The sequence below is a fragment of the Vicia villosa genome, linkage group LG2, assembly GCF_029867415.1.
Source record: "Vicia villosa cultivar HV-30 ecotype Madison, WI linkage group LG2, Vvil1.0, whole genome shotgun sequence".
Taxonomy (NCBI): Eukaryota; Viridiplantae; Streptophyta; class Magnoliopsida; order Fabales; family Fabaceae; genus Vicia; species Vicia villosa.
Window position 1 is genome coordinate 147440194 of NC_081181.1, and position 72089 is coordinate 147512282.

The 72089-nt window shown below is 34.1% G+C and overlaps 2 protein-coding genes and 1 pseudogene across 2 annotated transcripts; all 3 read left to right on the forward strand.

The window, feature by feature from the left end:
• Positions 1-21616: 21616 nt before the first annotated feature.
• LOC131652382 (chalcone synthase 5) lies at positions 21617-23099 on the forward strand. The gene is made up of 2 exons (XM_058922228.1): positions 21617-21880; positions 21985-23099. Exons 1-2 carry the CDS (start codon positions 21703-21705, stop codon positions 22974-22976), a joined length of 1170 nt encoding a protein of 389 aa, XP_058778211.1. The 5' UTR covers positions 21617-21702; the 3' UTR covers positions 22977-23099.
• Positions 23100-24256: 1157 nt separating this feature from the next.
• Positions 24257-26661, forward strand: LOC131646998 (protein NRT1/ PTR FAMILY 6.3-like). Its single transcript, XM_058916914.1, has 5 exons — positions 24257-24399; positions 24489-24666; positions 24749-24788; positions 24971-25539; positions 25631-26661. Exons 1-5 carry the CDS (start codon positions 24285-24287, stop codon positions 26475-26477), a joined length of 1749 nt encoding a protein of 582 aa, XP_058772897.1. The 5' UTR covers positions 24257-24284; the 3' UTR covers positions 26478-26661.
• A 3144-nt stretch (positions 26662-29805) lies between these two features.
• Positions 29806-31759, forward strand: LOC131650267 (protein NRT1/ PTR FAMILY 6.3-like; annotated as a pseudogene).
• The last annotated feature ends 40330 nt before the right edge of the window (positions 31760-72089 follow it).

Here is a 72089-nt window from a genome sequence, read left to right on the forward strand (position 1 = left end):
AAATGAGTTGTTCTAAAACCCAAAGAGACAAAAAGTCTCGGAGGCTACGAACGACCCCACGAGACCTTCTAGAACCCCCCTATAAAAAGGTTGGCTCCCAAGAGCCGCTACGTCGAACCTATGAACTTATGTGATTATGTGATATATGTATATATATGTGTTGATCATTATTTTTTTTATTATTTCTTTTTCCATTCATCATACATCAGGGGCATTCTTGCATCATATCTTATTCAAAAAAAAAAGAAGGAAAAAAGATATCATACATATCATGCATGGCATACACATCATTTTCATGACATTAAGAGAAGATTCCTCTTCTATCTCCAGAACAAGGGACCATTGGGAAGGATAACCTAACATCCCGACCGTCTCATCAAAAAAGATTTCATTAAAAGAGATCAATGGATCAGCTGGAACAGAATCAAGCCGCTCTTCGTGAGGAAGTGGATCAACTGAAGGTTAGTATGGAAGAGGTTAAAGGAGGTATGACTCAGATGCTAGGGTTCATGAAGGCCCTCCTGGATAAACAAGAAAAAGCAAAAGAGGTTCAGTCTAGGGATACCCTGGTTCAGGATGAAATCCCCAACGACGAAAACCTGCCGCTAGGATTTGTTTCAGGCTTTGGCCCGGCTAAGGACAGACCTCAGGCCCGCTCTGTTAGGAGAGCTATCCAATTCCAAGAGAAAGGAGAAACCTCCCAATAGGGATTTGTCCCCACTCTACAAACGAAAGGGACAACCCACACAGTTCGCATTCCTGCTGACAATGTCCCTAAGGACGAAGATTACCTGGATCTACAATACGAAGTGCAAGAGGTGGACAATACAGACCAAGCACCTCAGACGCAACAGTCTAATCCCGACTCTAGGGAAGACTCCAAGGATAGTGAGCAAATCAAGGCGCTGGAAGAGAGACTAAAAGCGGTAGAAGGATACGATGCCTTCGATGTGGATGCCTTCGAAATGAGTTTGGTCTCAGACTTGACTATCCCTCGCAAGTTCAAGATTCCCGATTTCGAGAAATACAAAGGACTCACATGTCCGAGGAATCACTTGCGCATGTATGTGCGGAAAATGGCTGCCTACGCCCACGATCAAAAGCTAATGATACATTTCTTTCAAGAAAGCTTAAGCGGAGCATCTATTGACTGGTACATGCAATTAGAGAAGTCTTCTGTCCGAAGCTGGAATGATCTGGCTAACACATTCTTGAAGCAGTACAAGTACAACTTGGACATGGCACCCAATCGGATGCAATTACACCACATGTCACAGAAGAAGGATGAATCATTCAAGGAGTATGCCCAAAGGTGGAGGGAAATGGCTTCTCGAGTCCAACCTCCCCTAATGGAAAAAGAACTGGTGGACATATTTATGAGCACTTTGCAAGGACCGTACTACGACAAGATGGTCGGAAGCATATCTTCAGGGTTCTCGGACTTGGTAGTCATTGGCGAAAGAATTGAAGATGGGATCAAAAATGGAAAGATACAAGGGGCACCCTCAGGTTCCTATCACACAAAGAAGTCATATGACGGAAAAAACGAACCCACTACTGTTGGAGCAATCCTGGTTAATCAGACACCGACACTACAACAGAAGGATCAGCAAAAACAACAGGGTGGCCAACGCCCTTGGAAGTCCAAGCCAAAACGATCATTCACTCCATTGCACATGCCACTGTCTCAAGCTTTGCAATACCTGCTCAGTCAGAATTTGATAACTCTGCTACCTCCATATTCAGCTCCAGCTAACCCCGCTCCTGGGTACAAGCATCATGCGAGGTGCGCTTATCATTCAGATAGTCCTGGTCATGATACAGAGAATTGTGGTCCGTTGAAGCACAAGATCCAAGATTTAATTGAAGAAGGGCTCGTTGAGTTCGAAGATCCTCACAAGTCTAATGCCATAGGTGGCTAGAAGAAGGATTTCTTAGATCATTAGTTTTGTTTTCATTCGCAATTTCTTTCCATTTGTTTAAACATTAGTCTTACGACATATGCCATGTACTCCACAATAATCATTAATGCATTGCTTACGTTTGTCTTGATTTATTCCTAGTGTTCTCACTATATTTAAAACTGTGTTTCTACTCGGTTTTCTCATTTGTGATATTCAACTCTCGTTAAGAGTCGTACACCTTTAGAGAGAGAATGACGAAAACGATACCACAATTTCATACACTACGCTTTCGAACAGACCGTGTTGACGATGTACATGCATTGTTTCAATTCCTAAATAACGGAGATATAAGGATGTTAATCCCTTGTCAACCCCTTTGAGCCTAAAGAAGTAGGAGTTTTCCTTCATATAAAATAAAACCCTTAATACATAACCTGGGGTAGGGTAGTTGCTTAGTTAACTTAATTATTCCAAGTTGTTCCTTTGAACATAATCACCGATGGTTCCCCGTCATCATTAAGTCCGACAGTCAATGTCCGCAAAGAAAAAGAAAGCAATGTAAGGGCCTGCTAAGTCAAAACCTATTAAGGAGACTTAGGCAAAATTGGGGCATCCCGCTGACTGTAGTTTTAAAACGAACAGTTCAGGCAAAAGTTAGGGATAACAAAGTCGAAAAGAGGTCACTACATACCCTCACAAAAGAAAAGAAAGGAGGATGACTGCCTTTGCAAAATAAACTTCTGGTTTTTGAACCATCATAAATATCAATGTTATAATTCCCAAAGTCTTTTGGAGCCTAAACGCATAGTCAACTGAGAATAGGACTGGAGAACATCACGAAGATGGGGATGGGTACAAATAAACTTTGAGCCTCTATCTTTTGTTTCTTTAAACCGTGAACCAGGCCACGTTACAACCCTTAAAAGTCCTAACTGAAGCATGGTTAGTTCGAAAGCATGTCGTTACCAAAGGTATCCCGACTCCTTAAGGTCTACTATAACTCTTGAGTTGATATCACTTTCTTACAAAAAAAAAACTTTGTTTTACTCAAAAAAAATGTTTTTAAACTTTCAAGACAGACATATGCATTCGCATCTTATGAATTTCATTATAAAGTACACTTGCCTATGTAGATTCAAATGTTTAAACATCGGGGAGAAGTTGCATGGGGCATGGCTAATGGCTAAAAAAAAAATCCTACTGACTGACGAAGTAGCTTTTAAAAGCTTGTCAAAAAAAAAAAAAAAGAAAAAAAAAATAAACATCTCTTACGCATGACTGGGATGGCTAATGTGTACACATGGCATAACTCGTCATTATACCATTTACATGGGGCAATCTAATCAAGATCCATGAAATCTCTCAAAGACGCTGAATAGCCCATGGGGCAAGCCCATTACTTAGGGGCACGTTGCAAAGGTCACTCAGTAGAAGATGGTGTCAATGCCACTCTCACATCCTTTCCAGGAACCTGTATAGGATATTTCTCAATCTGTCCATATAGTCTTCTTTAAGACATGTTCAAATACTTTTTACCCTTTCTAGGAGCCTTTTTCAGACAGTCTTTTAAAGACCCACCTTCTTATCCTTTCTATTTTCAAACCCTTTCAGACAGTCTTCTCTAAGACATATTCATTTCCAAGAACCTTTTCTAGGTAGTCTTCTGTAAGACATCTCTTAACTTTTTCCATTTAGTCTTTTAAGACATATTCAAACTTCTCTTATGCTTTCAAGAACCTTGTCAAACATTGTTTAAAGTACGGAGTCTTTTCTAAGACAGTTCACCATCCTTTCTAGGGTGATCTTCTTCAAGATTTTTTTTCCCTAAGTTTTGTTTAAAACGCCACAAAAACAGTCTCTATCCTCTATAGGAATATTTTTGACCCTTTGCACAAACACATCCCTTTGAGCTTTGTTTAAAGCACAATCTTGTTTAAGACAATTTCCCATTCTTCCCAAGGACCTCTTCAGGTAGTCTTATAGAAGACATCATCTCATCCTGAGTACTCAGCAAATCACTGTCCGTCAGGACGCAACCGAAACGCATGACTCACTCTGAAAAGCATCCGCTTCACATTCAAATCAACACCTACAATCAAGAATCCTATTGACTAGGGGCATATCTTTCAAGAATTCAAACACAAGGAGCATTGTTGCGTAACTGATCTTCCCACGCCTGTACTATTTACGTCCCGCAGTGTGGGATCGGCATACATGCATAATTCTCATTTATTTTGAGAATCTCATTACATGACACATGCATCATGACATTGCATAAAACTAACGCTGCCTTTTCAGGTCACTTCATAATCGAAAGGATGTTATCATCCAATTACAGCGCAAATACAATCGTATCAACGATTCAATCTTAACAGATACAATTCTAATACCTCATTCCAAGTCTTTCTTCAAAGACAATCCAGAAGCAATCTAAGAATTTCTCACCTCTCCAGGTAGTCTTGTCCAAGACAATTATCCTAACCTTTCCAAGCAGTCTTGTGTAAGACATATCCTGAACTTTTCTAGGTAGTTTTGTTTAAAACATTCCACGACCTTTATAGGAACCTTTCTAGGTAGTTTTGTTTAAAATGCTTCGTATCCTTTATAGGAACCTTTATAGGTAGTTTTGTTTAAAACGTATCGTTCCCTTTATAGGAACCTCTATAGGTAAGTTTTGTTTAAAACGTTTCACATCCTTTATAGGAACCTTTCTAGGTAGTTTTGTTTAAAACGTCTCACGACCTTTATAGGAACCTTTCGAGGTAGTTTTGTTTAAAATGTTTCATATCCTTTATAGGAACCTTTATAGGTAGTTTTGTTTAAAACGTATCGTTCCCTTTATAGGAATCTTTCTAGATAGTTTTGTTTAAAACGTATCGCTCCCTTTATAGGAATCTTTCTAGATAGTTTTGTTTAAAACGTCTCACGACCTTTATAGGAACCTTTCGAGGTAGTTTTGTTTAAAACATATCGTGTCCTTTATAGGTATTTTTCTTTAAAACATGCCATATCCTTTATAGGAACCTTTATAGGTAGTTTTGTTTAAAACATATCATGCCCTTTATAGGAATCTTTCTAGATAGTTTTGTTTAAAACGTATCGTTCCCTTTATAGGAATCTTTCTAGATAGTTTTGTTTAAAACATATCATTCCCTTTATAGGAACCTCTCTAGGTAAGTCTTGTTTAAGATATCCCGTATCCTATCTAAGAGCCTTTCCAGGTGAGTCCTGTTTAAGACGTACCATAACCTGTCTAGGTAGTCCTGTTTAAGACGTTTCATATCTTTTTTTAGGAACCTTTCTAGGCGAGTCTTATTTAAGACATATCATGCCTTTCTAGGTAGCCTTCTTAAAATGTTTATCCAATCTTTTCTAAGACACACTTAGTTCTTTTAAAGAACTCCTCAGTTAGTCTTCTCCAAGATATTCTTCCTAAGCATTGTTCAAAGCCTAAGCTTCTTCGCATCAACCTTCGACATACCCTATTCAGGAACCTCTTCAGGTAGTCTTATGTAAGACATTACTTTCTCTCTCCTCAGATACAATCAAATGATCCAGCTCTGAAAAGCATATGCTTTAGACAAATATCCTGCCAGGTAAATGGATGGCATCTATAAGCCCATCTCCCACAGAACTCTTTCCCTACGCAAGCAAATTTCAGGGCATTTCAGTGTTCAATCATCTTCTACCTCTTCAGGTTCAAGAAGATTGAACAGGGGCAGCTGTCATACCCCAAAATTTGCCTTCCATATTCCATGTACAATGATTCAAAGTTCAAGATTCAATCCCAAAGCTTTGCTCAAACAATCCCAAGATCCACAGTCAACTGATCCAATCCTAAAGGCCAACTACAATCAAAGCATGATTCAAACCTATGATCATTGGTCAAACATCAGGTATAGAGGTGCATAACCATCATTTGATCAAAGATTGATCATGATTCCATTAATAGAAACTCAGAGATGAACAAATACAAAAAGGTTCAAATTAGGGTTTCTTAGGAGAAAGTCAACCCAACTTGGACTGGGCATAACTTTCACATGGAACATCAAAAATGCCCCACTCAAAGCCTATTTTGAAGGAAATTGGATTCCCTACAACTTTGTCTCTCACAAGCCAGGGCTAGAAATGATTCATTTGAGAGATACAGTGCAAGAGATTACAGGTCATTTTCAGGCATCCTCCAAAAGCAGTTTTTTCCCAAAGAGGATATGATCAAGATAAAAGCTCCAAATGAAAAATATATTCCAAAGTGGCTTATAGAGGACCTCTTGAGGTTTCCAAAAAGTCTTAGAACTCCCTCATAGCTTAAAAATTGAGTGAGATATGCTTGATCAAAGTTGGGCAATTTTTGGGGACCAAATGTGAAAAAGAAGGTTCAAATTGGATTTCTTGCAAATAGGCCCATACTTTTATGACTTAAACTTGGCCCACAAGCTATCCAAAGCATATGCCACAAATTATATCATTTTATTTGATTTTACACAATTTTATTTCATTTAAAATTGATTTTTAATGATTTAATTAAGTGAGAAAATCAAATATTATGTTAAAATATCCACGTAGGCCAATTCCAATCAATATTAATGACTAAATATAACCTAATTTTCGTGCATAAATCAAAGGGAGAATATTGATACAAAATAGGCCAAGAATAGTGACTTTCCATTCATGGACAAAAGCAAATCTTCCAAACTTTGCAAGAGTGGATTCAAAGGGCCTTGGGCTTCAAGTTTTAACCTAATTTCATTCCCTATAAATGTTTGAAGCTATGCACACGAAGGAGGGGACGAATTTCTGCAGAGAAAACCATCATCAAGAACACAAAAAATCACCAAAAAACTTCAATTCGGTTTTGGAGATTAAGGAAGAGTTAAAGGTTTCTAAGGTTTGTTACACGTTCCTTGGAGTATTCTGAAGCTATTGGGATACTCACGCGTCATCAGCACCCCCAGAATACTCTCCCATAAGCCAAAGTAAGTTACCTTGAACTTTGAATCGGTTTGCATGATACACGCATAATTATGATGTTTTGATCACATATTTGGCTTTGTCTAATTGTCTGGAACGTTCATGGTGTGTTAATTTGGTTTCTGTGCATTATGATGGGATCGGCCATGGGAGGCCGAGTCAAGCTCTAGGGTTTGCAAATTAGGGGTTTTCGTTAGGGGTAGAATTAGGATAAAACGAGGGCTGGGTTGGATTCGTATGAGGTAGACAAGAAATTTGGACAGGTCGCGAAGAGTTTATGGACAAGCATGAGCTAATCGCTATTTTCTTAGGGGGTTTTGCTACGAACGGTTTCGTAGTAGAATCGTAGCTATATTTGCAGGTTTCTTGCAGGTCTGGGGTGGAAGATGATGGCGTGTCAACGCCTGGTTGGTTAACTTTAAATCTCGCGCGCGATGCATTATGTCTGCTGGTTTTATTATTTGTTTGATGCAAGGTGTCCAGTTAACACGTCAATAACGCAGCTGGGTTGGCTAGCGCGTTTGTTAGTCACTCAAGGGTCCAGGGTTCGATCCCTGGCCCTTTCTACCTTTTTTTCATAAAATATACAACCTTGATCCTATGCACCTTGGCCTGCACACCTACCATGTACCCTTCAAAATCTGAACCATTCAACCTCCATCCATCTAGATCACACGCCCCTGGTTTAGTGTCTATATCATGAACCCTCAAACCAACCTTATCAAATCCTAATCCTAATAAACTAAAATAATTTTAATTAATTATTTGTTTTAATTAATCTCTTTTAATATATTTATTTATGTATTAATAATTATTTTTATAAATAAAATTAATACATGATAATAGTATTAAAATGCCAATTTGTTGTTCGTTCCGATTAAATCGATTAATCGCTATGGTCAACAATAATTTTAATTTAAATGCTATCTAATTAAAATACAAATTAAATTCTATTAGATTAAATGGTTTCGACTATCTTATTAGTCGCGATGATTAATCTTTCTTTTTTTCCCATCCTAATTCGTTGCTCTTTTTAATCGAATCAATCGATTACGAGGGGTAACGATACAAATTGATTATTAAAAATTATTAAAAAATATCCTAATTCGTTATTAGTGATAATCAAATCAATTGATTAAAATTGGTAACGATACAACTTCAAATCTGTTAACTATGGCGATTGAATCTATTGATCGTTGCGGTTAATAGTGCTAAATCAAATCAGGGTTGTACGCCCAAAACTTTTAAAACACACTAAACCACGATACTACGGTGTTTCAACACTGCGATGTTCACAACTACGATAAGGTAACTCAAAATACCTTCGAACATTCGCATTTCGAAAACAATTTCAAAACAAACTCAAACCACATTCAATTCAATTCTAAGGCGTACAACCCTGTCCCCGAACTACGTTGACTCTGATTCTCCATAAGGAGATACGTAGGCACTTGGCAACAAGGCGAGTCCCCCTCTTCCAAACTCTAATCATGTTCTAATAATTAGCCTTTAACTCTATTTACTGTCTGTCATCTTTCTTTATCTTTTGCCACAAACCTTCATCTTTGCAATGTTAGCCTTTAGGAAAGGGTTGAGGGTGCCTAACACCTTCCCTCGACCTGAATATAGTATCTTACCCTGATCTCTTAATTGCATAGGTTTCCTATTCGCCTTGGTAGAATAGGTGGCGACTCTAAATATATAAATTTTTAGGCAGGTTGCTACAGCTGGCGACTCTGCTGGGGAACACTTAAATGGTGAATACTATGCTCCTATAGGTTTTGGCAGGGTTTAGGTTTGGGCGCATTTTAGGGTTGGCAAACTTGCCATTTTTAGGGTTTGGGGGAGGTTCATCTTTTTTTTTTTTAATAAATTTTAAATTATTTATTTATTTGTTTTTGTTTTTTTTTTTGATTAAATGTTTATTTATCTGCCTTAAAATGTTTGATTATATATTATATGCATTGCTGGTATTTTCTATGTTGTGTTAAACCCTAAGTGTGGGAGTTAACTTTGAGATCAATAGGGGAGTATGAATCGCCTACGAGTCTCATTGATAACTCCACTCGGAGTGGGTTGAGTATTCGGAAATGTCCAAAACGAGGCTTGACTTTGTTGAGGGCAGGACTGGATACTTGGCTGATCTCTCCGAGAACCTACCCCAAAAATTCGAACCTCGTGGATAAAATGAGTTGTTCTAAAACCCAAAGAGACAAAAAGTCTCGGAGGCTACGAACGACCCCACGAGACCTTCTAGAACCCCCCTATAAAAAGGTTGGCTCCCAAGAGCCGCTACGTCGAACCTATGAACTTATGTGATTATGTGATATATGTATATATATGTGTTGATCATTATTTTTTTTATTATTTCTTTTTCCATTCATCATACATCAGGGGCATTCTTGCATCATATCTTATTCAAAAAAAAAGAAGGAAAAAAGATATCATACATATCATGCATGGCATACACATCATTTTCATGACATTAAGAGAAGATTCCTCTTCTATCTCCAGAACAAGGGACCATTGGGAAGGATAACCTAACATCCCGACCGTCTCATCAAAAAAGATTTCATTAAAAGAGATCAATGGATCAGCTGGAACAGAATCAAGCCGCTCTTCGTGAGGAAGTGGATCAACTGAAGGTTAGTATGGAAGAGGTTAAAGGAGGTATGACTCAGATGCTAGGGTTCATGAAGGCCCTCCTGGATAAACAAGAAAAAGCAAAAGAGGTTCAGTCTAGGGATACCCTGGTTCAGGATGAAATCCCCAACGACGAAAACCTGCCGCTAGGATTTGTTTCAGGCTTTGGCCCGGCTAAGGACAGACCTCAGGCCCGCTCTGTTAGGAGAGCTATCCAATTCCAAGAGAAAGGAGAAACCTCCCAATAGGGATTTGTCCCCACTCTACAAACGAAAGGGACAACCCACACAGTTCGCATTCCTGCTGACAATGTCCCTAAGGACGAAGATTACCTGGATCTACAATACGAAGTGCAAGAGGTGGACAATACAGACCAAGCACCTCAGACGCAACAGTCTAATCCCGACTCTAGGGAAGACTCCAAGGATAGTGAGCAAATCAAGGCGCTGGAAGAGAGACTAAAAGCGGTAGAAGGATACGATGCCTTCGATGTGGATGCCTTCGAAATGAGTTTGGTCTCAGACTTGACTATCCCTCGCAAGTTCAAGATTCCCGATTTCGAGAAATACAAAGGACTCACATGTCCGAGGAATCACTTGCGCATGTATGTGCGGAAAATGGCTGCCTACGCCCACGATCAAAAGCTAATGATACATTTCTTTCAAGAAAGCTTAAGCGGAGCATCTATTGACTGGTACATGCAATTAGAGAAGTCTTCTGTCCGAAGCTGGAATGATCTGGCTAACACATTCTTGAAGCAGTACAAGTACAACTTGGACATGGCACCCAATCAGATGCAATTACACCACATGTCACAGAAGAAGGATGAATCATTCAAGGAGTATGCCCAAAGGTGGAGGGAAATGGCTTCTCGAGTCCAACCTCCCCTAATGGAAAAAGAACTGGTGGACATATTTATGAGCACTTTGCAAGGACCGTACTACGACAAGATGGTCGGAAGCATATCTTCAGGGTTCTCGTACTTGGTAGTCATTGGCGAAAGAATTGAAGATGGGATCAAAAATGGAAAGATACAAGGGGAACCCTCAGGTTCCTATCACACAAAGAAGTCATATGACGGAAAAAACGAACCCACTACTGTTGGAGCAATCCTGGTTAATCAGACACCGACACTACAACAGAAGGATCAGCAAAAACAACAGGGTGGCCAACGCCCTTGGAAGTCCAAGCCAAAACGATCATTCACTCCATTGCACATGCCACTGTCTCAAGCTTTGCAATACCTGCTCAGTCAGAATTTGATAACTCTGCTACCTCCATATTCAGCTCCAGCTAACCCCGCTCCTGGGTACAAGCATCATGCGAGGTGCGCTTATCATTCAGATAGTCCTGGTCATGATACAGAGAATTGTGGTCCGTTGAAGCACAAGATCCAAGATTTAATTGAAGAAGGGCTCGTTGAGTTCGAAGATCCTCACAAGTCTAATGCCATAGGTGGCTAGAAGAAGGATTTCTTAGATCATTAGTTTTGTTTTCATTCGCAATTTCTTTCCATTTGTTTAAACATTAGTCTTACGACATATGCCATGTACTCCACAATAATCATTAATGCATTGCTTACGTTTGTCTTGATTTATTCCTAGTGTTCTCACTATATTTAAAACTGTGTTTCTACTCGGTTTTCTCATTTGTGATATTCAACTCTCGTTAAGAGTCGTACACCTTTAGAGAGAGAATGACGAAAACGATACCACAATTTCATACACTACGCTTTCGAACAGACCGTGTTGACGATGTACATGCATTGTTTCAATTCCTAAATAACGGAGATATAAGGATGTTAATCCCTTGTCAACCCCTTTGAGCCTAAAGAAGTAGGAGTTTTCCTTCATATAAAATAAAACCCTTAATACATAACCTGGGGTAGGGTAGTTGCTTAGTTAACTTAATTATTCCAAGTTGTTCCTTTGAACATAATCACCGATGGTTCCCCGTCATCATTAAGTCCGACAGTCAATGTCCGCAAAGAAAAAGAAAGCAATGTAAGGGCCTGCTAAGTCAAAACCTATTAAGGAGACTTAGGCAAAATTGGGGCATCCCGCTGACTGTAGTTTTAAAACGAACAGTTCAGGCAAAAGTTAGGGATAACAAAGTCGAAAAGAGGTCACTACATACCCTCACAAAAGAAAAGAAAGGAGGATGACTGCCTTTGCAAAATAAACTTCTGGTTTTTGAACCATCATAAATATCAATGTTATAATTCCCAAAGTCTTTTGGAGCCTAAACGCATAGTCAACTGAGAATAGGACTGGAGAACATCACGAAGATGGGGATGGGTACAAATAAACTTTGAGCCTCTATCTTTTGTTTCTTTAAACCGTGAACCAGGCCACGTTACAACCCTTAAAAGTCCTAACTGAAGCATGGTTAGTTCGAAAGCATGTCGTTACCAAAGGTATCCCGACTCCTTAAGGTCTACTATAACTCTTGAGTTGATATCACTTTCTTACAAAAAAAAAACTTTGTTTTACTCAAAAAAAATGTTTTTAAACTTTCAAGACAGACATATGCATTCGCATCTTATGAATTTCATTATAAAGTACACTTGCCTATGTAGATTCAAATGTTTAAACATCGGGGAGAAGTTGCATGGGGCATGGCTAATGGCTAAAAAAAAAAAATCCTACTGACTGACGAAGTAGCTTTTAAAAGCTTGTCAAAAAAAAAAAAAGAAAAAAAAAATAAACATCTCTTACGCATGACTGGGATGGCTAATGTGTACACATGGCATAACTCGTCATTATACCATTTACATGGGGCAATCTAATCAAGATCCATGAAATCTCTCAAAGACGCTGAATAGCCCATGGGGCAAGCCCATTACTTAGGGGCACGTTGCAAAGGTCACTCAGTAGAAGATGGTGTCAATGCCACTCTCACATCCTTTCCAGGAACCTGTATAGGATATTTCTCAATCTGTCCATATAGTCTTCTTTAAGACATGTTCAAATACTTTTTACCCTTTCTAGGAGCCTTTTTCAGACAGTCTTTTAAAGACCCACCTTCTTATCCTTTCTATTTTCAAACCCTTTCAGACAGTCTTCTCTAAGACATATTCATTTCCAAGAACCTTTTCTAGGTAGTCTTCTGTAAGACATCTCTTAACTTTTTCCATTTAGTCTTTTAAGACATATTCAAACTTCTCTTATGCTTTCAAGAACCTTGTCAAACATTGTTTAAAGTACGGAGTCTTTTCTAAGACAGTTCACCATCCTTTCTAGGGTGATCTTCTTCAAGATTTTTTTTCCCTAAGTTTTGTTTAAAACGCCACAAAAACAGTCTCTATCCTCTATAGGAATATTTTTGACCCTTTGCACAAACACATCCCTTTGAGCTTTGTTTAAAGCACAATCTTGTTTAAGACAATTTCCCATTCTTCCCAAGGACCTCTTCAGGTAGTCTTATAGAAGACATCATCTCATCCTGAGTACTCAGCAAATCACTGTCCGTCAGGACGCAACCGAAACGCATGACTCACTCTGAAAAGCATCCGCTTCACATTCAAATCAACACCTACAATCAAGAATCCTATTGACTAGGGGCATATCTTTCAAGAATTCAAACACAAGGAGCATTGTTGCGTAACTGATCTTCCCACGCCTGTACTATTTACGTCCCGCAGTGTGGGATCGGCATACATGCATAATTCTCATTTATTTTGAGAATCTCATTACATGACACATGCATCATGACATTGCATAAAACTAACGCTGCCTTTTCAGGTCACTTCATAATCGAAAGGATGTTATCATCCAATTACAGCGCAAATACAATCGTATCAACGATTCAATCTTAACAGATACAATTCTAATACCTCATTCCAAGTCTTTCTTCAAAGACAATCCAGAAGCAATCTAAGAATTTCTCACCTCTCCAGGTAGTCTTGTCCAAGACAATTATCCTAACCTTTCCAAGCAGTCTTGTGTAAGACATATCCTGAACTTTTCTAGGTAGTTTTGTTTAAAACATTCCACGACCTTTATAGGAACCTTTCTAGGTAGTTTTGTTTAAAATGCTTCGTATCCTTTATAGGAACCTTTATAGGTAGTTTTGTTTAAAACGTATCGTTCCCTTTATAGGAACCTCTATAGGTAAGTTTTGTTTAAAACGTTTCACATCCTTTATAGGAACCTTTCTAGGTAGTTTTGTTTAAAACGTCTCACGACCTTTATAGGAACCTTTCGAGGTAGTTTTGTTTAAAATGTTTCATATCCTTTATAGGAACCTTTATAGGTAGTTTTGTTTAAAACGTATCGTTCCCTTTATAGGAATCTTTCTAGATAGTTTTGTTTAAAACGTATCGCTCCCTTTATAGGAATCTTTCTAGATAGTTTTGTTTAAAACGTCTCACGACCTTTATAGGAACCTTTCGAGGTAGTTTTGTTTAAAACATATCGTGTCCTTTATAGGTATTTTTCTTTAAAACATGCCATATCCTTTATAGGAACCTTTATAGGTAGTTTTGTTTAAAACATATCATGCCCTTTATAGGAATCTTTCTAGATAGTTTTGTTTAAAACGTATCGTTCCCTTTATAGGAATCTTTCTAGATAGTTTTGTTTAAAACATATCATTCCCTTTATAGGAACCTCTCTAGGTAAGTCTTGTTTAAGATATCCCGTATCCTATCTAAGAGCCTTTCCAGGTGAGTCCTGTTTAAGACGTACCATAACCTGTCTAGGTAGTCCTGTTTAAGACGTTTCATATCTTTTTTTAGGAACCTTTCTAGGCGAGTCTTATTTAAGACATATCATGCCTTTCTAGGTAGCCTTCTTAAAATGTTTATCCAATCTTTTCTAAGACACACTTAGTTCTTTTAAAGAACTCCTCAGTTAGTCTTCTCCAAGATATTCTTCCTAAGCATTGTTCAAAGCCTAAGCTTCTTCGCATCAACCTTCGACATACCCTATTCAGGAACCTCTTCAGGTAGTCTTATGTAAGACATTACTTTCTCTCTCCTCAGATACAATCAAATGATCCAGCTCTGAAAAGCATATGCTTTAGACAAATATCCTGCCAGGTAAATGGATGGCATCTATAAGCCCATCTCCCACAGAACTCTTTCCCTACGCAAGCAAATTTCAGGGCATTTCAGTGTTCAATCATCTTCTACCTCTTCAGGTTCAAGAAGATTGAACAGGGGCAGCTGTCATACCCCAAAATTTGCCTTCCATATTCCATGTACAATGATTCAAAGTTCAAGATTCAATCCCAAAGCTTTGCTCAAACAATCCCAAGATCCACAGTCAACTGATCCAATCCTAAAGGCCAACTACAATCAAAGCATGATTCAAACCTATGATCATTGGTCAAACATCAGGTATAGAGGTGCATAACCATCATTTGATCAAAGATTGATCATGATTCCATTAATAGAAACTCAGAGATGAACAAATACAAAAAGGTTCAAATTAGGGTTTCTTAGGAGAAAGTCAACCCAACTTGGACTGGGCATAACTTTCACATGGAACATCAAAAATGCCCCACTCAAAGCCTATTTTGAAGGAAATTGGATTCCCTACAACTTTGTCTCTCACAAGCCAGGGCTAGAAATGATTCATTTGAGAGATACAGTGCAAGAGATTACAGGTCATTTTCAGGCATCCTCCAAAAGCAGTTTTTTCCCAAAGAGGATATGATCAAGATAAAAGCTCCAAATGAAAAATATATTCCAAAGTGGCTTATAGAGGACCTCTTGAGGTTTCCAAAAAGTCTTAGAACTCCCTCATAGCTTAAAAATTGAGTGAGATATGCTTGATCAAAGTTGGGCAATTTTTGGGGACCAAATGTGAAAAAGAAGGTTCAAATTGGATTTCTTGCAAATAGGCCCATACTTTTATGACTTAAACTTGGCCCACAAGCTATCCAAAGCATATGCCACAAATTATATCATTTTATTTGATTTTACACAATTTTATTTCATTTAAAATTGATTTTTAATGATTTAATTAAGTGAGAAAATCAAATATTATGTTAAAATATCCACGTAGGCCAATTCCAATCAATATTAATGACTAAATATAACCTAATTTTCGTGCATAAATCAAAGGGAGAATATTGATACAAAATAGGCCAAGAATAGTGACTTTCCATTCATGGACAAAAGCAAATCTTCCAAACTTTGCAAGAGTGGATTCAAAGGGCCTTGGGCTTCAAGTTTTAACCTAATTTCATTCCCTATAAATGTTTGAAGCTATGCACACGAAGGAGGGGACGAATTTCTGCAGAGAAAACCATCATCAAGAACACAAAAAATCACCAAAAAACTTCAATTCGGTTTTGGAGATTAAGGAAGAGTTAAAGGTTTCTAAGGTTTGTTACACGTTCCTTGGAGTATTCTGAAGCTATTGGGATACTCACGCGTCATCAGCACCCCCAGAATACTCTCCCATAAGCCAAAGTAAGTTACCTTGAACTTTGAATCGGTTTGCATGATACACGCATAATTATGATGTTTTGATCACATATTTGGCTTTGTCTAATTGTCTGGAACGTTCATGGTGTGTTAATTTGGTTTCTGTGCATTATGATGGGATCGGCCATGGGAGGCCGAGTCAAGCTCTAGGGTTTGCAAATTAGGGGTTTTCGTTAGGGGTAGAATTAGGATAAAACGAGGGCTGGGTTGGATTCGTATGAGGTAGACAAGAAATTTGGACAGGTCGCGAAGAGTTTATGGACAAGCATGAGCTAATCGCTATTTTCTCAGGGGGTTTTGCTACGAACGGTTTCGTAGTAGAATCGTAGCTATATTTGCAGGTTTCTTGCAGGTCTGGGGTGGAAGATGATGGCGTGTCAACGCCTGGTTGGTTAACTTTAAATCTCGCGCGCGATGCATTATGTCTGCTGGTTTTATTATTTGTTTGATGCAAGGTGTCCAGTTAACACGTCAATAACGCAGCTGGGTTGGCTAGCGCGTTTGTTAGTCACTCAAGGGTCCAGGGTTCGATCCCTGGCCCTTTCTACCTTTTTTTCATAAAATATACAACCTTGATCCTATGCACCTTGGCCTGCACACCTACCATGTACCCTTCAAAATCTGAACCATTCAACCTCCATCCATCTAGATCACACGCCCCTGGTTTAGTGTCTATATCATGAACCCTCAAACCAACCTTATCAAATCCTAATCCTAATAAACTAAAATAATTTTAATTAATTATTTGTTTTAATTAATCTCTTTTAATATATTTATTTATGTATTAATAATTATTTTTATAAATAAAATTAATACATGATAATAGTATTAAAATGCCAATTTGTTGTTCGTTCCGATTAAATCGATTAATCGCTATGGTCAACAATAATTTTAATTTAAATTCTATCTAATTAAAATACAAATTAAATTCTATTAGATTAAATGGTTTCGACTATCTTATTAGTCGCGATGATTAATCTTTCTTTTTTTCCCATCCTAATTCGTTGCTCTTTTTAATCGAATCAATCGATTACGAGGGGTAACGATACAAATTGATTATTAAAAATTATTAAAAAATATCCTAATTCGTTATTAGTGATAATCAAATCAATTGATTAAAATTGGTAACGATACAACTTCAAATCTGTTAACTATGGCGATTGAATCTATTGATCGTTGCGGTTAATAGTGCTAAATCAAATCAGGGTTGTACGCCCAAAACTTTTAAAACACACTAAACCACGATACTACGGTGTTTCAACACTGCGATGTTCACAACTACGATAAGGTAACTCAAAATACCTTCGAACATTCGCATTTCGAAAACAATTTCAAAACAAACTCAAACCACATTCAATTCAATTCTAAGGCGTACAACCCTGTCCCCGAACTACGTTGACTCTGATTCTCCATAAGGAGATACGTAGGCACTTGGCAACAAGGCGAGTCCCCCTCTTCCAAACTCTAATCATGTTCTAATAATTAGCCTTTAACTCTATTTACTGTCTGTCATCTTTCTTTATCTTTTGCCACAAACCTTCATCTTTGCAATGTTAGCCTTTAGGAAAGGGTTGAGGGTGCCTAACACCTTCCCTCGACCTGAATATAGTATCTTACCCTGATCTCTTAATTGCATAGGTTTCCTATTCGCCTTGGTAGAATAGGTGGCGACTCTAAATATATAAATTTTTAGGCAGGTTGCTACAGCTGGCGACTCTGCTGGGGAACACTTAAATGGTGAATACTATGCTCCTATAGGTTTTGGCAGGGTTTAGGTTTGGGCGCATTTTAGGGTTGGCAAACTTGCCATTTTTAGGGTTTGGGGGAGGTTCATCTTTTTTTTTTTTTAATAAATTTTAAATTATTTATTTATTTGTTTTTGTTTTTGTTTTTGATTAAATGTTTATTTATCTGCCTTAAAATGTTTGATTATATATTATATGCATTGCTGGTATTTTCTATGTTGTGTTAAACCCTAAGTGTGGGAGTTAACTTTGAGATCAATAGGGGAGTATGAATCGCCTACGAGTCTCATTGATAACTCCACTCGGAGTGGGTTGAGTATTCGGAAATGTCCAAAACGAGGCTTGACTTTGTTGAGGGCAGGACTGGATACTTGGCTGATCTCTCCGAGAACCTACCCCAAAAATTCGAACCTCGTGGATAAAATGAGTTGTTCTAAAACCCAAAGAGACAAAAAGTCTCGGAGGCTACGAACGACCCCACGAGACCTTCTAGAACCCCCCTATAAAAAGGTTGGCTCCCAAGAGCCGCTACGTCGAACCTATGAACTTATGTGATTATGTGATATATGTATATATATGTGTTGATCATTATTTTTTTTATTATTTCTTTTTCCATTCATCATACATCAGGGGCATTCTTGCATCATATCTTATTCAAAAAAAAAGAAGGAAAAAAGATATCATACATATCATGCATGGCATACACATCATTTTCATGACATTAAGAGAAGATTCCTCTTCTATCTCCAGAACAAGGGACCATTGGGAAGGATAACCTAACATCCCGACCGTCTCATCAAAAAAGATTTCATTAAAAGAGATCAATGGATCAGCTGGAACAGAATCAAGCCGCTCTTCGTGAGGAAGTGGATCAACTGAAGGTTAGTATGGAAGAGGTTAAAGGAGGTATGACTCAGATGCTAGGGTTCATGAAGGCCCTCCTGGATAAACAAGAAAAAGCAAAAGAGGTTCAGTCTAGGGATACCCTGGTTCAGGATGAAATCCCCAACGACGAAAACCTGCCGCTAGGATTTGTTTCAGGCTTTGGCCCGGCTAAGGACAGACCTCAGGCCCGCTCTGTTAGGAGAGCTATCCAATTCCAAGAGAAAGGAGAAACCTCTCAAGAGGGGTAACGATACAAATTGATTATTAAAAATTATTAAAAAATATCCTAATTCGTTATTAGTGATAATCAAATCAATTGATTAAAATTGGTAACGATACAACTTCAAATCTGTTAACTATGGCGATTGAATCTATTGATCGTTGCGGTTAATAGTGCTAAATCAAATCAGGGTTTTACGCCCAAAACTTTTAAAACACACTAAACCACGATACTACGGTGTTTCAACACTGCGATGTTCACAACTACGATAAGGTAACTCAAAATACCTTCGAACATTCGCATTTCAAAAACAATTTCAAAACAAACTCAAACCACATTCAATTCAATTCTAAGGCGTACAACCCTGTCCCCGAACTACGTTGACTCTGATTCTCCATAATGAGATACGTAGGCACTTGGCAACAAGGCGAGTCCCCCTCTTCCAAACTCTAATCATGTTCTAATAATTAGCCTTTAACTCTATTTACTGTCTGTCATCTTTCTTTATCTTTTGCCACAAACCTTCATCTTTGCAATGTTAGCCTTTAGGAAAGGGTTGAGGGTGCCTAACACCTTCCCTCGACCTGAATATAGTATCTTACCCTGATCTCTTAATTGCATAGGTTTCCTATTCGCCTTGGTAGAATAGGTGGCGACTCTAAATATATAAATTTTTAGGCAGGTTGCTACAATTGCCTCTAATTTTTTGTCTTGTAGGAGGGAAGACTCTATGTTCACTTTTCTTGGGATTCCTATAGGAGCTAATCCTAGAAAGATCCCCTCTTGGAAGGTGATTGTCAACAAAATCAAATCTCGGCTTAAGGATTGGAAGGTTCGTTTGTTAAGCTTTGGTGGTAGACTCACTCTTCTCAAATCCGTTCTTTGTAGCCTCTCGATTTTTATGCTTTCTTTCTATAAGGCTCCCATAGCGGTTTTAAAGGAGATTTCGAGATTACAAAGCAATTTTCTTTGGGGTGGAGTGGGGGATAATAAGAAAATTCATTGGGTGAGTTGGAGTTCCTTGTGCTTACCGATTGAGAAGGGAGGTCTTGGTTTAAAAAGGATCCGTGACTTCAATATTTCTCTCCTTCAAAAGTGGCGTTGGAGAATTCTAGGTGGCTCGATGGATTTATGGTATCGTGTTTTGAGAGCTAGATATGGAGACATCAATCTCCAAGTGGTTTCGCGCAACATCAAGGTTGACAAGACTTTATCGAAATCCACTTGGTGAACGGATATTCTTTCTTTGAAGCATTGTTACATTGAGGATAAGTTTGTCGAAAATTGTAGTGTTACTATTGGTAACGGTTTCAACACATCTTTTTGGCACTCTAGGTGGATGGGAAACCATTGCTTGAAGGATTCTTTTCCGGAAGCTTTCGCTCTTTCGGCTTTAAAGTTTGTTTCCGTGGCTACCATGGGAGGTTGGAGTGGTGAAGAATGGCATTGGGGAAATTTCGGTTTGGACTTACAGGGCTGTCCGGCGAGCGCATTTGAAGCCCAGCGGCTGCACTCTTTACTGCTGCCGGTTCAGCCAGCGGCTGCTGTCAGGGACAGTGCGGTTTGGTGCCCGGATTCGGCAGGAGGTTTTTCCGTTCGGGGCTGCTACGCTCTTACGGATTGTTTTCATGTCCTGTTAGGTCCGGAGAAGGAGTTTTCGCATGTTTTAAAGCTTATTTGGAAGACGGTTGTTCCTCAAAAGGTCAAGGCTTTTGGTTGGCGGTGTTGCATTAATAGGTTGCCCACAAAGGATCTTCTTCAAGTGAGAGGTATTTTCGGTATTTCTTCTAATGGGTGCGTTTTTTGTGGTTTGAATGGTGAATCTTTGCTCCATATTTTGTTTAATTGTGAATTCTCTAAGTTAATTTGGAAGGAAGTAGCTTTTTGGATTGGTTTTGATTATTTTGATTTCGGGTGTATCTCTAGTAGCTTTTGGAAGTGGTTTAGTTTTTGCAAATCTAAAAAAGTTAATTCCGGAAGGGAAGGGACAATTTGGATGACAACTACGTGGTTTATTTGGAAGCTCCGGAATGGAATCATTTTCCGGAACGTTTTGTGGAATGTGCTAGACTCGGTTTGGAGCATTAAGGCTCTCATTTGGCGGTGGTCATACATAGGGAAAATTAATCATACCAACTACAACTTCTACGAATTTAGTAAAGCCCCTTTTTTTATCTTTCTTAGAGTGTAGTTGGAGTTTATTTTTCTTTGCTGAGATTTGATCTCCTCCTCTTTGTAATCGCTTTGTTTAGAACTTTTTGTTCTATTATTATATCTCTTGATTAAAAAAAAAATAAATAAAGCATTGCAACAGGATTTTTTGTATTATTAAAAAGTGAGTAATATTGAGTTTGCTATTCGTCCAAATACAATTCTAGACAGAAGTATTTTTCTAAACTGCAGACTGAGAAAAATACCCTAGCCAGATTAACACATTTTAATCCTTAGTTAAACATTAACATGAGATATTAACTGGTTTCTCAAAGTTAAGTGCACAAATAAAACAAAATACTGGTCAAATTTAGTTATAAAATAATTTTTAAGACAAAAGATTAGACTAAAAGTGGGTATTCAAAGAGATGGGGGTATTTGCCTTCATGATTAGGACAGGTCAATGAGTTCACAGTTGACACAGTTAGGATCCATAGTTTTAGTTTTATTGGTATGTATTCACTTAATTGGTTGTTGAGTTGAATATTTTATTCTCATAATGTTTAGGTTTGAGTCAAACACGTGATGTTGAGCTACCTACCAATATCCACTCTTATTTTCCTTCCTATAAAACCATCTCACCCTCACACATCTTTCCACCACAACACTCTTCATCCTATTCTTTTTCTACAACAACTTCTGCATATTACTAAAACATATTTTGAAACTTATTGCATCAAGATCAAGATGGTGAGTGTATCCGAAATTCGCAAGGCTCAAAGAGCAGAAGGCCCTGCAACTATATTGGCCATTGGCACTGCTAATCCAGCTAACTGTGTTGAACAAAGCACATATCCTGATTTCTACTTTAGAATCACAAACAGTGAGCACAAAACCGAACTCAAACAGAAATTCCAGCGCATGTGTAAGTGTTCTTTTCTTCTTTTTATTCTTTTTTTATGCTATTGATTTTGCTATTACCTTAAGATTGTTGTACTAACTAATTTCAATTCTATATAATTACTTCAGGCGATAAATCCATGATCAAGAGGAGATACATGTATCTAACAGAAGAGATTTTGAAAGAAAATCCTAGTGTTTGTGAATACATGGCCCCTTCATTGGATGCTAGGCAAGACATGGTGGTGGTAGAGGTACCTAGACTAGGCAAAGAAGCTGCTGTCAAAGCTATAAAGGAATGGGGGCAACCAAAGTCAAAGATTACTCACTTAATCTTTTGCACTACAAGTGGTGTAGACATGCCAGGAGCTGATTATCAACTCACCAAACTGTTAGGTCTTCGCCCATATGTGAAAAGGTATATGATGTACCAACAAGGATGCTTTGCAGGTGGCACGGTGCTTCGTTTGGCCAAGGATTTGGCTGAGAATAATAAAGGCGCTCGTGTGCTGATTGTTTGTTCTGAAGTCACTGCAGTCACATTCCGTGGTCCAAGCGATACTCATTTGGATAGTCTTGTCGGACAAGCATTATTTGGAGACGGAGCTGCTGCACTCATTGTTGGTTCTGATCCAGTACCGGAAATTGAAAAACCTATATTTGAGATGGTTTGGACTGCACAAACAATTGCTCCAGATAGCGAAGGAGCCATAGATGGACACCTTCGTGAAGCCGGGCTAACATTTCACCTTCTTAAAGATGTTCCCGCGATTGTCTCAAAGAACATTGATAAAGCATTAGTTGAGGCTTTTCAACCATTGGGAATTTCTGATTACAACTCAATCTTTTGGATTGCACACCCTGGTGGACCAGCAATTCTCGATCAAGTAGAGCAAAAGTTAGCCTTGAAGCCTGAAAAGATGAAGGCTACTAGAGAAGTGCTCAGTGAATATGGAAATATGTCAAGTGCATGTGTATTGTTTATCTTAGATGAAATGAGAAAGAAATCTATTCAAAATGGACTGAAGACAACAGGAGAAGGACTTGAATGGGGTGTGTTATTTGGCTTTGGACCGGGTCTTACCATTGAAACCGTTGTTTTACGTAGTGTGGCTATATGATTAACTATTTTATTCTCGTGTATTGCATTCAAATTTTCTTGATTTTTATGTAAGGATGAAAAAATCATCCAAAATCCAACTTGTAATATCATATTCAAAGTAATAAAATTGTGATTTGTTTTATATTCCAAAGATACTTATTTATTTAAAAATATTTCATTTATTTTTAAGAAAAATAAATTGTGTGTTAACATATTAAAGACTATGGAGAAATAATTAAGATGTTAATTGAATTTTAAAATATTCAAACAACTATAATAGAATCTTTAATAGGACTCGACCAAAAGTAATAAATAATTATTTTGTTATATTTTAAACTTAGACGTGTATTGTAAATGTGAATTGAATTTCTTAAAACTTGTTCTGAATTGAATTTTGATGTAGTTGGATTGCATGTGGTAGGTAGTACTTGTAAGTCATTATCAAGTTGAAAGAGTAGTCGAAAATTGTTTATTCCTATTTATGTAAATTTTGAAAGGACTAATATGCGTAACATTTTTTATCAAGCAAAGAAGAAGATTGGATTAATGATGAGCATAATGGGTACTCAACCCTCAATACAAGTGAAACCAACAGTATTAAACAACCGTATTAAACATTGCCACAATGACCCCCATGACATGAATGACCAAGCTTGCACATATCTCTATTACCATAAACAATAGAAAATGGGGTCTCTAAGTCAATGGCAATCTTAATCTTAACCTTAACATATTCCAAAAGTAATTTTATGTGGTGGATTAGATCACCTTCAATATTGTACAATTGTCCATGGGTAATATTACAGCTATGGTTCAGCTATATGAATGAAGAAGATGAGCCATACGTGGGAGAATTCAAAAAGATAAAAATGCAACTTGATCATTATGGCAAAATGCTGATTTCGGAATGGAATTGGATCTCCCCAATTTTTTCTGTCATGCTGTGTGCAATTATAAACGGTTAGATTAATCTAATGGTTGATGACAGAGAAAAAATATCATTTAAAGAAGAGAGAAAAATATATTTCAGTTTTAATTTTCTTTTTATTTTTTATTTGCTATATAACTTAATCCAATAACTGAATCAGATGGGTGAAACCCTCAAAACAAACCCAAACCTATGTGTGAAATGGATGATAGATATTAAATAAGTTGTTGACTTTTGAAAAAAATAAAAAACAATTGTTGGTGATAAACTCGAAACAACAACGTCAACAATAAACCCTGTACACTTGTGGGCCAAGATGTATATAAAGACACAAACCTTGAACCTCTCATCTAAAACACCTCTTATTTGTAACATTTCACGTCTCTCTCTCCCTCTACAATGGCCACTCTCCCCACAACACAAGAAAAAACTGTCTCACATGCATTTGACTACAAGGGTTTCCCAGCAGAGAGATCAAAAACCGGTGGTTGGACTTCAGCTTCAATGATATTAGGTCTCATATATTAGCATCCTCTCTTTTACACCTACTGTTTCTTTTGATTTTCTTAATTTTACTACAATGTTATGGTGTGGTTTTTTCAGGAGGAGAAATTGCGGAGAGGTTGGCAACACTTGGCATCACTGTGAATTTGGTAACATATTTAACCGGTACAATGCATTTAGGAAATGCAGATTCTGCCAACATTGTTACAAATTTTGTTGGAACCTCATTTATGCTTTGTCTGTTCGGTGGCTTTCTAGGCGACACTTACGTTGGAAGGTTCGTTTCATTCGAATTATGTTTTTCCTAAATAGTGATTACAATATCAGTGTGTAACATATTTTTGTTCCTTCTTTGGCAGATACCTTAACATCGCTGTCTTTGCAGCCGTTCAAGCATCTGTAAGAACCAAAACCTTAAACAATTCTATTTATTGCCACTAGTTATATATCCACCTTTTAATATTTAATAATAGTTCGATATTAGCTAAGGTTATTGTCTACACTTTTGATATTGTCTTATTATGTATTGTGTGTGTGCATGTGTCTTTATTACATGTTCATGATAATATAATTTAATATAGGGTGTTGCTCTCTTGACGATATCAACTATAATTCCAAGCTTAAGTCCTCCAAAATGCATGGAACATACACCTTGTGTACAAGCAAACACCAAACAGTTAATGATTCTGTTTGCGGCGCTTTATGTCACGGCATTAGGCACTGGAGGTTTGAAATCCAGTGTTCCTGGCTTTGGTTCAGATCAATTTGATGCTACTGATAAACAAGAGAAGAAGCAGATGATTAAGTTTCTCAATTGGTTCTACTTCTTTGCAAACATAGGATCTTTGATTGCAGTGACGGTTCTTGTGTATATTCAAGATCATCAAGGGAGAGATTGGGGTTATGGTATATGTGTCTGTGCTATTGTGCTAGCACTTGTTGTGTTTTTGGGTGGCACCAGAAAGTATCGGTACAAGAAACCGGTAGGTAGTCCGTTGACTCAGATTGCGGTCGTGTTTGTGGCTGCTTGGAGGAAGAGGAACTTGCAATTGCCCTCTGATTCTGCAGAGCTCTTTACCGATGATGATGGCGTCTTACATGAACCTCCTAGGATGATCAAGCAGAGATTGCCACACAGCAAGCAGTTTCGGTAACATTTTTAAGTTTCATAATAGTATTACATAGAAATGTAATTACTAATTAGTTACACGTCTTAAGTATGTAAAGATTTTTCCATGCAGTTTCTTGGATAAAGCTGCAATCAAGGACTTTGCGAGTGCCGGTGGAATCATGAAGATAAATAAGTGGTATCTTTCTACCTTAACAGATGTTGAGGAAGTGAAACTGGTGCTAAGAATGCTTCCTATATGGGCCTCAACGGTCGTGTTTTGGACAGTTCAAGTTCAAATGATGACACTCTCGGTATCACAGGCAACAACCATGGATCGTCGCATTGGAAAATCATTTCAAATCCCAGCTGCATCAATGACCTCCTTCTTAATCGGAACTATTCTCCTAACCATCCCTTTTTACGACCATTTCATTAGTCCAGTTGCAAAAAAAGTTCTTAAGAATCCACAAGGGCTTAGCCCGTTACAACACACTGGAGTTGGTTTAGTTCTGTCAATCTTATCTATGGTAGCGGCCGCTCTTATTGAGAAAAAGCGATTAACATTCACGCAATCACATGGTTTGTTTAACAATCCATCCGGAAAGACCCGGCTAAGTGTTTTCTGGTTGGTGCCACAATTTTGCATCGTAGGCTCCGGGGAAGCCTTCATGTATATGGGACTACTCGACTTCTTTCTCAGAGAATGTCCAGACGGAATGAAAACTATGAGCATGGGACTATTCTTAAGCTCGAGATCACTAGGATTTTTCTTCAGCTCGTTGTTAGTGTCTACGGTGAATAAAATAACAGGTCCAATTCAGCCATGGATTGCAAATAATCTCAACCAAGGAAGGCTTTATAACTATTACTGGCTTTTGGCTATCTTGAGTGCTATAAATTTGTTTATATATTTGGCTTGTGCAAAGTGGTATGTGTACAAAGATAAGAGGGTTTCTGAGGAAAGCATGGAAGAGTAAGCGATGTTTGAACACCATATTTACTGAAATAGCTATTAAAAACATATAAGTTGCCATGCCACCATAAGTTGTTCTTTTATTGGTTTATTTTATATTGATTTTCCAATTATTATTGTTCTTGCACAAATATTGTATTGTTCTGACATAGCATTGGAAAAAAAATGACTATGCTGCTACTTGCCATCCATAGTAACTTTCTATCATCAATATTTTCTCTCATTTTTTTTGTTATACATGCTGCTTGTATTAGAGTTCTAATGAATTATTTTCCAATTGTAACAATGCTTAGTACTATTTGGTTACCACTTACCATAATCAAGTTTTGTAATATACTTCAATTATACTTCAATTTCTATGGATCATTTGGGCTCATTGCTTTTGCATGCAAGAATTTGTGCACTAGATCTTCCAAATCTTTCTTTTGAAGAATTCTACCAACACTCTCACATGCATGGATTATGGATCATAGAAAAAATATATTCTTATCCTATTGAATCATGCTTCTTTTTTTTTTGTTATCCAAGTACTAGAAATTATTCTTAGGATTGTTTCAAGGGTATTGTTTTCAAATTTGTCCAACATGACACAATGCCATAACAAATTTGGTTTGTCGACACACTCCTAAAAACATATCATCAATGGTTATTTGCCTACTACCTCTAGGGACAATAAAGAGGGCATTAGATCCCTTTTTCTTAAAAAGGTTTCTCATAGGGATCCCTTTGTTTAATTTTTTATTTATTTAAATTTGATAAATTTGTTTTGGAGGATTGTGAAGACTCCATAAGAATTTTTAAACCATGTTATCCCAATAATAGTAATTTTATTAATGTTTAAATCAACACAGTTGATTATTTTTTTAATATTTAAGAATGAAGAAAATATTTATTTATAGCATTAAAAAAATAACTCGTGTATTTAATACGAGAGTTCATCCTGTCATTTCCGGCATGTTGTGACCCTATTTTATACTCACTCTCCACTGCCTGATCCAAGACAAGGGCCTTAAATGTCATTAGTTAGTTTAATGGATATTCGTAGTCATTTATTTAGTAATTATCACGCAGGAGAGACATGTTCGAACACATTGATGATTGCTCATAAATGCTTTTCCACAAATATCTTGCTTAGGGCGACCTTCGTCGAGCCAAACCTCGAAAAGTGGTTTGTGCTTGATTTGGTTGTAACCATAACCTGTCTCATCTTACTTTTCAAGGATGTACACAATCTCCTAAACATGAGGTCCATAGGAGTGAGATGCTTAAGAGAGAAGTCATTCGGGTAATTCGTTAACGTCACTCGACCAAACTCCTAATCTGACCATTGCAAATAGGGGTGGGAATAGGCCAGGTCAACTAACAGGGTCCTACGGCCTAGCCTACACAGGTCAAGGCCAGGCCAGACTTTTTTTAAGTAGAAAAGGCCCAGGCTTTTTTATAAGCCTATTTAGTTAAATAAACTAGGTCGTAGGCCATAGAAAAAGCCTTGTATGCCTATCAGGACAACCTATTTAAATAAATATGAATAAATTTATTATTTTTTTATATTGCATTTTGTACTTTATATTAAACTACAAAATTAAAGTCTAATTATCTTGAAAAACTTGTAAAAAAAATTGAAAAAACCTTATGAATAATGTCATAAGTTATTTTCGTAAGTTCTCTCAAATAAATAATCTCACAAAAATTATATTATATGTAAGCTCACATAAGTCGATGTAAACAATGATTTAATCTCATTGTAATTTTGATTCTCTAGCTAGTATATTTAAACATTAGTTGAATTACGTATTTACATATGTTCAAATGATTTAGGTTTTTTAAGCAGGCTAATCAGACCTTTGAAAAGGCCGGGCTCAGACTGAAAAATAAGCCTATGATAGGCCACATGTCAGACTTAAGCTTTGAATTTTTTGGTAGGCTAGGCTCAGGCTTAGCAAAGCCCAACTTGGCCCAACCTATTCCACCCTAATTGCAAAGACTTCAATTATAAACATTTAAATTTCACGGGTAATACATAGCCCTCAAGCATGAGGTCTAAAAGGGCGATATGCGTAAGGAAAGTTCATATAGATATATAATGCAACCAAATCACTCGAACAGACTCCCAATCCGGCCATCACTAATTTGTGGAAAACTATATCTAATAAAGTAGGATGTGAATGCCTAAAGCAAATTTTACTTTGTGAAATATCACTATTCTATAGTTACAAAACTTTACATTGGGTTACTATAAACGTCTTTCTTTTATTTTAAAAATGGTGGTCTTTAATAGTGTTTTTTTAAAAAAAGCTATTAAAAAAGGCATTATGATAACATTTAATGAGAAAACGCTATTATATCTTGATAAAAGAACTTGGATATTAGCGCTAATTAAAGATATGATAGCGAATTTATGAAAGGGCTATTAAAAACATCACTTTTAATAGCATTTTAAAAGCGTTATTGTAGGTAGTCAATCTACAATAGCGGGAGCTTTAATATCACTTAAAAGTGCTATTGTAGGTAGTCAATCTACAATAGCGGGAGCTTTAATATCACTTAAAAGCACTATTAAATTCTAAAAAAAGCGCTATCAAAAGACATTTTTGGCATTGTGATCAAGAAGTAGAGTTTACCATACACTAACCAATTTCGGTAACATTTTTTACTGTCATGATTCATTCATCTGTATATATATTTTCAATATAGTTTAAGTGAAAAGTGATTAGTTATATGTGTAAAGTTATGTACGCTTACAATGTAAATATTTTTCCTTACAGCTTCTTGGACAAAGCCGCGATAGAGGATTCTGAAACTAGTAGTGGAGTCATGAAGAAAAATAAATGGAATCTTTCTACCCAAGGTTGTCAGTATCGAGTTTTTACCTTGACACATTTTGCCTAGCATCCGTAGAATGTAATAATATTTCATCTTACACAATAGTGGAGGCCCATATCGGAAGTATCCGTAGAACTAATTTCACTTCTTCCATATCTGTGATTAAAATATTGGGCCCATCTGTGGCCAAATCTGATCGATCCCAATTATTACTTTATTATTTATTAACATACTAGGCTTTCAGAAGACAACCCAAATTTCTCACTTCATTTTTATTCTTCTTCGAAATAGCGCATCCGTCTCATATGTTCGTCATCTTCAACCTTTTAACTCTATCTCTAGATCTTAGAAAAAAAGGACCATTACCTTCGATGTTTTCATCACCACCACCTTCAATGTTTTCATTAAATTACTCACATATCAGTTTTGAAAACCAAACCATAACCCCAAATCCAAAAAAAGATCACAATGACAACTTGTTGTTAGAGAATCCGTTAGAAAAACAATACATGCATGTGTTTATATTTGTTCATAGTCCTCGATCTGCTTCAGATTCCACACTCGTTCGGAAATAATTCTCATTTCCATCTATCTTTCATAAGTTGTTTATTTTCAGGTTCTTGCACTTGTTGTGTTTCTGTGTGGCACCCGAAAGTATTGCTACAAGAAACAAGTTGGTAGCCCGTTGACTCATATTAATTGCAGTTTGTCACTGCTTAGAGGAAGAAGGGCTTGCAATTGACCTACGAATCTGCATTGCTCTATACAGATGATGACAACAACGTCTTAGATAAACCACCAAGGATCAAGAAGTAGAGTTTACCACACACTAACCAATTTCGGTAACATTTTTACCATCATGATTCATTCATCTGTATATATATTTTCAAAATAGTTTAAGTGAAAAGTGATTAGTTATATGTGTAAAGTTATGTACGCTTACAATGTAAATATTTTTCCTTACAGCTTCTTGGACAAAGCTACGATAAAGGATTTTGAAACTGGTAGTGGAGTCATGAAGAAAAATAAATGGAATCTTTCTACCCAAAGTTATCAGAATTGAGTTTTTACCTTGACTCGTTTTGCCTAGGTAAAATCGAAGCGTAAAATCATAGAGTTTATCTCATATTAAAATATCATTAATTGTATATATACACGACACACACACACACACACACACTCATGTTAAAATTATATATATATATATATATATATATATATATATATATATATATATATATATATAATTGTAACATGAGTGTGTGTGTGTCGTGTATATATACAATTAAGCGTAAAATCATAGAGTTTATCTCATATTAAAATATCATTAATTGTATATATACACGACACACTCACACACACACTCATGTTAAAATTATATATATATATATATATATATATATATATATATATATATATATATATATATATATATATATATATATATATATATATATATATAGACACACACACACACTTATGCAATATTGTAAATGCATCAATAATTTTAAAATTGTAACTTAATTATAAAGTTAAAATATAGTATATTGTCATATCAAACTACATAAAGTATCCATCAAATGATAAAAAGTTACATCCAGAAGATTATCCCAAAAAACAAGAGTTTCATATGTTTTTCAATCTATAGCGTTTAGGTTTTAAATAGTGATTTTAACAACCTTGTTTCTACCATCTCAGATGTGGAAGAAGTGAAATTAGTTCTACGGATGCTTCCAATATGAGCCTCCACTGTTTGTGTTTTGGAGTGTTCAAGTTCAAATGATGAATTTTTCCGTATCATAGGCCACGACAATGGATTGTCGCATTGGAGCATTTTGAATCCCAACTGCATCCATCACATCGTTCTTGATTAGAGCTATTCTCTTAACAATTCTGTTCTACAATCATTGCTTTAGTTCAGCTGCAAAAGTAGTTCTGAGAAGTCCACAAGGGCTTACACCTTTACAGGGTTTGGTTAATGTTCCAATGGCAAATAACATGATAGATGTTTTATGGTTGGTGCCACAATTTTCTATAGTAGGGACGAGTGAAGCTTCCATGTATATGGGACTGCTTGATTTCTTTCTTAGAGAGTGCCCAGCTGGAATGAAAACAATGAGTATGGGGTTATTTTTAAGTTCAAGATCATTGGGATTTTTCTTCAGCTCTCTATTAGTGTCCATGGTGAATAAAGTAATAGGACCAAGCAGGCCATGGATTGCAAATCATCTCAATAAAGGGAAGCTTTATAACTTCTATTGGCTCTTGGCTATCTTGAGTGCAATCAATTTGGTGATATAGTTGGCTTGTGCAAAATGGTATATCTATAAGGATAACAAGGCTGCTGGTTATGAGGAAGGAGCAGAGGAGTAGGTGATTTATGAAAACAAAATAAGTTGCTAATGTAAGTTTACAATTTTAATTTTAGTTAGTATTGACTTTCCAATTATTATTGTTCTTGCACTAAAGATGTATTGTTCTGCCTTAGCATTGGGTGGGGAAAAAAAATACTATATGCTACTTTCCAATTCTAACAATATATTATACCATTTTAAATGTTGTATTGAATCTCATTATTCTGTATTTTAATGTCATGTTTCCTTGCATTTGTCCCAATTCTTTCCATCAATATTGGAAAGGTGACCATGAAAAGTTCCATTTACAACATACATTCTTCACAATATGTTTCTCACCTTGGATTGTTTAAATCTATTAGATACCAATATGTGGACTAAAGCAAGTCTATCTTGTTGTCTTGCAGCTTAAGCAACTAGTGTAAGAAATCAAATTTTATAGTGGGAGATTATAGAATAGTTTGTATTCAATTAACAGATGTTAATACAGGATAGAGGGTGGTTTTATAGCACAAATACCCACATCATAACTAGTTTACTTGCTGTGCAACTATGCCAATAGCAACCTCAAAAGTTAGTTAGGAATCAAGCCTGTTAATTGTCTTATTCTGAATTACTTTTGCACAAAGATTTTTTGGCAGTTACTTATTGTTTACAATGGATTCTTTCAAGCTTAAAGTGTTTGTATTGCAACTAGATTTTTGGTCCGTGCGTTGCACGAGTTGGTTTAGAATTTTTACCTTAATTTTTTTAAACGAAATAATATATTAGATTAAGCAAAAAAATATATTTGATTAAGTATAGTTAATTATAATCATATGATTAAACATGCTTTAAAATTATGTTAAATACAAAATAAAAGTTTACAGTTTGAGAAATCTTAATAAATTATGCATAAAAAAATTTCAATTATTTTCTTTAAATTAGAAAGATATGTCATAATTACGTGAATAATGCAATATTATAAAAAATTATTATATAAAGTTATTTGTATATATTATTTGTGATTAATTATTAAGTTCATAATACATATAAGAGTAGATTAATGTAAATTTCAATTATTAATTTAATGTTTAGTCTATAATTTACAAAACCTAAGAATTTTTTATTCAATGTCAAGTCTAAAAAAAGTTTTAATTATATATTCTTTAAAAAAATTAATTTTTTAAAATCATATTATATCTTACCATATTGATTTTTTCTTCGATGTTCCTATGTTAATCAAGTAACTTCATTCATATTTTCATGATTTATTTATTTATTTATTGTAGTGGAAGAAATATGTTGTGACCTGATTAATGGGTTGATTTTTCCATGGGGTATAGAAAACTATTATTTATTATGGATCAATGTATATCATTAATAAATTGAAAAACTTTATATAATCATCTCAATAAATTAATTATTTTCATATCAATAATTAAGTTAAAGAAAAAATGATTTTGAAAATTGAAATGAAACTTTAAAGAGTTTTTTTTTTTCAATTTTATAGGTATTGATGATTCTAAAATTTATTATTTTAGGTTATTAATGTTCTAGCAAAGCTATGTTAATTTTTTTATTAAATAGTGATATTTAGATTCTTAAATATAATTTTATGATAAAAAATTGTAGATTAGTCCTCATATTTCTCTTCCATTTAACAAAATAAATAACTTATTCATAATACATATTGTTTAAATATTATAATAGACCAAATATTTTGTCATTACATAACTCTTAAATAGTTTAATAACTAAAACTAAATCAATTATAACTTACAATAAAATTTTATTTTTCCGTAAATAATCATTTAACTTTAAAGGATATTTAGATATAGTTAATAATTATTATCATATTATTAAAAACAAAAATAACAGTAATAATAATAATAATTAAAAAATAATATAATTTATAGAATTCAATTGATGCAAAAAATAAAATAGAAATCGTATCTATTATTCATATAAAAAACAATATTATTTAAATGATGTGTAAAAAAAATTAATTATTTTATTTGTTATAATACTTAAAAAAAGAGATAAAAAACTATAAACGTAAAAATAAATTTCTTACCGATGAGAGAGAGTTGTAAATTAGAAGATTGTTGTTAGTGGATGCGAGTTTTACCATGAAACATGCCATTTAATTTGTCTTCATGGAGGACGTGGTTAGCTTTAGTGTTTTCAAATAAGATGTCTTCTATATTTCGGATGATCCAAAGTTCTGTTCAAAGTGAAGTGCAAATGGTATCTCCAAAATCATTAATAATAATGCATGAATAGTTGAGAAAGTTCCAATGAAAAGTAGATTCTTCTCATACTATCATTTTTGTTTATTGAAGATCTCCAATAATTAAATAAATAAATTTCAATCAAATACACATTTCTCTTAAAGATTACTGTTAAAATTATACTTACATGAGCTAAAAAAAATTCATGATTTTCAAGTAGCAAAAATGCAATAGTAGAAACAATAGGAGTTTTCTTTATCCTCTTCTTTTCATTCACATAACAATAATAATTATATCCAAATAAACAATAAAAAGAAGAGAAAATTATAAAAGTAGATAACAAAATATTATATTGATTATCAAAACAATTTATTACACAATACTATTGATAAAATATTTAAATAATGGATACATAGATTAAGTTGAGTCAATGACCGACAATATAAATCAAAATCATTAACCTACAAGATAAACCAAAAAGATAGTGAAAACTTAAGGGAGAAGTAAGAAAAGGTAATAAAAATATCAATATAAAATAAAAAGTATATCTCATTTCCATATGGGTTGGTGGAAGATAAGACCTATTTATATTTAATAAAAGTTTGTATTAATGGAAGAAATTGAAAAGATTAACAAAAATTATTATTATGAATAACATCACCAATTATACTATAAACAATAAAAATTATTTAATTAGGTACCATTTTATTATCAATATAATTTATTATAACAGTTATACATGATACTTTTATGTAGAACTTTAATTTTGTCATCATTATAATTAATATATGTTTATTGTTTACTATCTATTCATATTTCTAATTTGAACTCATCTTCTTAATTTTTTTTATAGAAACAAGGATAAAAAATAACAAAAAGCTATTTGAGAGTTACATTTTTAATTAAATATACAGAAATATATTAGAAATATATTGAGTGTAAGAATAAATGAAAAGATATCTAAATTTTTATAATTAAAGTATAGAAATTTTTTAAATAAACCATGCAAAAGGTTTTATTATAAACAAAATTTCTGTAACTCATTCAAAAAACACATATGCTCCCAAGAAATTGGAGTCTTCCTGCTAGCCACCGGATCACAAATATGCTCCCAAGAAATTGGAGTCTTCCTGCTAGCAGCCTCTTGACCAGTCCACATAAATCTTCTACTAAGACTCTCCACATGTTCAATAACTTTTTAGGCAGTGGAAAAATTTGAAGCCAGTAATTAGCAATGGAGAAGATGACACTTCTTACCAATTGGAGTATCCCAGTATAAGATAGCATCCTAGTGCTCCAATGTTAGAATCTACAAAGCATACTTTCAATCAGGGGTTGGCAGTTTGCAATGGTGAGTTTTCTGCTATCCAAGGGCACTCCCAAGTATTTGAAAGGCATTTTCCCAATCTAAAAACCAGTTTCCTGCATCATTTGGACTTGACTAGTTGAATCCACCCCTCCAAAGTAATTTTGCTTTTGGGCTTGCTCATATGAAGACTTATGGCTTGGGAGAAGTCTCTGATTTTGTTCATACTCAGTCTTATAAAAATACAGTCTGCCTTGGAAAACAGTAATATATCATCAACAAAGCAAATATTAATTATTTTCAACTTTTCACATTTTGGGTGAAAGTTGAAATTAGGAATGTCTTTCAATCCTTGCAGCACCCTATGCAAGTATTCCATGATAAGGACAAACAATAAGGAGGAGATGGGGTCCCCTTGTCTCAGCCCTCTCTTAGCTTTGAGAATATCACTTGGCTCACCATTGATGGAGAATCTATAAGAAACTGAGTTGACACAAGCCATGATCCAAGTAACAAACCTTTGAGGGAAACCAAGAGTGTGCATGATTTGCTCCAGGGCAGGCCATTCAAATGTATCATAGGCCTTTTGTATATCCATTTGGATCATACATCTAGGTGATACATGTTTCCTACCATACCCTATGATCAACTCATGTGCTAACATTATATTATCATGAATTAGCCTTCCAGGGATGAAGGGAAACTTGATTTCATCGATAATAGTATTGATAACTCTGCCTAATCTTCTGGTCATAATTTTTAAGAGGGTCTTGTAAAAAGTGGTGCAGCAAGAAATAGGCCTCCATTCTCTAATTGTTCTTGTTTCACTACTTTTAGGAATAAGGGTGATTAGGGAGCAGTTCAAAGCTTTGTGCATTTTGCCATTAGTGAAGAACTCCTGAATAGCTGCTACCACATCATGTTTAACAATCTGCCAGGATTCCTTAAAGAATAAAGAGTTAAAGCCATCTAAACCTGGTGTCTTAGTGTTCCTTATGCCTTCAAGAGCTTCCCAAATTTACTTCTCTTCAATGGGCTTGATCAGGCTAAAAGCATCATCTCTAGATAAAACTTTTCCTTTCATAGCACAAGGTTTGTCAATACCCCTGAGATTCCTTGAAATAATCCCTACCAAATTAGTATAGAAACCCATAATCTCCTTTATAATTTCATCCTTGGTGCTAAGCACTTCCCCATTGAGAGAGATAAGAGTAGTCAGTCATGTTCTTGTGTTTATTCTTCTCCTTAACGGATGTATGGAAGTACGAGTTGTTCCCATCTCCTAGCTTCAACCAGTCCACCTTAGCCTTTTTCTTAACAATGATTTCATCCACTTGACTAAGCTCCATGATCTTTTCAGTACACTTCTTCGCCTGTTTAATAGTATGACAGTTAAACATATTACCCAACAGAGCCTTTTGAGCCTCAGTCAGTTCATGCCTAGCCTTTTGGATCTGAATTTGAATATCAGTAAAACTTCTTTGGAGAGGATTTAAAGGTTTATGTAAACATTTCAATTTGATCCATAACCTTTGAATAGGAGTACCCTGAGCCCTCTGCCCCCAGTTATTCCTTACAACTTCTTAATAACCATCCTTTCTAGTGACACAATTCAGAAATTTGAATAAAAATTTCCTCTTGGTCTGATTATTCAAAAAACCATTGCAAATTCTCTATAGGTATGTCAATTCTTGAGTAGATAGCACCAGTAGTGTACTTGTTTGACCAAGTGTAGTGACATCCTTTAGTTGGGGCTTCAAACAGGCCATTTGTATGTGTCATATCAGCAAGCTCTTTGTACTCAGTAATAGTCACCGGGTTTCCTCCTATTCTATCAGCAAGCTCTTTGTACTCAGTAATAGTCACCGAGTTTAATCCATCACAATCCAGGGTATGCTGATATTCTTGCCAAGGTTATTAATTTGTTCCCATAAGACTCTTCTCCTATCACCTTGGTTCTGTGCATAAATTATGGTAGCATAGTACTGAACCTTTTGATCCAGACCAAGAACCTCCACATGAACAAATTGTTCCTCAACTTTTACCATGTTTCTTGGTCTTTCAACATCAACCAAATCCTCCCATATTGGTACATTGAAATTTGAGAAGTAGGAGCTTACCTCTTTGTGCTTTGTTTCTTTATTGATGCCCCTAACATTCCGGGTTGAAATCATTTGCAACTACTGTTCTCCCCTTCTGGATTATCTCCAATCCCAAAGGGGTGAACACATTCTGAACAAGCATATCATTTGTAGGAGTGAATATGACCTTCTTCTTAGCCCTATATGATCTACTAACATTAATAACAGTTCAGTCTTCCTCTGGTGTGGTATTTTTTAGGATGGTAGCCCCTTGAACAGGCTCCTCGTCCACACTGTCAAGCTTCCCCTCATTCTCACTTATAGGTATAATAGGCTTCTTTGTTGGTTACCAGATCTTTTGTTGTGATTTCTGTTGCCCTGTCATCTTATTTATGGAACAATCATGTCCAATTCACAGTCATGTTTGACAATACTTGGGCCTCCATTCATATTCAATTCTTTGTTCCCATTCCTTCACACTATGATCCTTTATGTTAATTGTTTCCTTCACCGGTTTAGTGATGTCCACCTCCACCAACACCCTAGCATAAGAAATTCGCAGTTTCCTAGCCGTATATTCATTGGTGGTGAGGGGTCTGCCAATAACACTAGCAATCTTGGATATGCTTTTCTCTCCCCATAGGTGGAGTGGTAGATTTGGCATCATGATCCACAGAGGTAGCACCCACAGCAAATCAGCTTTTAATTCAAAATCCACGGACCAATACTTCAAGAAGAGGGGTTTGCCATATATGAAATAGGATCCTTGTTCCATGACTTTACTTTGATCTTCATAGTTCTTAAAACAGATAGTGAAGTACCCAATGTCATGGTAATACAATTCATGAAGGGATACGAAATTCCATGACTTCTCCATGAAATTCTTCACTACGTGCATTGAGAGTGATTCCACCAGAGCAAAGAGGAGAGGATGACTGCACTCTCCCATTAACTCAATTCCTCAGCCACATTTCCTCGATAATAATCATATTTTCACCATTGATGAGTTGTGGCGTGTAACTCGGTGGGAGAACTGACTTTTTTAAATGTGCGGATAGCAAGAGTCGCCACCGACTTTTATTTTATCCAATTGGAAAGGCAAAAAGAACAGGAAAGACCTTTGAAAGACTTTGAGTTCGGGGGTAGGTTATACAAAGGGAAGGTGTAAGCACCCTTTGTATCCATGGTTATCCATGGGCTCTTAATTGCTTAGCTCACTTGTTTGTTTGAATTATTTGAAAGAGTGTCGTGTGTGAATTGTAAAGATTTGAATAAGGACTTTAGCTTGTAAATAAGCGTAGCCTTTTTGAATTGATTTGAAAAAGGGGTGTGAAAAGTAATTTGAGTTTGAATAGTGAGTAAGCAGTTAAAAACACCTACCCTAAGTTTAGTGTCTTTCTGTTCTTTAAGATTTTCGTTTGAAAGGGCTATCCATACCATAAGAAGGGTAGGTAGTCTTTTCATTGGATTTGAAAAGGGTCATCGAGAATTATCGTTCGCCATGAGGCTATCCATACCATAAAGAGGGCAGAAAGTCTCAAGGAAGGATATAATAGTCATTTTAGGCAACCAATGAGGATACCTTAGCATTCGAAAGGGACGATCATCATCTTATCATAGGCAACCTCGAGGGACAAGATCATATACATTTGTAGGAAACATCGAATGGACTTATGATCTTTGATGATGATAATGAACTGAGGGCAACATTTGCTAAGGTATCCTCGTATCCGAGGGACTTAACTATTTTTTAATCGAAAGGCGACATAAAAGAGGTTATCTCAAAGGTGTGTGGGTGTTTCAATCACGTGAGTTGGATTCAGATATTTATCTTGTAATTAGTGATTTATGTTCAATTGGCATTGTTGTCACTCCCTATATTACTAACCACGTAGTAAAAGAAAGGCAGAAATATAAATGCGGAAAGTAAAATCCTACGCTATTACAAGGCTTTGGGTGGGGGATTACATAGCCAAAAACCCGTGAACAGAAAAATAAAAAGGAGGAAAATAAAGGAAAAAATTAAAGGCGGAAATTAAAAACCTAAACTATTACAAAAAAAACCTTGCAAGCCTATACACATTTTCTAGAATTTAAATAAATGGCAAATAAATAAATAAACAAGTTTTACCACAAAGTCAGGAATTTGAAAGATGGATGAAGATTAAAAAACGGGGTTAGGATTAAAGGTTGAAACCTAATGGTAAAACCTAAGGGTTAAAAAACCTAATGGAAAAACCTAAGGGTTAAAAAAACATAGACTCAAGGTTAATGGACAATACCTACCTAACCTACGTTTTTAGAGTTTTTGGGTTATCTATGGCTTTTTGAAGTCAAGGCTAAATCTAATTTAAAAATAATTTAAATTATTAAAATCGTTAACTAATTTAAATTATCAAACCTAAATTAATTTATTATCCTAAAAATAAAACCCTAACTATTTAACCTAATTCTAATTAAATTAACCTAATTATTATAATTTTAATCCTAATTATTAAAATTAATTTACTAAATAGAAATTAATGTTAAATTAAACTGAGTACTGAATCAAAAATTAATTAAAAAAAGAGTTAGTCCTAATTATTTTAATTAACTAGAATTAATAAAACTAACCTAAACACTAAAATTGCCAATGTTAATTTTATACTATTAATTAATGGTTAATTAGAAAAATGATAACTAATAGTTTAAATAAAACAAAACAAAAAGAAAATTAAGAAAATTAAAAAAAAAAAAAAAAGAAACTTGGGCGCTGGGAATTTGATGTGATGATCTCTTGAAGGTGCATGGTGGGACCACAATCTTGATCCTTCAGATCTGAGTTTGCTGGAGATCCAATGGTTGGCTGCAGCGGGTCTATGATGCATACTTGCGTGTGAATGTATTGGATCTGCAGCATGTTACTTCATAAAAAATAATATTAGGAACGAACGATCGAACCAACGCCCCCAACCAAACGCTTCGTTTGATAACCATACACCTTCAAATTATAATAAAATAATGATGACTATTAAATGAAAAAAACGCGTGCTACTTGAATCCACCATTGGCAAGATGACACGCCATCATCCCCAACCTCTGGCCGTCGTATTAGCTGGACTTTTACCTACGGTTTAAACCTCTGTCACCATAAATCCTGCATACCACAAAAACTCATACGTGCAACAAAAATAGAAAATGGCACCATAGAAAAATTCGTCTTATCATCACGAGTTCAACCATGCCTATAATCACGACCAATTCTTCATGTACCAAGAAACCCTATTTTGAAGCCCTAAAACTCATTCATGGCATATTGAGACATAAGCATGTAAACGTCAAATTAATCACCCAGGAAGATTCAGAGCATCATGGCAAACAAAATTATGCAATTAAAACATGTTTATGCATCGTAAATCAATGAGATCAATTTCAAATTCAAGAGGGCAAACCGTGACTTATAGCTCGTGATTCTGGATGTGTGAATTGAAGGTGATGATCTGAATAGCTTTAGCAACCTTCAAGGAACGTTTTGGGATCCTTAAATCTCATTGAAACCTCCTCTAACTCCAAAACCGATCTTGAATTTTTCTTCAATTTTTTAGAGCTTGAAGGTGGTTCTTAAAGGCAGCAATCCGTATTTTTCGTCCTTTGTGTCTGGAACCGTTATGTACTTATAGTAGACTCCATTAGGGTAAGAATTCTGGGCCAAATCTCCTTGAATCTTGGATTTCAAGTTTGGAAAATTTGATTCATCAATCTTTCTAATTATAGCCAAATTTTGATCCAATCTTACCAATACTATTATGCACAAATTTGGATAAAAAATATGATGATTATATGATATGATTTTATTGGAATTTTAAGGCCTAATCAAATCTTTTGTATTTTCATCTTTTATTTGATTTAAATCCCCCTTTAAATGAATAAAATTCAAATAAAAATCAAATATTCATGGTAAATTTGTGGCATTTGGATTGGATATCTTGGGTTACTTGAGGGACAAGATTGGGCCATAAAAATTTGGGCCTCTTTGCAAGAAAACTAATTTTGAACCTCATTTGCTTCACATTTTTTCCCAAAAATTGGCCAAATTTTCCAAGGCATATCTCCCTCAATTTTTAAGATATGGAAGTGTTCTAGGACTTTTTGGAAAGCCCAAGGTGTTCTCTACAGGACACTTTGGAACATTTTTTGCATTTGGAGATTTTATCTTGATGATATTGGCTTTGACAAAAAAACTTCTTTTGGTCGACTTTCAAAAAGGACCTGTAATGTTTTGGATCATATATCTTAAATGAAGCATTTTTGGCCTTGGCATTAGAGATACAAAGTTGTAGAGAATTCAATTTTCTTCAAAATAGGCTTTGGTTGGGAATTTTTGATGCTCTATGTGAAAGTTATGGCTGGTCAAAGTTCAGTTGACTTTTAGGTCCAAAACCTTAATTTAGAAATTTTGAGATTTGGTGATCTTGAAGCTTTCCTTGATGAATCATGGTCAACCATTGATCAAATGATGAATGTGACTTCATATGCTTGATGTTGACAAAAAATCATGACTTTTGACTGTATGTTGACCACAATTGACTTTTTGGTCAAACTAGTCTACTGTTGACCATCTGATTTTGAATTGACTGTTTGAATTTAAATGCTTTGAATTGGAGGGAAAATTTTGGGGTATGACATGGCGCAACAAATTCAACTGTCATACCCCTATTCAAATTCTGGTTGCCCTGGATGATATCCACCCATGGTTTCGCATCTCCCTTCCTCTCTGGTGAGTTTACAATTACCTCCTGGGTTGGTGATTTCCTTGTCTCCGGTGACTTGTCTCTATCCTCATTTGGTACCTCTAGTCGTACTGATGTTGATGTTATGTTTCCTGCTAAACTGGCGGGTGCCGCCACCGTAGATTTTGGTCGGTCGACGCGCCGCTTCGCCGTAGTCATGAGCTAGAAAACTTTTGTTGAGGGGGCCATACAATATAATTGAATTAAATAAAAATTCTTTACCTAACCTAGATAAATTATGTTTAGTGCAGTGGTTAACAGACGAAATATTTTGCCTAAGTTTTGGGGTTCGATTCTTGTGAGACCCATTATTTGAAATAAATTCATAAAATTACAAAATTTTGTCTTCTATGAATCGAACACAAGACATTTGTTGCGCCGCTAGTATAGTTTTTAGTTAATTTCTTTGTAAAAAAAGATATATATTTAAAATAATTAATTTATAATAATTTATGCACCTCCCTCTAAAAAAAAGAAAATTTTGAAATGTTTGGGGTGGTCATGGCTACCCCTATTTCAGATGTAGCTCCACCTCTAGTTACATGGTCCGTTGTTATCAATATATTTTTATATTAATTATGAGTTTAGGATCCTATTAATACTATAATTTGGGAAACATAATATTTATGTTGTATATTATTATATTTTAAATGTGACAACAAGCCATCTTAGTTCAACTGGTAAAGCGCGTGGCTTTTAACCACGTGGTCATGGGTTTGATTCCCACAGAAGTGTATGTGACTTTATTTGTAACCTTTGAGTTTTTAGTGAATAATGCAAAACTTTTTATAATCTCACATTCAACTTTTGTGTGTTAGGGATTTAATTTCCCTCATATGATGATGTACTCATGGTAAGTACAATAGAGTCTACCATCTATGCGATGAGATGCACAATAGGGTTTTTTGGTTTTGAAATGTGAAAAAGTGAATGAATTCCTAAAATTTTATGATTGGGGTATTTATAGACTTAACCCTTTGGCCCAATTGTTGCCTTTAAAACTGATTACAATGCATATATGCTCGTCCAGATAGTGGGAATATGAGGAATCATTCCTCCACCCTTAATAGGGGTGAAATTATCATGATGGACTAGTGGTGACTTTAGCTATTTGTCCAACATGTGGCTTGACATTTTCATATGTGATTCACAGTTAGGACATATTGAGTTGGAGTAGGTGATCCATGACTGAGGCATATTCGATTGGACCGAGCGATATCATATGACTTCCATGTAATATCACCCTTTCATGCCTAATATTCTTCTGCTTCAATCCTAGGTTAAATGTGTGATGGTCGAACTTTAAAGGCTCGTGGGAAATTATCCTAGTTCATAGTCCCTCAACCACGAGGTCTTGAAAGGTGATGTGATTAAAAGAAGGCATATTGGTTCATAATCCCTCAAACACGAGGCTTGGAAATGCGATGTTATTTAAGCGAGGTCGTGTAAATTTATAGTTCCTTAAAACTTAAGGCCTAGAAGGGGAAATCCATAAGGTGTAAGACATGTATAGGCGTAAGGCCTGGAAGGATAGTCCCTTAGGTACAAGGCCTAGAAGAGTGAGTCTTTCATGCACGAGAACTGAAAGGGCGGGTACCTCGGGCATTAGGTCTGGAAGAGCGAGTGTGTGAAGGGTTAATTCACAATTATGAGGCGTGACACCCCATGATGTTAATGCCACTTCTGAGATATACGTGACAATTGGGTTCTTCGAGGCACATGATGCATTTAAGGAGATGTAATGATGAAATTGACTTGGAAAGGTACAAGCTATGTGTGTCGTCGATCTGCTTGCATGCTTGTAGCAAGGTTCTTTGATGCTTTGCCCCTATTGTAGTAGGTACAACTCTATTGTATGGGTGACGAGGACCCTACTCAACCTTGTGGGAAATCAAACTATAAATACATGAGTCACGGTTCTTCCTCTCTCATTAATTCCTTATGCATTTGTCTCTGAACTTTCTTAGGGTGTCTTATTTAATTTCATCTCCATCATATAACTAAACACATTTCAGGTAGTTAGATTTTCCCCCTTCCAATCCTTTTATTTTTCACTATTAGCAATGGAGATTCCCATAGAGTTAGTTGAGAATGAATTTGTAGTAGAACTCGTGACATAAAAGGGTATTTGTGAGATGTGGAGACATTTTATGGAAAATTCAAGAAAGTCGGGCGAGAGGGTTAATTAGAATCTTGGAGATTTAGAAATGTTTGGTGTAACACCTCATATCTCATTAACCGTAAATTAGTCAAAGATGACTAATATTAAAAGTTTCATGTATTCTTCCATATTTAAGCTCTTATATTACTTTATACACAATTAATTTCTTAAGTGAGAATTTAAATAGAGTCATAGATTATTACAAGATTAAGAACTTTTAGGGGGTAAAACAAGAATGGAAGGTTAAGTTCAGGGGCCAAGGAGACTTTTGCCAATGAAGTATTTAAGCCCTCGATAAACAAGGAACTTAGACTTCTTCGTCATGATTCTTAATTTTAGAGAGAAGAGTGTGTGCAACTGAGAGAGAGAGATTTTTAATTTTAGAGAGAAGAGTGTGTGCAGCTGAAAGAGAGGGAGGGGGAGAAGAAAAAGAAAAAATGAGGACTCAATAGTGGAGTTTCACTCTTGAAGAGGTGTTTTGTAATACCCTAATTTTTTGATATTTTATTTTAATAGAGTTTCGGAGTGTTTTTAAGTTAATTATTTAAGTTGGTGGATTTTGGATAGAGTTTTATGGTATTAAAACTTAGTGTATAAGTGAAGAATTATGGTAGATTACAATTCATTAAACTTTTATTAATTTAATATTTTTAATTAAATTTAGAGTGATTAATTTAATTTAATTAAAAATTTTGAAATTATTGATTTTATTTAGAATTATTAATATTTTTAGTTAATTAAAAATAATAATAGAAATATGAGAATACGAGTTTTTGGGTGATAAATAGATATTTTAAAAAAATTGTGAATTATTTGGAGGAGAAATAGTGAGAATTAATAAAATAAAAGAGAGATTAGGTTTTATTTATATATTTAAATAGAGAAGTTGGAAGAGAATTAGTTTGTACGCGAAAAGTTGAGAAAGAGACCAAGGAAGAGAAATCCTATGAGAGCTCTTGGACAGGGAAGAGAGAAATTGTCATTGTTAAAGCTTCAAGTTTCTTTGAATTCAAGATAAGCGAAATTATTTATATATGAGTGTTTAAGCAGGTGGATAGTGAAGATTCCTTACCCTCCTGCCTTCTTCCATTTTCTTTTCCGCATTGATGATGTTTGAGGACGAAGAAGGTTTGTGCAAAATCTTTCTAAGGCAGTTGATATGATATTGTTTTCATGATTGTTTAGTGTGTGCATATGTTAAAGCTTTTTGATAAGGCGCGAGTTGATCTAATAATTTTTGTTGATGCCTTTTGATAAGGCGAGAATATAAAAGTTATGAATTAATAAAATATGATGATACCTTAGAATAAGGTGAGAGTCAATTATTGAATTTGTAATGTTTGTTGTGATAAAATGCTGAATTTGTCTTGGTGGGTTTTTTTTTTAGGTGATTGGAATTCAAATAGACGAGTTTTGGATTTTTTTCAACAAAGAGAAAAACGCAGAAAATCACATGTAGACATGGAAGGGGATTGACCACCTTGTTTCATGCGTAACTTGAGTTTCATTAATCTGTTTGAGGTGTCGTCAATTGCGTTAGAAAGCTAACGCAATAATATTTCTTTTGAAGTGGAGAAATGAGTCTATGAGCGCTACAACAATATTTGTTCTCTAATTTTTATACCAAAAAGCGTAGTTAAATTTATGTCCTGTTTTAGTTTTCTTGTTTCACACGTAACTTGATTTTCTTAAGTCATTTAACAGTAAACTTTATATCATAAAAAAATAGACAAAAATTTCCACATAATAAACTTAATAAGGATCTCATTGTTTTTTAAGATATAAAAACCATGCTTATCATGCAAGGGGTCTTATACATGATAACAAATGATATATTTATGCTATTACTGAAACATCTCATTGGGGGTACATTTATCTTTTTAAGAAAGATATTTATTATTTTATTATTGTCAAATCAAATGACAATCTGAATTTTACTTAGAATATTACTTGGAAATTTCGAATTGATAAATTTTACTTGGGCAATGTCGACTATTACAATTTCTTGGTAATCAAATGATTTTTTCTTACAAATATTTAAATATTTATAATTATTTTATTTTCATAAAATTCCATTTAGTTACTATTTTATAAATCTTATGTTTTTATTACTTTTTTACAAATTTTGTTTTGTCAAAAGATGAATAAAAGAATTTAACTTTATTAGAAATACAAATATTGTTGTAAAGCAACAACAAAATTGCTTGAAAGATTTCCCAATTATATCTCAAGTAAACATGTCTTTGATTTCTAAATCTCATAACTGTCTTATTTATAAAAATGCTAAGTCTTTAAAATATATCTAAAAAATATAATCAACAAATAGCGATATCATTGAGAATTCTACACATCCTATTAATTTAGGTGATCATTTAACTTAATTAATTATCAAGTCAACGCTTATTATTTAGGATAAGGGTCCTATAGCTCATAAGCATTAGTATTTACACATATAGGAGACTACGTCCTTGAGTCAAAAGGTAAATAATATTAGACAAAAGGATTATATACTTAGATTATCTCTTATGCCGTTTAACCCTAGAATTCAATCATATTTCTAATTGCATCTATTAATGGGGATCCTGTGGGGAATATCTGTGCGGAGATCCGAAGTTGAGGATTTTTTTCCCCGTGGGTATGGGGATGGAGGGAAAAGTTCCCCCGATAACACTTTGGGGCGGAGATTGGGAAAGTATCCTTCGTCCCCGTGGATTCCCCGACTCCGAAGATATATGTTAATTTATATATTTTATATATTATATAATTATATAATTTTACAATGTATTAGAAAATGAATAGTCATTAGAAGTTATAGATTTGTTAAACATAATCAACCACTTGCGCTGGACGACATCGATATTGTGGTAGTAAATTAGTGAAAGCACGGTAGCAAAAAGTTATGTTACTATTTATTTATTTTTACATAAAAGATATTAGCACCATCAAGTTCTTTTGCTTTATTTATTTATTATTGATGCAAGATGTATTTTGATTTTTTTTATAAAATTAAGATGCAAATATATGTGTTTTAAAAAATACAGAAAAAAAAATAACAAAATACTAGTGTCATAGTTTTGATCAAAAGGTGTAGAAATTTTCTTAAGATTTGATCTCCGTGGATATCCGTGGGATCTGTGGGGTGGGGATGGAGGGAAATATTCCCCGTGGCGGGGATTGGGGATGGGGATGAGAACTAAATTTGGGGGCAGGGCAGGGAGTGGAGAAGCATCCTCCGAACAATATCTGTCCTGTTGACATCCCTATTTCTAACATAAACTATTTCATTTTATATTGTTGTAAACGATGATTATCAATAAGAGTAAAGATCATTTCTTCAAAATAACTTCCAAAATATATATTTTTCACATGATTAATTATAAGTTTTTTTTAGCATGTAACATTGCGATGAGCCGATGATGAATGTCATTTCTCAAACAAAATATTATGATGTGTTTTCATGTTATAAAACAAAAAGGAAATTCATATATGATTCTTTCATATCATATGTATTATGAATATGATTATGTCAAATTTTATTTTTATTTTATTTTCTATTCTTTAAAAACTATAACCATCTTCAATCACTACTACATTTCCGGTTAATTATTATTTTATGTGTAAAATTATTTAAGAATATAATTATTTATCATTTGTTAAATTTCAAGTATATATTTATTTTTTAAAAATTTAATTAATATTCTTTTAAAAATATATTTTATGCTCAATCAAACTTTTTTTTCCTTTTCTTCCATCTTTTTAAAATATTAATTCTTTGAATTTTCATAAAATGACTTAAATTATTTTAATTTCATAATTTTTAGTATATAAATGATTTATTAAATTTTAAAAATAATTTACTATATTATTTAAAATATGTTGGATAGACTATACGTACATTCATAATTAAATGGATGACATTCATTCATTCGGTCCCTAAACTTTTTCTTTATAGCATATGAATTCAATGACTAATAAGTTGGTGGATCAAATTGAGACAAGAAATAGCAAAGAATGAAGAGTCAATTTTGAAGATGATTCTTAGATCACGTCAAAGTTTTTATTTAAATGTAACATATTTTTATCATTTTTATCAATGATAACGTTAGTTACACGCATGTGATTAAAATTACTACTACTGATCTATACACACATTAATGGTGTTTCTCTACTTTAGACATAGTAATTTTTATGTCTGAGCTAGTATAATCAGCTGCTATGTGTCCCTCCCTAATTGACATGTACATGTGTAGACTCTGAATCTGAAATTAACTCCTACATTATCCTTTGAATAACTTGACCCACTTCTCATATGGTTATTTGTATTTTCATAAACCAATTATTTATGTTTCTAATTATTGCCAATCATTTTATCACCAACATATAAACTTAAGTACTAGTGTTTTGTTTTACAAAGATATCATAGTTTATATTTTACTAGTAATTTGTAAACATCAATCAATTCGTTAAATTCATCAAGTTATCCTTCAAGTGGCAGTGATTGCTTAAGCCTGTTTATACTTTATAAAAATGTTTTTTATTCATTAAATTTTTGTTAATTTTGTTTGGTAATCATAAAATATTAGATATTCCTAAAATAAATAATTTTAAGTAATAATTGTTTTTAACTAGCATTTCATCATATCATCTTCTTAACTACTCCCTCCGTCTCACAATAGATAGATGTCTTCTTTGAGATTTTTACACTTTTAAGAAAATAATTAATTATGTTGATTTCAATGATAAAATGAGTCTCATTTACTAAAATAACCTTATTACATAAATAAGAGTAAGTTAGTGGAAAGAAATAATAAATATTACATTGATATTTTAAATGGACAAATAATATGAGACAAATAAAAATTGGAAAGGACACTATTGTGAGACGGAGGAAGTATTATTTTTTATCTTCAAAAACATATATTTTTAACTAGCATTTCATCTTTCGTTTGGCCTAACTTTTTTAAGTCTTAAAAGTTACTTTAAAGTTAAAGTTAAAAATAAGAGCTTTTAAAATAAAGTTAAAGTTGTTTGGTTATGATTATTTTTTAAACTTTAAAATTATTTTTAATTTGAAAGTTGTTTTTTAATATATATATATATATATATATATATATATATATATATATATATATATATATATATAATGCGTATTGATTAATTGTTGTATTAACATATATAATTTAGTGTATAGTATAAAGAAATTAATAATTATTATTGAAAATTATTATACAATAAAACAAGATATAATATGCATGCAAAATAAATAAAAAGTTGGACAATACTACCATCTACAAAAATAATAATGTATACAGAAGAAGAAAAAAAAAATAATAAATACAAAATATAACTCTAGATGTTATTAACCATAGAAAAAATTGAAAAACTTACGGTCTATTGTAATAGTGCCATTTTTTTTAAAGAAAAGTGTTTCCAATGGGATTCGAACCGCGGCCACATGTTTTAAGCTTCGAAAAAGTTGGTTTCAACTCCTTTTTTATAAGCTCCTTTTACTCAATTTTTTGTCTTTAAAAAAAAGCTACTTTTTTTCATAAGAGTTTCCTAAAAATGTGTTTGGCCCTCCATCTTCTTATAATGAGAAGAAAAGTTGATAAAAAGTCGGGCCAAACAATACCTATCATTTTCTTAACTATACATTTTAAAGTTTTCACAACTTTTTATTAATAAGTACAACATTGATAGCCCACTTTATTTCATTAATGTAATTAAATGTTATCAGTAAATGGTCAACTTGTGCCGCCGTTTCTTTTTAATTATAAAATTAATTATTTTAAAAACTATATTCATAAATTATATTATTCATAAGTCTTTGAACTCTATGTAAAAGATCAACAGCTTCTAGAAAACAAAAAAAAAATGTCATTAACGTTTTCTCATGTTTGACCACTTTACTATAAGTAGTTTTAAGAGATGTCTGTCCCACGGTAAAATCTCCAGTCATCAGTCGCACCAGTGGAGAAATTTCAGTCAAGTTCACACAAACATGTTGCCTCCTATCCACCTATACACCAGAACATCTGTTTGTCTAAGTGTCGATCTCCCCTCATATGATCAGTTAAGTAATTCACAAGTGTCTATTTTTTCATAGATACTTCGGCCTGTTGAAATATATCAAATAGGACATCTCTAACAAGGTCATGTTAGTATTTGAAGCCTGGAAAATTCCTACAATTAAGAAATAAAGACTTAGTCAAATTTGTCAAGAAAAAGAGAAGAAAATGTGCATTTTGTTTGGGAATTCCAGCGCCCGCGATGCATCCTTACATGGCGCGATGAGGCTTGCATCGGGCGTGATATTGCTGTATTGTGGAACGATGGATCACTTTTTAGCTGACACACAGATTGTTATTTAAAGGCGATTTTAACTATTTTTTTGGGAAGTTCTAAAACCTAGAGATAAAGTAACGACTATGGATATTCACAAGGAAAATTTTGAGAGCATTGGAGTCATTGGATTCATCCATAAATTTTGACGATGAAGACTAATCAACTCATGAAATTTGTTAATTCATCAATGAGTAGCTAAGTTTCGCTACATTAAGTCTTTTTGAGATGAACCGTATTATTACTTTGTGGGATCATATGTCTGTTTGAGATTTATTGAGTATTTTTTTACTGTTATTATCTTATTAAATTTTTTCTTAAGTTTATTGCTTTTTTCCGCTTACGGTCATGCAAATTGATTTAGATACGTAGGGATTTCTGACCGTTAGTTTATTTATTTGATCTAAGACCATTTATTCGACTTTGTAATTAACTAGGGATATGTAATTAGAATTCATTACTTTTTAATTAATGAACATAGGATGCCTAATTTAACTTTGAACTTGCCTAAGGAATTAGAAAATTATTGTATAAATTAGTGAGCTGCACACCAAGTAATTGGGTGCAGTGGTCTTGTTAATTCGCATCGAGATAATAATTTAATTGAAACTCAATAAACACATAGTTCATCAACAGGTATAAATAAGGGGATTTGATATAAAAGGCCTAATCGCATTTCTCATCTTGAATTTTATTATTTTAGTTTTCTCGTTCTTGTTTTAGAACCAGATAAAATAAAAAATTCCCTCAATTGTTACTATTTTAATTTGCATATAATTACCCTGTTAAATTACAATCCTCATGGAGATGATCTTTTTAATTATTACTTTGAAACTATCGGTACACTTTCCAAAAGGTCATCAAGTTTTTGGCATGATTGCCATGAATTGCAAATTTCAATAAGGTAATTTTTGTGCTTAGTTTGTTATTTTTAAATTTTTTTAAGTTTAATTTTGAATTTTCTTTGTAGTTATTTATTTTCTATTTTATATTTATTTTTGTTTCAGTTTGTTTTAATTCCAATTTCTTAGTTGGTTATTATAAATACCTAGAATTCTATTTTATTTTCTATTTTTTTCATTGTTACTATTTTAATTTTTTTTTCTTTTCTATTTTTAGTTTTTTTTATCTAGTTTAGTACTATTGAAGTATTTTTCTTCTAATTGTGTATGTTAGGTAAAGGAAGACATGTATGATGGAGCTAACTCTCTACTTGCTCTTTAGCACAAGTGATTCTTATGGTGAAGGTCACACCAACGGCTATTGTGTATGATATGTTGAATAAGCTCGTTATTCAAGAAATTATCAAGAGCCAAATCCTTACCTCAATACATATATGTCATTCCAATATATATAATCCATGGTGGAATGATCATTCAAGTCTCAACTAAAGTAACAATCAATTTTAAATTTTCAATAAAGAAACTCCCTGAGATCCACCACAAAGGACTTCATCCCTTCTAAAGGACACTTTTAACGAATTTATGAAGTTTACTCAAAGGAATTTTGGAGAAATTAAGGTCACTCGAGAAATAACTGAAAGGGAGACATTTCTTCTAGAAAAGACTATGAACCAATTTATGTTGACTCAAAGCAACTTGGAAGCAAGACACTTAGAAATCGAAGCATTATGAAAGAACCTTAAAGCATCCAACAAGTAAATTAAAGCATCCAATAGGAACATTGAAACATTCATGAAGAATATTGAAAATCACATTAGGCAGTTATCTAAACAAGTGGCATCTCGATCAAATGAAGATTTTAATGGGAACATGTTTGATAGTTCTATGAGTGATGAAGTTGAGATAGAAGTCAAATATGAATGGGAAGTAGTTAAAGATGGAGGAGTTGAAAAAGAAAAATTAGAATACAAATACATGTCATTATATTACATTGAAGCAATATAGAAGAAGTCGAGGCAGAAAATAGATATGGGTTAAGAGCAAGAATGGTAGGCGGAGATGATCTAGTTGTGGATTCAACAAATTGTTTAGACGTAGATATCCAACAAGAAAATATTCTATAAAATAATTTCCCTAAAAGCCATTTTGGTAACAAGGAAGATGGAAGAGAAGAAATACATAAAGTATTGGATGTCATTTATGTCTTGTTCGTCGATATAAATCTGAAAAAGATATGGAAGCAACATCATCAATTCCTCAAGTTCCTAGGAGTCCTACTAAATTAAAGGAAGAAGAAGGATGATGTATTTTTTGTATCATATATGCCGCCCTAACAAAGATTCAAACGGTCAAGCCAAGGACCATAAATAAGCGTTGCATGGGATACAATCCATGAATCGATGTTATTTAGCTTTATTTCATTTTTCAGTTTATTTCCATATTCGTACTAAGATCCAAGGAAGAGTAATAGCTAGCTCTCAAGAATGCTCTCTCCTTGTTACGTCTTTTTGCTTGAAATTTATGAACTTGTTTGCTTCTATTGTTTCTTTAAATTTGCTACCTTACCAGTGCCATTATGAAAAGAGTCACAAGATTAAGAATGCATAAAGAGATCATTATCGATGTTCACTTAAGATTGAAAGTTAATGAATAAAAGGAAAGTCAACTACTTATGCTCAATCTCCAGATACCTCAATTAGAAAGGTTTGACCAAAATTTTCCATTATTTACTTTTCCTTATTTTGAGATTATTCGTACATTAGTCATTTATTAGATTTTACATTGTTTCTATTTTAAGTCTATTGGTCTGATAAATATACACTGGGGTCGTTGTTTTTTTAAATTGTCGAGACTTTTTAAGCCACCCTGTTTTAATATGATTATATTATTTGCTAAAAAAATTAAGCCATAGTCATTCTTTTCGTGACATATCCTATTATATAGCTATTGACTTGAAAGATAAATTATCTCCATCCTCTTTAGAGTTAGGTAGAAATAATTATTTGACTTGCCTGATGTAAAAGAATAATTTTGGGGTTGATCTTAGAAGTTAACAACTAATAAGTTTGAGATTGGGGTACTAGAGAAAGTGGATAAAAAGAAAAAGAAAAAGAGAGAAAAATAAGAAGCTAAAATAGCTTATTAAAAAATAATTGTGAAAAATAGGACCACTAATATGCATTTCTCTAGTACCAAATGAATTACAAAAGAGTAATATGGAAGTAATTTGATAACATCGGGAAAACTAGGTAACTCTAAAGTTTTAATCCTATTATCCTAAATTATCCTACCCTGACATAAGTCACATTACAATCTTTAAAAGATCTCAAGAGTGTGTGTTTAAGCACGACTTTAATAATTTGATTAGAAATTTTCCAAATTCATTGTTAAATATGTTGATTGAGTGATTACCCTGTCAAATTGAGTGCATAATAGTGAGATGAGAGACAGGTTGAGTACTTGTATATTCAGAAGAACTTTTTCAAGTTGATTAGATTAAATTAGGGGACCGAATTATTGATTAGAAAAAATAAAACTAACATTCATTAGTAAGGGAAAGCATTTTAATCATGAGAAAATGTTCAGAATGTAGACATGTTACTTAGAAAAAGCAACATATTAAGTTTGGGTTGTAATGGCAGTCATCATTACGTGATTTTTATGAGAAAATTTGGATGAATTCAAAAGAATTACAAGCAAAAGTCAAGTCAAATCATGAAGAATTGAGCGAAAATCTAAGACAATGAAGAAATAAAAACTTTGTGAAAATGGTGAATAAGTAGAGAAGAAAATGTGAATTTTTCTTCTAGAATTCTCGCGCCCGTGATGCATCACATCATGACGCGGCGAGGCTTGCATCGCGGCACAATACTCATGTATCGTGGCGTGATGGATCACTTTTTGGATGACATGTAAATTTCTATTTAAAGGAAATTTTAGCTACTTTTCGAGGAGTTTTGAAACATAGAGATAAAAAGACAGCTAGGGATATTCAAGGGCTGAATTTTGATAGCATTGGAGTCATTAGAGAGTCATTCTTCTGTAAATTTTGATGATGAAGACTTACCAAATTATGGGATTTATAAATTTACCAATGAGTAGCTAAGTTTCTCTAAATTATGTTGCTTTTAAGATGAACATTATTATTACTTTGTTGGATCATATATTGTTTGAGATTTATTGAGTACTTTTTATTGTTATTATCTTATTTAGTTTGTGCTTGAGTTTAATGCTTTTTGTCACTTATGAGCGTACAAACCGATTTTGATACGTAGGAATTTTTTACCGTTAGTCTACTTATCCGATCTATGGAAATTTATTCTTATTTGTTATTACATAGCGATAGGTAATTAGAAGTCGTTCCTTTTGAATTAACAATTAATCACATACACATGTTTTACATATTATGTCATATAATTTAGTGCATAATATAATAGATGTATTACGAACATGTATATAATTACAGAATCTATGACATGTTAGTTTATGAGAGAAGAGATTGCAGGAATACTTAGATCTATTAAGAAAGTTTATGTTTGCGGTAATCCTGAAAGTTAGAAAATAAACAACGAACACCTGATGGCTTGTATGTTTCTTCCTCAACTGGTACTCCTAATGCTTTGAATACTCTTCAGATAGAGAGAAGAGGTATACTGCTTGTGTATAGTATATTGGGGACCATAGCCTATATATAAGGTAATATCCAATTAGAGTTTCCATTATCCCAAAATGAATCATCCTGACATCCACTCATATTTGAGTCAATATCCAATTAATTAATTACTAAATAGAAATCTAATTAACCTTTTAAATTTATTTGATCACTTAATCAATTAAGACTCTTAATTTTGATAAATAGCTAATATAATTAAAATATATATGCCCACATAATAATTATTGAAATATAATAATCAAATAAGATTTAAATTATAAAATATTTCAATAATCTCCTACTTGGGCAATATATTTTTAATAATTATATCACAAATCTTTAGGCGCGCATCCGAATTTTATTTGTCTTAGATTTTAACTTTACAATATGGCCAATCTCATACATTAATAATGAGACCACCGCGGTTGTCGTCACTTACGTGTAACGTGACAGAATCCCGGCGACCACCTCATCGATGTACTTGATGACATAGATCGATATGGTTGAGTGACATGGAAATTTCATGTAATGTGATCTCTGAATCATGCATATTTCTAACTGGTCCAACTAAAGTCTTTATTGAGATCAAATTTAAGTTTGCAAATTTATTATTTACATAAACGATATAGAAATGGTTATAACAATAATAATCCTATAAACTTTATTTCTGCAGAAAATCATAACAAAATTTATTTCTGTATCAAACACAAAAATAGAACATAAAATAAGAGAAACTCACATTAATCTAAGACATTATTATTGTCAACAACCATATTTAAAGACCTTAGTTATCAAATCTTTGTTTGTAAGTCAGCTAGCATAAAGTTTCTATTTATATGTTCTATCCTTCAACAACAACAACAACTTATAAGTCAATGAATTTTATAAAATAGTTGTTGAAACATTATCCGACTGACTTATGTCACGATATAGTTCAAGTTGTCTTTCAAAACTTTTTTCTATATTCAACCAAGTGACATAAATACTTATAGTCATTTAGGATGCCAATTATATATATAGACATCCAAAAGGATCAGAGTCGAACATTGTAGTGATCTCCAAATTATTTTATCTCTAATATATGAGCACAAGTTCTTTTGTTCTCTATAACAATCCTTATGATTGTCTCATATCAACAATTCAAATTTTCAATTGTCGTATTTTCCAAATGATCGCATTATATATATGTTTTTTCCAGATGCATATACATAAGATTCCCAAAACCGAAAAGTATTAAAAACTTATTTTTCTAAATTTCCATATTATTTTATTTTGGACAATGATTGAGACTTAATCGTCTCCCTTGAATATTATGACATACCCTAGTTTATTGTCTTTCATGTCAGTTTTATTTTCAACTTTGATGATACCTTGAGAATAATCTCTAAGTATCTAAATACCTAATACAAAAGATATGTGAACAAAATCTTTCATCGCTAAACTTTTGTTAGAGATTTTTTGGTTTCACGCAACAATCATATATTATTGCTTACTAAATAAAATAAAATCGACACATTAAACTAGGAGCACAACTTTACTCTCACTGAACTTGTAAAACCCGATAATTTTTCATAATATACATCTCAAAATCAAACGAGACAATTACCTTGTGAAATATTATGGTATCACTAATGAGACAATTTTATTAAACTTAAATGAATTCTATGTGTTCGCAAACCATAAACTTTGGGTCTATTGACAGCAAATTTTCTCTCGTTGTACCATATTGTATTTATTAATGTCGCCATTAAGAAACACTAACTTGATATCCATCTTATGAAGGTCCAATATTATAACAAGTAACAAGTGTCACAACTATCGTAATAGAGTCTTTCAATCATATCGAATAGAATTTCTCTTTCAGTCAATTCTTTATGATACTTGATGATCTAGTTCTTAAGGATGTTGAGTTTGAACTTCAAGAATTAATTTCTTAATTTAATTGAGAGAAAGAACAATAATATCCGTATGAGGATTCAAATTTGCTATATAAATAGAAACTATTTGAATTGATTTAGAACCAATTTTTTCCCACTCAATTTTGTTCTTAGATCATATCTCTCCCCCAAACTCAATATTCTCAAGACACATTACAATATTTATCTCAAAATATTCTTTAACTTGAGACTAAAGTTTATATTTCTCTAATTCTTCAACAATTCTAGATTGCTACAAGTCATGACTGAATTAACTATGATATTTAAATTTAAAAGACAAATTGAATCCATCATTTAAAAAAAGAAGAAGTTATAATATTAAAAGAAAACTTCATTCATTCACCAAATTGTCTTTTAAATATAAATTTAAGCTTATAATGACAATCTAAAATAGTTTAAAAAATAAATAAAAAATATCAATCTTCACCAAATTGTCCCCATTAAATTGATGTGTCTTTCAACACCATTGAACATCATATTTTCTTATTATTCTTTGTTTTCCCTTATCCTTTGAGGTATTTATCGATTTAGCACTATTTTATTTTTCTCTTGCTTCAATATTTTCTTTATTGCACACTTTATGAAATTATTCTATTAAAGAATAATCTCTAACTTTAATAGATATAAACTTAATTATGCAAAGAGAATATCATGTGTTAAATTTTTGAAAGTCACCTAATTGACGAAACTATAGTACTTTAGCAAGATTAAATAGTTTCATAATATGCTTTTGATATTTTCTTTTCTTAATAATCTTAATGAAAAGTCAATCACTCTAATGAGAGTTTGTCTTTCACTTTATTGCTTTAGAAGCACTAGAATTTAAGTAAAGATAATATGACAAAATTTATTTCATCTTAAATAACACCTCTAATATCTCTTGATTGCAAAACTTTAAGATCATAGAACTGTATAATTTGAAGTGTACTCACTTTTAAACTCGAGTCTCACTTTAAATATATTAAATTGTAAAAGAAATTGAGTTTCTCCATCATTATGTAAGGTCTAGATCCAAAAAAAAATAACGTTCATATTTTATTCCTAAAAGTTAGAACTTTTGGAGAACCAAAATCTAACTTATTTTGAAGATACAGTAAACTATATTGCCATATTGGTATATAAAGAACAAAAAATGTGCTCACCAAAATATCAAATGCATTATTCATGTAAAATTTTAAGACAATAACATCAATTGCTAATGATATTTTGTTACAATGATCAAACACTGACAATTAATATTGATAAACAATAAGTCCTTATAATCGTCACATGTTTACCATTATAGGTGTGAATGTAAATCCACTGAATATTTTCATGTTTTTACGCTCACACGACTTTATTAGGCACGTCAATAAATTATTATAAAGACATGCACATTTATAATTGTACCTTTATAAGACAAAAACAAGAAGCCAAATGCACCACTAATAAACCATCTTTGATTGCCAAGAATTCACTGCAAGTTGTACTCTCAACGTAATGATCAAATATTGGTAATAAGTCTTGTCAGATAATGTGCGTCTTTGACACCAAACATTGTCCACATGGAGAAAAAACAACTTAATAATTACCACATATTCACCATCACATGTATGCAATTATGCGGGTAAATCGTGTCTTCCTTTTGACCAACTATAACAATGTAGCGGTAAAAATGTGACTCGAGCGTTTTCGCGCGCTCGAAGTACAACAGAGTCGCCACCGAACTTTATTTATTCCAAGGAGGAAAGGGAAAATATCGATAAAACCCACGAGATAAAAAGAAAACAGGATAATATGGTCCTCGCAACCAAATTAGGGTTCGGGAGTCGGTTAAGCAAGGGGAAGGTATTAGCACCCCTCACCTCCATCGTACTCGATGGGACCCATTTAGTTATTCTTGTGATTAATTGTTAGCTTATATCTACTTGCGTTATTTATTAGGTTGGAAAGGAGAAAGGAACAAAAAAAATATTTTTTTATTATTGTGCTCGCCAAGACGTTTGTATCTTGTGCCTACGTATTCCCTCGTGCAATGGGAAAGTCAGAGCAATCGTAGTTCGGGCTAAAACTACGAAATGTTTTGTTGATTGATTTTAGCGAGAGGTACTCGATCGCTTTCAAATGGAAATACTACGCGCACATGGATATGATATCACTACAAGAATGGATAACTAAATCAAGATAAGACATGATTTTGGCCATCATCGCATTCGAGTGGAAGATGTTAGATCTTCACATGTGGAAGTATGTTCGTATTGAAATTGAATAAGTGTCTCGTTTTATGAAAAAAAGTGTTTTAGAATGTAAAAGGGTGTGAATGAATTGAAAGTTTGTTTGTTAAGAGAAATCAAACATTTAAACAAAAGCTTAACGGCCATCGCCCAAATGTTTGAAAGAGAAAATTGTACAAGTACGTACAACCTCCTCGTAGGTGATGAAGATGATTTGATGAGTTGAAAGACATTTAATTGGATCCAAGTATTTAAACAAAAGCTTAACGGCCATCGCTTAGAATACTCGAAAGAAGAACTCGCTAAAACAAGTTTTTTATGAAGTCTTTTAATGGAGTCTACGCGCTCAAACAATGGCTTAACGGCCATCGCTTAAACACTTGAAGAACAACTTGTACAAGTACGTACAAACCCTTCTTCATTATCCATTATAGACTAAATTTGATTTGATTAAAAGAAAAGCGTTTTTGTAAAAAAGAGTGAGTTAAATAAATTTTTAAGAAGTCTTCAATGGAGTTTAAACATCCAAACAAAGGCTTAACGGCCATCGCCTAAATGCTTAAAGAACAAATTGTACAAGTACGTACAAACTCTTCTTTCCATTATAGATAAAATGATTTAAATGTTAAAAGAAAGCATTTTTATTAGAAAGGTGAACTAAATCGAGTTTGAGAAGTCTTTAATGGAGTTTAAACATTCGAACAATGGCTTAACGGCCATCGCCTAAATGTTTAAAGAACAAATTGTACAAGTACGTACAAACTCTTCTTTCCATTATAGATAAAATGATTTGAATGTTAAAAGAAAAGCGTTTTTTGTAAAAAAAAATGTGAATTAAATCGAGTTTGAAAGAGTCTTTAATGGAGTCTAAACATCCAAACAAAGGCTTAACGGCCATCGCCTAAATGTTTAAGAACAATTTGTATAGGTACGTACAAACCCTTCTTCTCCAATTAAAACTCAAGACTCAATTCGATTGTTTAAATTGTTTTGGAGTTTTTATTTCATTTGAAAAAGAAAATCTTTTTTTTGTTATTTTTCATTAAAAAAACTTAATTTCTATTAGAAAGTATATTCTTTTTTAAAAAATACTTACTCTCTCTTTTTATTTAAAAGCTAAAATAAATAAACAAATAAAACTACATGATGATGCACCTAGAATCAAAATAATAACAAAACAATTCCTATAAAAAATGGAAGAGAAACGTATCTCATCCTTAAAATATTTTTAATTAAAATTTGATTTTTTAAATATAAGAAAAAGGAGTTCACTAAGTCATTTAGAATTTATTTATTAAACAATTATTAAAACTTAATAACAAAAATCAAATTGGATTATTTAATAACTAAAAAAAGAAGAAAACTAAATGTCCTAAAAGAAAGGGAAAAAAAATGTGCGCATGCTTTAAACAAACACAAACTATTTTAATTGATTCTTTCAAATTAAATTAAAAATAAATAAAAATAAAACAAGAGGTTAATATTAAGAAAGAGAAACATTAAAAGAGGAAACGAGATTCTGAGGACTCAATCCTCTTCCTCATCTCGCCATCTCTCGCTGTTTTAAAAGAAACGAAACACCATGGAAGGAGCTTCGAAGCTCAATTTTCTCGTTTCTTTCTCGCACACATATACCAACAACATAGCCCGCAAACACTTACGCAAAACAAACATAGAAGACAGATCGGTACCCTTTGCCCCTTTCAAAACCCTAACTTCCCCGATTTCATTATCTTTCAATCAGGGATTACAAATTACATCAATATTTGAAGATTAAAGCAAAATAGGAAACAAGAAATAAATCAGGTATGATCTTTACTCTGTTGTCGTTCTTCACTTCCTTCCTCTTCTCCGATGCGAGTTTGCGCTATGATTCCGCTTCTGTGTGAATGTGCTGCATTTGTTGTGTTGTACGTTGCTGAACTGATGCTCGTGGTTCCGTTTATAGCGAGGGATGTGTGGTGCTATGTGGTTGGGTTGAATGTTTCGGTTACAGTGAGTTTGAGGGAGAGTTTTGGTTATTGGGTTGATGAGCGCGGGGAGTTATTCTGGGCAGAGTTTGGATTGTGTGTGTGTTTTTGTGGCTTTTTTTCTGAATATTGTGGCCGTCCCCTGGTGAATGAAAGATGAGAGGTTTAAATAGGGAGGTGATTAGGGTTTGGATGACAATTTGAGATGTAAATTGGGGGGAAAATTGAAGAGTTTTTGAACAATTGTGGTATCCTGATTTTGTTGCTTTTTGATGCAGGATTTGTATGGCTATTTTGGTGAAATATTTGGACAAATTGGAGGCTTGGAGCAGCTTTATTTGTTGTGGTTTTGGACTGTTTTGTAGGCTGGTGAAGCAGAATTTTGGAGTGTAATGGCATGGTTTTGGAGCAGGACAGAGCAAGAGCAGAGGCGTGGGATAGCAGCAAATTTTTTGTTTCAAAGTGTATTTTTGTTTGACTTTGTGTGAATTGGACTCTAAAAAAAACTAATTGGGCCAACATACAAAAGCCCTCTTCTTTTTAATTCTCACTATTTTTTCTTTTGTTATATACATCCATAAAAAAAACAATAATAATAATAAACTAATAATATAATAATAATAATAGTTACAATAATAATGGTTAAAAGATAAAAAATAAAGATGCAAAAGAAAAAAGAAATTAAAGTTAAAATATAATCAAATTACTATAATAAATTTAAAAATAAACCAAACCTTTTTTTTGTTAATATTTTTTATTTAATTAAAAAAAAAATTGTAAAATGCCTAAATCTAAATAGGACCAAATAAATTTTTATTTTTCTGGAGTAAAAGAAAGAAAGGATGAATAAAAATTAGGAAATATACAAGAAATGCGATGATTTGCATGTAAATGAAATGCGAATGCGATATGACTATATGAAAAAAGACTAGGTCAAAAATTGGGGTACGACAGATGCCCCTATTTAAGTTTCTTCCATCGAAGATGTGAAGAGACTTAAATATAACGTACACAATTTTTGTCCTAAGATCGCTGCAACGATGCTTATGACATGAATGCAATGCAATATGATATGGGACACTCTAAACTCTATGGGGAATATAGTGTCACAAAAAGACAAACTGTTGATGGAGAAACTTTGAAACGAGGGATAAAACTCTGGATAAAAATGACAGTAGGAATGTCTAAGAGTAGCTTTAGACGGCGGAAATCACCAGAGACATTCGATAGTAGCTTTGAACGAATCTGAAACAAAACTTGGGAAGGAGCGTCTAAGAGTGGCTTTAGACGACATCAAATATCAAATACATTCAAGAGTGGCTTTGAATGAATATGAAAATAATCCAAACTCTGGGGAAACATCGGAGACATCCGACAGTAGCTTCGGATGGAAGGAAACCAACAAGACTCAACAGTGGCTTTGAATGCAAGAGGAAACCTTCAAACTCAGAGATATAACAGAGGCGTCCAACAGTAGCTTTGAACGAATGGAATCCAAACTCTGAAAAATATCGGGGACAATCCAACAGTAGCTTTGGATAATACGGAAACCAAAGAGATTCAACAGTGGCTTTGAATGCAAAAAGGAAACCTGAACCAGAAAATATATCAGAGTCATCCTGAGGAGCAATAGATGACATGGATACCAATTTTGGAAAATATGAGCGAACATCCAATAGTAGCATTGGATGAGAAAACAAACTCAAGAACATCCAATAGTGGCTTTGGATGAGAAAATTATTATATTTCAGCTCAGAGATGTAAAGATCATTCAACAGTAGCTTTGAATAACACTTTACTAAGGATTGTGGTATCCAACAGTAGCTTTGGATAAAAGGTGAGAAACATCATGTCCAACAGTAGCTTTAGACAGAGAGAAACAAATACAAATCCAATAGTAGCCTTAGAGGAAGAGGAACAAAAGACATCCAATAGTAGCATTGGACGGGGAGAAACAAGAAGACGTCCAATAGTAGCATTGGAAGAAAAGAGACAAATACAAATCCAACAGTAGCTTTGGATGAAGAGACAAACATTGTTTTGGTAGATGCCAAGTAAGTTAGGCTTTGATAACAAGATAAAGTGTTGATAACAATGGGGCATTGAAAGAATGCAGATGAGTATGCATTTTGTTTCGATGCATGATATTGAATTTTTCTATGCATGAGATGTGAATGATTAATGTGATGTAATTTGATTATGACAACTGAGATAGACTCTTTTGTGAGGGTAGATTGGGATTCTGATTCCTCAACACAAGAATATTGCCTAATCTGCTTTTGTCACACCGACGATCCTTTTGAGAATGACTGATAAACTGCTTGGGGATTGCTGAAGAAAACTGCCCCTGATTGACTGCTTGTTAACTGATCCTGGCTTCAGTTTCTTGAAATGAATGTTGGTAATTCTTGCCCCTAGTATAACTTTTGAATAACAAGATCTTGAAGTAACTTGCCCCTGATAGGATCACTGATCAAGTCTCTTGAGTTTGAAACTTCCTTGAAAGATGAGTACTTGCAAATAAAATGTTTATTCGAAATGGTAAATTTAATGCAATTCTCAAAGCATATTTTGAAATCAAAGTCATTGTAGGAAATGTTATTGATGTAGAGAAAAATGAATCAAAGGTCCAAACACAGTTGTCTAGACATTCAAATTGATGGATAAAGCAAAAGGTATGGTAAAACAAACGATTTGCAAAGATCTTTAGGAGTCAGGTTAACGCAACCTTGTTGTAATATGCTTTCAAAATAAACCTAGCTTCAATTAGGTCTTTTGAGGGTTGTAACGTGGCTTGGTTCATGGTTTTAGAAACAAAGGATATAGGCTCAAAGTATATTTGTACCCACCCCATTCTTCGTGATGATCTTCAATCCTATGCTCAGTTAATTTATGCATTCAGGTTCCAAGAGACTTTGGAATTGCACCTATGATAATAATGATAGTTTAAAGACCAAGGGAATCTTTGAGATGGCAGTCACCTCTTCCTTTCGATAGTCACAACGTTTTATAGTTGTTCAATGAATTTATTGACTTCTCTTTTTTGCTTTATATCCCTAACTTTTGCCTGAACTGTTTATGAGATCACAGTCAGCGGGATGCCCCAGTTTTGCCTAAGTCTCCTTCATAGGTGTTGACTTAGCGGGCTTTTTCTTTTTGAATTTTTTGATATTGGAAAGATAGTGACTGCCTTGAGAATGATTAATGATAACCATCTTGGTCACTTTTGATTGAAACTCTTATTGGAAGATGTAATTAATGATTCTCTTGAATTTGAATGCACAAACAAATTAACTGAGAACTACCCTGCCCCAGGTTAAAAGTGCGGGTTTTTTCGTTTAAAAAGAAACTCCAACTTCGAAGGCTCAAAGGGGTTGACAAGGGATTAACTCCTTATTTCTCCAGTGTTTGGGGATTGAAACAATGCCTTTACATCATCAGCAAAGTTTTATTTGAAAGCATATAATTCAACAATTTATGGTATTTGTTTTCATCATCCTCCCTCCGATCTTTGCATAAAGAAAAAGAACAAGAGATTTTTTTTTGAAAGATAAAGCATAAAGATAAACACAGTGGATATAAATGGATTGATTCAAATATGTAATGCTCATTTCATTAAAATTAACATTAAGGAACAAACAGAATTCAAATGCAGTACACAAAATAAACAAGGAAATTACAAACAACAGGAAAACAAGGCCTAGTGACTAATCGGTGACAAGGAGGAGCTATCCTATCACGAAACACTTGGCTTTAGGGAAGTAGCTCGTTAATCTCAGTCTTCAGCCACTTTGTTCATGCTCGGGCAAAGGGTTCTTGACAACATTAGGATTAATATCCTTGAAGTATAACAGATTTGCCCTCATCAGTTCTTGCACTCTAGCCTTCAACGCGAAACAGCTTTCCAAATTATGGCCAGCACCACCTTGATGAAATTCACAATGCAGATCGGATCTGAAACCGGGTGGAAGAGGATTCGGAGGAGTAAAAGCTCTTGTTGTAATTAGACCTTTCGCGACCAATGCAGGGTATAACTCAGTGTAGGTCATGGGAATAGGATCATAAGTCGTCCTACCACGATTCTGATCTCGGTTGGCAGCCTGAGGTTGAGGAGCTTGAACTTGTGGAGCTTTGGTCACAGGAGCAACAGTAACCACAATTGGTTGATCATAGTTATTAGTTCTTTGACGAGGTCTTCTTCCTTCGTCACTCACAGCATTTGTTTCTCCTTCCTTTTTCCTATGGAAGTTTCCAAAAGACTTCCTTGCCCCATTAGAGGACTCACCAGCATTGACAACCTTGCCTTTCTTAATTCCTTCCTCTAGCCTTTGACCAATGGTCACCAAATCAGTAAAGTTGGAGGATACGCTTCCAATCATCTTCTCCCAATAGAAGGGTGAGAGAGTGTCCATAAACATTCCAGCCAGTTCCTTTTCAGCCAAAGGAGGTTCCACTTGAGAAGCTAGCTCTCTCCAGCGTTGAGCATACTCTTTGAAGGATTCTCTTTCCCTTTGGGACATATTTTGTAGTTGACGGTGATCAGGAGCCATGTCTAGATTATACTTGTACTGTTTCATGAAAGCATCAGTCAGATCTTGAAAGCGATGGATACGACTCTTCTCCAGTCCCATATACCACTTCAGTGAAGCACCAGTCAGACTATCTTGAAAACAGTGGATCAATAATTTGTCGTTCTTGGTATAGGCAGCCATCTTGCGGTAGTACATGGTCAAATGACTTCTTGGACAAGTGTACCCTTTGTACTTTTCAAACTCGGGAGTTTTGAACTTGGCAGGCATGACCAGGTCAGAAACTAAGCACATGTTTTCAGCAGCGACCCCAAAGTAATCAGCACCTTCCATGGCTCTTAGTCTTTTTTCCAGGAATTGATATTGTTCTTTGACTTCGTCAATATCACCAGCTTCTTTTTGGCTTTCACTTTGATGGTCTCCAGCCTGGTATTCAAAGAGAGGATTTCCAAAAGTGGTTTGGGCAGCAGTGTGCACAATTGGCTGAGACTCAGTCATGATTGGTGTTTGGAACATTGGTCGTGAAGGTTGACCTAACATAGCAGCAGTGGCATGAGGCGGAGAATAATTTGGAGGTAAACCAAACTCAGGCCAAGTAGTGGCGGGCCTCTGAACAGGAATAGGGTCTTCAACATCATCGGTGATTTCTTGAATGACAGTCCTTTGAGGTGGTTCTCCTCTAGCAATCAGAACTTGCAACATTTCAGTGAGCTTAGTCATTCCTGACTTCAAATCTTCAATCTCCATTCTGACTTCAGCATTGTGTTGCTCTTGATCTGCCATTCTTCTTCTAACGTTGGCTCTAGTCTCGTAATCGTGTGGAGGAACCAGCTTGACGCTTAACAGAAGACTGTTGAAGATGAATACAGACGGTATGAGTTGACAACTCGAATGAATATGGATGCATGCAATTTTTGTTATTTTTTTTAATGCAAAAATGAATGCCATGAATGATTAACATGTAATGGATTTCAAATCATATGGACCAGAAATATTCTGATTTCTCAACACAAAGTGGCACACAATAGGATAGTTCTAAGGTTCTTTCCAACAAGGTTCTAGACACGGTTCTCAGAGTTACGAGCTCCTTTTGAAAACTTGATCATCTAGCAAATAACTTCCCACACAACCATGTTTTCAAATGAAGCCTATTCTGAGTGTGGTTTTCGCACTTACCCACGGTAATAGTTACGTTACGCAAGTTGGGTGCGAAACCACCATTTCCTAAAAAGTCATGGTTTAAGGGTTTTTCTAAAGGTCCCTAGAGTTAACGATCCAAATTGAAAACATCATCGCTCGAGTAAATAACTTACTCAACCAAAGACATCTTCTCAAAGGTCCTACTCTAGGCGGGGTATTAGTATCTCCCACTTGACACTACGTCAAGCAAGTTTAATACTAAACCACCATCTTATCTTATGTGTTTCTTGAGCTCGGGTGTAGAGCTTTATCCATAAAGTGCCAATAATCAAAATATTCCAACCATACAATAAGAAATCAAACAATAAAGGAAATAAATAAACAAATAAATAATGCTAACAATAATACAAGAAAAACTAAACTAGGGTTGACTCTCTTAAGATGTCCCCAGCAGAGTCGCCACTTTCTGTAGCGGTAAAAATGTGACTCGAGGCGTTTTCGCGCGCTCGAAGTACAACAGAGTCGCCACCGAACTTTATTTATTCCAAGGAGGAAAGGGAAAATATCGATAAAACCCACGAGATAAAAAGAAAACAGGATAATATGGTCCTCGCAACCAAATTAGGGTTCGGGAGTCGGTTAAGCAAGGGGAAGGTATTAGCACCCCTCACCTCCATCGTACTCGATGGGACCCATTTAGTTATTCTTGTGATTAATTGTTAGCTTATATCTACTTGCGTTATTTATTAGGTTGGAAAGGAGAAAGGAACAAAAAAAATATTTTTTTATTATTGTGCTCGCCAAGACGTTTGTATCTTGTGCCTACGTATTCCCTCGTGCAATGGGAAAGTCAGAGCAATCGTAGTTCGGGCTAAAACTACGAAATGTTTTGTTGATTGATTTTAGCGAGAGGTACTCGATCGCTTTCAAATGGAAATACTACGCACACATGGATATGATATCACTACAAGAATGGATAACTAAATCAAGATAAGACATGATTTTGGCCATCATCGCATTCGAGTGGAAGATGTTAGATCTTCACATGTGGAAGTATGTTCGTATTGAAATTGAATAAGTGTCTCGTTTTATGAAAAAAAGTGTTTTAGAATGTAAAAGGGTGTGAATGAATTGAAAGTTTGTTTGTTAAGAGAAATCAAACATTTAAACAAAAGCTTAACGGCCATCGCCCAAATGTTTGAAAGAGAAAATTGTACAAGTACGTACAACCTCCTCGTAGGTGATGAAGATGATTTGATGAGTTGAAAGACATTTAATTGGATCCAAGTATTTAAACAAAAGCTTAACGGCCATCGCTTAGAATACTCGAAAGAAGAACTCGCTAAAACAAGTTTTTTATGAAGTCTTTTAATGGAGTCTACGCGCTCAAACAATGGCTTAACGGCCATCGCTTAAACACTTGAAGAACAACTTGTACAAGTACGTACAAACCCTTCTTCATTATCCATTATAGACTAAATTTGATTTGATTAAAAGAAAAGCGTTTTTGTAAAAAAGAGTGAGTTAAATAAATTTTTAAGAAGTCTTCAATGGAGTTTAAACATCCAAACAAAGGCTTAACGGCCATCGCCTAAATGCTTAAAGAACAAATTGTACAAGTACGTACAAACTCTTCTTTCCATTATAGATAAAATGATTTAAATGTTAAAAGAAAGCATTTTTATTAGAAAGGTGAACTAAATCGAGTTTGAGAAGTCTTTAATGGAGTTTAAACATTCGAACAATGGCTTAACGGCCATCGCCTAAATGTTTAAAGAACAAATTGTACAAGTACGTACAAACTCTTCTTTCCATTATAGATAAAATGATTTGAATGTTAAAAGAAAAGCGTTTTTTGTAAAAAAAAATGTGAATTAAATCGAGTTTGAAAGAGTCTTTAATGGAGTCTAAACATCCAAACAAAGGCTTAACGGCCATCGCCTAAATGTTTAAGAACAATTTGTATAGGTACGTACAAACCCTTCTTCTCCAATTAAAACTCAAGACTCAATTCGATTGTTTAAATTGTTTTGGAGTTTTTATTTCATTTGAAAAAGAAAATCTTTTTTTTGTTATTTTTCATTAAAAAAACTTAATTTCTATTAGAAAGTATATTCTTTTTTAAAAAATACTTACTCTCTCTTTTTATTTAAAAGCTAAAATAAATAAACAAATAAAACTACATGATGATGCACCTAGAATCAAAATAATAACAAAACAATTCCTATAAAAAATGGAAGAGAAACGTATCTCATCCTTAAAATATTTTTAATTAAAATTTGATTTTTTAAATATAAGAAAAAGGAGTTCACTAAGTCATTTAGAATTTATTTATTAAACAATTATTAAAACTTAATAACAAAAATCAAATTGGATTATTTAATAACTAAAAAAAGAAGAAAACTAAATGTCCTAAAAGAAAGGGAAAAAAAATGTGCGCATGCTTTAAACAAACACAAACTATTTTAATTGATTCTTTCAAATTAAATTAAAAATAAATAAAAATAAAACAAGAGGTTAATATTAAGAAAGAGAAACATTAAAAGAGGAAACGAGATTCTGAGGACTCAATCCTCTTCCTCATCTCGCCATCTCTCGCTGTTTTAAAAGAAACGAAACACCATGGAAGGAGCTTCGAAGCTCAATTTTCTCGTTTCTTTCTCGCACACATATACCAACAACATAGCCCGCAAACACTTACGCAAAACAAACATAGAAGACAGATCGGTACCCTTTGCCCCTTTCAAAACCCTAACTTCCCCGATTTCATTATCTTTCAATCAGGGATTACAAATTACATCAATATTTGAAGATTAAAGCAAAATAGGAAACAAGAAATAAATCAGGTATGATCTTTACTCTGTTGTCGTTCTTCACTTCCTTCCTCTTCTCCGATGCGAGTTTGCGCTATGATTCCGCTTCTGTGTGAATGTGCTGCATTTGTTGTGTTGTACGTTGCTGAACTGATGCTCGTGGTTCCGTTTATAGCGAGGGATGTGTGGTGCGATGTGGTTGGGTTGAATGTTTCGGTTACAGTGAGTTTGAGGGAGAGTTTTGGTTATTGGGTTGATGAGCGCGGGGAGTTATTCTGGGCAGAGTTTGGATTGTGTGTGTGTTTTTGTGGCTTTTTTTCTGAATATTGTGGCCGTCCCCTGGTGAATGAAAGATGAGAGGTTTAAATAGGGAGGTGATTAGGGTTTGGATGACAATTTGAGATGTAAATTGGGGGGAAAATTGAAGAGTTTTTGAACAATTGTGGTATCCTGATTTTGTTGCTTTTTGATGCAGGATTTGTATGGCTATTTTGGTGAAATATTTGGACAAATTGGAGGCTTGGAGCAGCTTTGTTTGTTGTGGTTTTGGACTGTTTTGTAGGCTGGTGAAGCAGAATTTTGGAGTGTAATGGCATGGTTTTGGAGCAGGACAGAGCAAGAGCAGAGGCGTGGGATAGCAGCAAATTTTTTGTTTCAAAGTGTATTTTTGTTTGACTTTGTGTGAATTGGACTCTAAAAAAAACTAATTGGGCCAACATACAAAAGCCCTCTTCTTTTTAATTCTCACTATTTTTTCTTTTGTTATATACATCCATAAAAAAAACAATAATAATAATAAACTAATAATATAATAATAATAATAGTTACAATAATAATGGTTAAAAGATAAAAAATAAAGATGCAAAAGAAAAAAGAAATTAAAGTTAAAATATAATCAAATTACTATAATAAATTTAAAAATAAACCAAACCTTTTTTTTGTTAATATTTTTTATTTAATTAAAAAAAAAAATTGTAAAATGCCTAAATCTAAATAGGACCAAATAAATTTTTATTTTTCTGGAGTAAAAGAAAGAAAGGATGAATAAAAATTAGGAAATATACAAGAAATGCGATGATTTGCATGTAAATGAAATGCGAATGCGATATGACTATATGAAAAAAGACTAGGTCAAAAATTGGGGTACGACAGATGCCCCTATTTAAGTTTCTTCCATCGAAGATGTGAAGAGACTTAAATATAACGTACACAATTTTTGTCCTAAGATCGCTGCAACGATGCTTATGACATGAATGCAATGCAATATGATATGGGACACTCTAAACTCTATGGGGAATATAGTGTCACAAAAAGACAAACTGTTGATGGAGAAACTTTGAAACGAGGGATAAAACTCTGGATAAAAATGACAGTAGGAATGTCTAAGAGTAGCTTTAGACGGCGGAAATCACCAGAGACATTCGATAGTAGCTTTGAACGAATCTGAAACAAAACTTGGGAAGGAGCGTCTAAGAGTGGCTTTAGACGACATCAAATATCAAATACATTCAAGAGTGGCTTTGAATGAATATGAAAATAATCCAAACTCTGGGGAAACATCGGAGACATCCGACAGTAGCTTCGGATGGAAGGAAACCAACAAGACTCAACAGTGGCTTTGAATGCAAGAGGAAACCTTCAAACTCAGAGATATAACAGAGGCGTCCAACAGTAGCTTTGAACGAATGGAATCCAAACTCTGAAAAATATCGGGGACAATCCAACAGTAGCTTTGGATAATACGGAAACCAAAGAGATTCAACAGTGGCTTTGAATGCAAAAAGGAAACCTGAACCAGAAAATATATCAGAGTCATCCTGAGGAGCAATAGATGACATGGATACCAATTTTGGAAAATATGAGCGAACATCCAATAGTAGCATTGGATGAGAAAACAAACTCAAGAACATCCAATAGTGGCTTTGGATGAGAAAATTATTATATTTCAGCTCAGAGATGTAAAGATCATTCAACAGTAGCTTTGAATAACACTTTACTAAGGATTGTGGTATCCAACAGTAGCTTTGGATAAAAGGTGAGAAACATCATGTCCAACAGTAGCTTTAGACAGAGAGAAACAAATACAAATCCAATAGTAGCCTTAGAGGAAGAGGAACAAAAGACATCCAATAGTAGCATTGGACGGGGAGAAACAAGAAGACGTCCAATAGTAGCATTGGAAGAAAAGAGACAAATACAAATCCAACAGTAGCTTTGGATGAAGAGACAAACATTGTTTTGGTAGATGCCAAGTAAGTTAGGCTTTGATAACAAGATAAAGTGTTGATAACAATGGGGCATTGAAAGAATGCAGATGAGTATGCATTTTGTTTCGATGCATGATATTGAATTTTTCTATGCATGAGATGTGAATGATTAATGTGATGTAATTTGATTATGACAACTGAGATA

Excerpts from the sequence above, each read along its gene's own strand:
- LOC131646998 (XM_058916914.1), top strand. The coding sequence starts at position 24,285 with ATGGCCACTCTCCCCACAACACAAGAAAAAACTGTCTCACATGCATTT. Across the intron at positions 24,667-24,748 it reads GGCGACACTTACGTTGGAAG|ATACCTTAACATCGCTGTCT; the intron begins GTTCGTTTCATT and ends CTTCTTTGGCAG. Across the intron at positions 25,540-25,630 it reads CCACACAGCAAGCAGTTTCG|TTTCTTGGATAAAGCTGCAA; the intron begins GTAACATTTTTA and ends TTTTCCATGCAG.
- LOC131652382 (XM_058922228.1), top strand. The coding sequence starts at position 21,703 with ATGGTGAGTGTATCCGAAATTCGCAAGGCTCAAAGAGCAGAAGGCCCT. Across the intron at positions 21,881-21,984 it reads ACAGAAATTCCAGCGCATGT|GCGATAAATCCATGATCAAG; the intron begins GTAAGTGTTCTT and ends TAATTACTTCAG.